The 72,089-nt window shown below is 34.1% G+C and overlaps 5 protein-coding genes across 6 annotated transcripts in view; 3 read left to right on the forward strand and 2 right to left on the reverse strand.

Annotated features, from left to right (window-relative positions):
- LOC111883377 (dynamin-related protein 3A) overlaps window positions 1-2,426 on the forward strand; it is a 4,490-nt gene extending 2,064 nt beyond the window's left edge. Inside the window, exons 9-20 of one of the 2 annotated variants that reach the window (XM_023879701.3) lie at window positions 6-115; window positions 206-298; window positions 377-469; window positions 539-676; window positions 754-867; window positions 950-1,039; window positions 1,110-1,152; window positions 1,261-1,409; window positions 1,485-1,631; window positions 1,726-1,778; window positions 1,865-1,964; window positions 2,040-2,426. In XM_023879701.3, coding sequence (XP_023735469.1) covers window positions 6-115; window positions 206-298; window positions 377-469; window positions 539-676; window positions 754-867; window positions 950-1,039; window positions 1,110-1,152; window positions 1,261-1,409; window positions 1,485-1,631; window positions 1,726-1,778; window positions 1,865-1,964; window positions 2,040-2,078 — 1,169 coding nt within the window. In that variant the 3' untranslated portion in view covers window positions 2,079-2,426. Of the gene's footprint in view, window positions 1-5; window positions 299-376; window positions 470-538; window positions 677-753; window positions 868-949; window positions 1,040-1,109; window positions 1,153-1,260; window positions 1,410-1,484; window positions 1,632-1,725; window positions 1,779-1,864; window positions 1,965-2,039 lie in introns of both variants that reach the window. The other variant, XM_023879700.3, reaches the window with a different exon arrangement.
- Window positions 2,427-7,150: 4,724 nt separating this feature from the next.
- LOC128132408 (uncharacterized) lies at window positions 7,151-8,301 on the reverse strand. The gene is made up of 2 exons (XM_052768962.1): window positions 7,698-8,301; window positions 7,151-7,614 (listed from the first exon to the last, which is right to left on the reverse strand). Exons 1-2 carry the CDS (start codon window positions 8,299-8,301, stop codon window positions 7,151-7,153), a joined length of 1,068 nt encoding a protein of 355 aa, XP_052624922.1.
- Window positions 8,302-11,268: 2,967 nt separating this feature from the next.
- LOC111883420 (probable glycosyltransferase At5g03795) lies at window positions 11,269-13,370 on the forward strand. Its single transcript, XM_023879754.3, has 6 exons — window positions 11,269-11,635; window positions 11,719-12,015; window positions 12,173-12,462; window positions 12,554-12,786; window positions 12,873-13,030; window positions 13,115-13,370. Exons 1-6 carry the CDS (start codon window positions 11,432-11,434, stop codon window positions 13,214-13,216), a joined length of 1,284 nt encoding a protein of 427 aa, XP_023735522.1. The 5' UTR covers window positions 11,269-11,431; the 3' UTR covers window positions 13,217-13,370.
- A 14,460-nt stretch (window positions 13,371-27,830) lies between these two features.
- LOC111883366 (ethylene-responsive transcription factor ERF025) lies at window positions 27,831-28,109 on the reverse strand. The gene has a single exon (XM_023879690.1). It carries the CDS (start codon window positions 28,107-28,109, stop codon window positions 27,831-27,833), a length of 279 nt encoding a protein of 92 aa, XP_023735458.1.
- A 20,167-nt stretch (window positions 28,110-48,276) lies between these two features.
- Window positions 48,277-49,954, forward strand: LOC111883475 (UDP-glycosyltransferase 91D2). The gene has a single exon (XM_023879800.2). It carries the CDS (start codon window positions 48,491-48,493, stop codon window positions 49,895-49,897), a length of 1,407 nt encoding a protein of 468 aa, XP_023735568.1. The 5' UTR covers window positions 48,277-48,490; the 3' UTR covers window positions 49,898-49,954.
- Window positions 49,955-72,089: the final 22,135 nt, after the last annotated feature.

A 72,089-nucleotide genomic window follows, 5' to 3' on the forward strand; every position in this document is an offset into this window, starting at 1 on the left:
TACAGCTTTTGTGTCAATGGTTGATGGAAGAAATGAAGAAAAGTTAACATCTGAGGTGTATGGTGGGGCCCGAATTCATTACATCTTCCAGTCAATATTTGTGAGCCGATTGGAAGTAAGTTATAGTTATAAATTTAACACTTTATATGCTAATTCTCATTATTATTTCTATAAAATTATATATTTCATATGTCAATTGTCACAGGAAGTAGATCCATTTGAGAGATTAACTGATCAAGACATCCGCACTGCAATCCACAATGCAACTGGTCCTAGATCCGCTTTATTCGTGCCCGAGGTTTTAATTAATTAATTAATTAATTTATTAATTAATTAATTTATATTAATAATTGAACCCATTAATACATATATATAGGTTCCATTTCAAGTTTTGGTTCGAAGACAAATAGCTCGGTTGTTGGATCCTTGTCTTCAATGTGCTAGACTTGTATACAATGAATTAGTAAAGGTATTATCTTTTTTTCTTTTTCTTTTTCTTTATAATTCAGAATAAATGAATATTTTGGAAATATTTCAGATCAGCCATAGTTGTCTAGTGCATGAACTACAACGGTTTCCTGTTCTTAAGATGCACATTAATGACATTGTTGGGAGTTTTTTATTTGAAGGTCTTCAACCTTCACAAACAATGATTGGACACTTAGTTGAAATGGAGGTATTACTTATTATTATTATTATTTTTTTGTAAAATTCTTAATTTCTATATTAATGGTTAAATCTTTCATATTGTAGATTGATCATATAAACACATCACATCCGAATTTTATTGGAGGAAACAAAGCAGTGGAGGTTGCTTCACATCAAGTTAGGTCGTATAGGTTGGGTTCAACAACACCTAGGACAAGGGTAATATCGTCCATATGTTAAAAAATAGTTTTTTTCTACATTTTTTTTTTTGAAAGATATGAAATACGACATTTGGAAACAGGATGGAGAAGATTCTGAAGCTTCCGGAAGCAATCGGAGATCTACTGCTATTGTTGTTAGATCTCCTACCAATGGAATAGTTCCTGATCAGGTTTTATTTATTTATTATTTATGCATCACTTTTATTTATTTATTTTTCACTAAAAAATTCTACTTAATAGGGAGTAAGATCGGTTGCAGATATTGAGAAAAACGGATCCCCTGGTAAGATGCAAAACTTCAATCACTAGCTTTGGAATGGAATCAGGGAAGGAATGGAATCATTCATTCCATTCCAACAATTCCTTATATTAACAGATTTTCAATTTTTAGGAAGTGAGAGGAGTTCAAATTGGATAATTTCGTCATTTTTTCGTGGGAAAGAGGTTCAAAGCCGAGGAATAGATGCTTCCGGAAGCAACTCTGACAATGGAATCCTTAATCACAAGGAACATGGTTCATCTATAATACATCTTAGAGAGGTATGCCAATTCCATTCCATTCTTTCAATTCCATTGTTTCAATTCCGTTTTATAAAGTTTTTTGTGTGTGAACAGCCACCATTGATGTTGAATTCATCAGAAATGCATTCAGAACATGAAGCTGTTGCATTGGCAGTTACAAAACAGTTATTGGAATCATATTATACAATTGTTAGGAAAAAGATTCAAGATTCTGTTCCTAAAGCAATCATGCACTTTTTGGTCAGTGCTTTTATTTTCTTTCATATTTTAATTTTGTAAATAATAATATACAGAATAGTGTAATATAATCATATTTGAGTGATTTTATATTCAGGTGAATCACACAAAGAGAGAGCTATGCAATGTCTTAATTGAGAATATATACAGGTGAAATTTGAAACTGCTTGGTTTTTGAATTTTACTTTAAATAATTTTAACAATTTTTTAATATCTTTAAAAAAAAAAAAAAACAGGGAGAGCCTTTTTCAAAAATTGCTACAAGAAGCTGATGATGTATCTTTAAAGAGGAAGCATGTTGAAGAAACTCTCATAGCTCTTCAAGAGGCCTCAAAAGTAAGTTTATTGAATTATTAAATTGTTTTTTTTTTTTTTTTTGTGTATTTACTAAATTTTTTTTTGTTTGATTAGCTATTAGATGAGTTACCAATCGAATCTGCAACAGTCTAAACATAAGGGTAAAATGGTCATTTGTTTGTATTGAGACAGTTGATTCGGTCAAAAAAAGAAAGAGTCGTGTGTATACAAACGTTTTATCCATACAAGAGTTAACAGGACAAGGTCATAATCGACTTTTCCTAAGAAGAATGAGTGAGCAATTTGAAGGTAGGCTTTTGATCTTTGGCATTATATATTCTTATAATGTTGTACATAATTTTTTATTATGACCAAAACATTTCTAGGTTTTGTAGTTGATGGATGTTATTGTTGTATTGGGTTTTTAAAAATAATTGTAACGAAGTTATTACAATTGACGAAAACATAGTGAAAATAAGAATCACGATACTTGATAAGTGATTATATTTGTTTATTGTAGTTGTAATGTAACAAGATAAATATATGATTTTTTGAAAAATTCTATTTACATATTTAAAATGCCCAAAAATGATGGGAACAAAAGGGTAAATTGGTATGTGCTTTGATGGTTATGAAAAATAAGAAAAATAACTAAAGTTTCACGCATAATAAACATAGTTATAAGCATTTTCGAAAAAAGAAAAAATAAAACAACTAGTTAAAAACCGTTTAATTAAGTCGATAAATATTTTTATGTTATTATATTCTAACATTTAAAATGTTTATTTTTTTTAATGACAAATCATTTCAAAGTTAAAGCATTTGATATTCTTGGAGCAACTTGTATATTCCATTTTATGTTTTTTATACAATAACTATACAATGAATCAATGATCATACTTCCATTGATGATTATTGAAATTCAAGCCTTGTATCATTAGCAAGCTGGTATTAGTGTGTTAAAAATATGATTTTTATTTAAGTTGTCAATCTTGGAGTATAGTTTTGGTATATTAACTTAAACTAATCATCATAAATAAGCTTATTAATAAAAATATATGTTTTTTTTTTTTTAAATATCCGAATGTTTAATTATGTACTTGAAAATGATATGTTTTGATAAGAATATGACATATTGACACAATTTTTGTTTCCGTTGGTCAATAACCACAAAAAATTTTGTTTCTCTTGAGATTTTTTTGGTATTTGCATAAAATTTTCAAAGAATTTTCTTTATTTATATTTGAAATTTCCATTTTGAAATGTTTAATATACTCGTTTTTCACTCAAATATATAATTTTAAGCGTTTGTGTCGTATATACGTTCAATTTACTATGTTTGTTTAAGTTTTTGTTAGATTTTAATTGTTCATCGAATTCCGAATTTGTTCTTGAAATTCAGAATTACTTTTTTCGAACTTTGGAATACGTAATGACATTTTTTGTCAGGAAAATTATTTTTTGTCGCACTAGAATACTCACTTGTCGGTTATTCTACATTTTTTTATTGATTATTTCCTTTAAATTTACATCAAATTATGGTTAAATTAGCTAACATCCCTTTATTTTTCATCCATTAATACCTAAGTTCACCGACTCTTATTTAGTTGTAAGTATTTATTTTTATAATCTTTAAAATTACTTAAACTATGTTATAAATCAATACTCACATTAGTAACTAATGGATTTTATGAGGCGAATTTGGAAAATAAATCATTTTAAACATATGATAGGAGCATCTTTAACTTTACATTTCCAGATTCAACCGACTAACTCTAATCCGTTGTCCTCTCCTTGAATCTACACTCTCCTTTAATAGTATCCTGAAAAATCCTTGCCAATGCCAACAACCAATACAGCTTATGCAGATTACTCATCCCATAAATGTCGGTAATGAAGCCTCCTCCATTGCAATTATTAGGAAGTATGCCATTGAGGGGTAGTTTTTTTTTCCAAAATTTTAGAGAAAGTTGGTTCCAGATTGGACATCCATCATACATGTCAATGACCGAAGGAATCAAAGAGTACATATGGTTATACGGTCTTATTCAGAGTCTTGGTTTGAAAATGGATAAACCTATCTTGCTTTGTGAGAATTAAAGTGACGGGTGTCTTGCAAAGACTCTGGTCTATCATGTGAAGACTAAACATATATTAATGTAAGGGTAATTTTCATCAAGGATGTTTTGGAATAAGAAATGTTTTCTATTCAAAAGATAGATATCAATGAGCATGTAGCTGATATGTTGACAAAGTCGTTGCCCACAGAGAAGTTCAAGCTTTGTTTGGACTTAGTAGATGTTCACAAGAGTTAAGTCCCTTCATGGAGAATTAGCAGGTTAGAGAGGAAGTTATTAGTTTATGTAGTCTGGAGTATTACTCGAGTCAAAGTGGATATTGTTAAATGTGAATTGAGAAATAAAGACTAATAGCTAGCTGATGAGTAACTAGCTGATAGGTAGATGGGTGATTGGTAGCTAGCTGACAGTCCGTTGTCGATAGCTAGCATAATGGAGTCCCGGTATAGTTTTAACTAAGGTTTACATTATACCTTGGCTATAAATAAAGACTGATATCTAGGATTTCTTGGTGTATCAAATCGTACTGTACTGTAATACCATGTTCAAGCTTGTGAATAAAAATATTCCCTCCTACTTGTAGATATAGGTCTTACTGACCGAACAACATAAATATTATGTGTGTTCTTATATTCTTGATTTCTTCGTGACATTAAAAGTATGAAAATAATGTGAGATTTTTGATTTTAGGTTTTAAATACTATGAGCCTATGGGCCAAAATCGACGTTTATACCTCGAGATCATAGTTGGTAAGAACAAAAACATATATGGTCCTCATATGCTATTTTGATGACTATTTTTGAAAAATAGTTAATTTCCTGCTAAAACTTGAACATGATTAAAAAATTGTTAAATACACACACACACACATATATATATATATATATATATATACACACACACACACACATAGGGTTAGGTTATTGTGTTCTAATCTATTTATTGTGTACATGTAGGATTGATTATGGACCAATTATTTTAGTTATTTTAAGAAAGTAATTAATGCATATTACATATTAAAGATATAATGAATATTAATCAAATGTTTAACATTTAATATGCATTAATTATTTTCTTAAAATAACAAAAATGATTGGTCTAGAATCAATCCTATATGGACACAATAGATAGTACAAACATTTGAACATAACTCTTTCTTTTTTTCTTTCTTTCTCTCTCTCTCTCTCTCTCTCTATATATATATATATATATATATATATATATATATATATATATATATATATATATATATATATATATATGTTTTTAATCATAGTCATTGATTTTTTTTAATCAAATGATTGTGATCAAGATTAAAGAATTTTGTTTTGTTTTAAAATTCATTTTATATACAATAAAATATATAACAGTTTCATCACAAAAAACACATTTCACAATGTCCACTGTTTCGCAAAGTCCATTGTTTCAAAAGGCACACTCACATGAAATAAGCATTTGATTTAGGATGCTATTTGTGATGTAAGGATATATATATATATATATATATATATATATATATATATATATATATATATATATATATATATATATATATATATATATATATATATATATATATATATATATATTTGCTATATTGTTTAACCATATAGTAATTTATGCTATTTTCTTTTTATGATCTTTAGTTGTTTCTAAGTCCTTTAAGAAAAAGAAGTTAAAGAAAATATAAAGAAATGAGGGAAAAAAATAGTATTATTAGTTTTTTAATAAAAGGACCTAAAAAAAAAATATTAGTAATTTCTCCAACAGATTTGGAAAGAAAATAATCCGATACAAATATAAGAATGCATCATTAGTAATTACTGATTTTATCCTTAAATCATTAGTAAATAATAATTATCTGATTTTACCCTTAAATTTAATATAAAATGATTACGAAGCTTTAGCTTTATAATCACTAACTTTCTTCAAACACATTTCCTATATATTACATTTTCTATAGGAAAAAAATACAAATCTAGCCATTTTTGTCAATTACTTATCAAAAAATAGCAAAAAAATAATACTTAGTCAAAAATAGCCCTTAAAACAGTATTCAACTTTTGAATAGCCCTTAAAACAGTATTCAACTTTTGGTTGACTACGGTCAACGTCGTTGACTACTATTTTTTGCCCTAAACTACTGTGTACAAGTGCCCAATGCCCAATGCACAGATTTGTGCAGTGTCGACTTGTACACCTACGATTTCGTATAAAAAAATAAAAAAAAATTAAAACCGTAGGTTTTTTCACAAAACAATAGACGAAACCCCAAAAACAGTAGATTAAAAAAATAACAAGTGCCCAATGCCCAATGCACAGATTTGTGCAGTGTCGACTTGTACACCTACGGTTTCGTATAAAAAAAAAATAAATTAAAACCGTAGGTTTTTCCACAAAACAATAGACGAAACCCCAAAAACAGTAGATTAAAAAAATAACGTATTCCCCCCCCCCCCCCCCCCCCCCCCAAACCGTAGGCTACGGTTTGGGATACCGTAGCTTAACCGAGAGGAAACCGTAGGTTTCCCAAAACCTACGGTTTTGTAGCTTTCAAATGAATTTTTTTTATACAAAACACGAAACAGTAGACAATATGGCGAAACAGTAGACGATTTTAGAAACCTACGGTTTTGTGGGCTATATTTGGACATTTACTAATTTTTGGCTAAAAATTGATAATCACTTCCTTAATTTGGCTAGATTAGTAATTAACACTTTCCTATATATATTGTAGTCTCTGTCATTAAATAAAAAAATTACTTTCTTTTTTATTTTCTCTCTCTCTATTTTCTGTTCCATTTTTATTTTCTTTATTAAACTCGGAAACACTTAGGTGCTGTTTGTTTTTCCGAAGTGAAACTGTCTGAAGTCTGCGGACCACCTCTGCGGTCCTCTGCAGCAGAAGAGGTGGACCAAAGTGCTGCAGACTGTAATGAGAAGCATGTTTGTTTTTTTAACATCTGCAGACTGCTGCAGATATTAAAAAATTTAAAATAAACTAATTTAATAAACCGAAGATAGTTTTTTAATACCAAAAATTTAATAATAGTAGTTTTAAAACATTGAAATAAAATTCAAACAACCAAATTAGTCTTATAATAACATTTTTAAATAAAATTCATAGAACCAAACTTTAATAATTTTCATTCCATATTTTGCATCAATTGCTCGACAATTTCATCCCGTAACTGGGTCAAATATTCACGGTCCGCTGCAGTACCATGTGTTGGAATCTCATCTTCATCATTATCAACGACTGCATTGTTATTCCGAACCGAGACATTTGGTTCATCATATCGTGCAAAAAACTCATCACGTAGTCCCTCTCTTCTTATAAAATTATGAAGCGCAAAACATGCTAGGGTTATGTTTCGTTGTGTAACCAACGAGAATGATGCCATCCTCTTCAATATAGGGAATCGTGCTTTCAAGACACCAAAAGCCCGCTCAATGACATTCCGAAGTTTTGCATGTGCATGGTTAAATTTTTCTTTATTCGTTAATGCACGTCTTCGACGGAAATCTCCAAGCCAATACCTTACATTACAGTACGGTGCCATAAAACCTCGAATGTTTGCATAGGCGGCATCACAAAGATAATATTTATCTGTAAAAAAGCAAAAAAAAAAAAAAAAGAAGTCATTTATTTTTCAAGCTAAGATAAAACTATTTAAATAACCATAAATTTACCTGGTGGTGGGAGCGGGAATGGTGCATGTGGATTTGCTAATGCTTCTGATAAAATTCTAGAATCGTGTGCTATCCCTTCCCAACCGGCCACAACAAACGTAAACATCATGTTGAAGTCACATATTGCCAATACGTTTTGGTAACAATCGCCTTTTCCCCTACTTCTATATAAATCCCGTTTGTTTGCAGGGACAACAGCATGTATCAAAGTGCCATCAAGTGCACCAACTGCTCCCTTGAACACCCGTCGTAGCCTCCTATTATGTCCCGGAATATTTGGATTCGGATTAAAAGAAGTTGGCACTATAATGTCATGTGCGAAAAGCAACATTTTGTCCAACACTTTATGAAAAAACTTATGAATTGTTTGCTTTGAGTGTTGAAATCTCCGCTTGATAATCACATAACGTTGGTTATGACCGATCATCATCAAAAACATAGCCATCTTCTCCTCAACCGACACATGTTTGCTATCCTTTAACGCGTAGTGTACTCTAAAATGAGCACATAGCCGAACAAATGATTCACGGGACATACGTAGCACTTCAAGACATTGTAGAGGATTACGGTGAAGTAACTCTAACGTAAATTCATGTCCTGTCATTTCCGAATCGTTGTCCCGCACTCGTTTGACACCTCTCTTCCAAAAGTAGCGGACGTACAAGTACATAAGAATTATGAGTAATATCTTTTTGTCGTGATCCATTACAAACCTATTAATCAACAAAACATAACATAACATAAGATAAAAACATAACTTAAATCTCAAGTACAAAAAAATATAAAATAAATTTCAAGCGCCAAAAAACATAACATAAATTTCAAGTACCAAAAAACATAACATAAATTTCAAGTACCAAAAAACATAACATGAATTTCAAGTACCAAATAACATAACATAAATCTCAAGTACCAAATACTAAAAATAACATTCAAGTAGAAATAACCAAAAAACATAACCATATAGTTCCAAAACATGCAATTAAAACCTAAACAACTCAAACATATAAAGTCAACGAACGATCTTTCCATCCTTTAAAACTCCCAAGCTTGTAGCTGTCATCTCGATCCATCCTCTTAATATTCGTGGATCATTAGGCAAATTTACCCACATCTCTCTCATACTCATGGTCCCTCCAAAAATGTGATACGCAGCAAATCGTAGAGGGTCTATTGGGTCTAACTCGAGCAACTCAAGCTTCTCTAAACATTGGGGAATTGTTGGCCCTTGAGTCAAATGACGTAGAGCTTTTTGCATCTCCAATGCTAAATCATCAGCAGTAATAGAAGCTTTAGGCGAGGCAGAAGAAGGTGGATCAGGTGAGGCACTAGGAGCTCTAGGTCTAGGAGTTGAGGGTTTGGCCCTTTTGTTGGGGTTACCAGAAGGTGAAGCAGTAGAAGGTGAAGCAGCAGAAGGTGAAGCAGCAGAAGGTGAAGCAGCAGAAGGTGAAGGTTGAGTAAAATGCTCACTAGTATGATTGGAAAAGAAATCATCCTCATCTATGTTAATAGAAGGGGCGTCCATAAGATGTAGTGGTGCGACATGGAAAGATGATGATCCATGTCCCGATGGTGTTTGGGATGTGGCATAACTGAGATTACCAGATGCACTGTTTCCATCAAAGAGTTCTGCACAAAGCTCTGGAAACAATAATGGGACGGTTTTCAAAGAAGCGGCTTTCGGATGTCCCTAAACGCAATCAATGTAACAAAAGTAATATAAGAATTGGCAACTATATAAACAAAATACATATAAATATGTGTGTGTATATATACCTTTTTAAAGTCCTCCCACTCCTCATTTGTTAAATTAAAAGTATTTGTTTGGGGATTGTAAAGGTTTCCAGTTTTATTTTTTAAGTACAACCATCCTGTGTATTTGGCTTTAAGGTTATCATAGGCGTTTTTTAATTGTCGTTGACTCAAATCCACGCCATATTTTTCCTTAATGGTTGTTCCTAACTTGTACCATGATTGTTTGTGCAAACTCAAACCTTTTCTACCCACGGTTTGTACTTCTTCAATACAAGTGAGCAATAAGCATTTTGTTTGCTCATTGGTCCATGTATGTTTATCTCCCATCGCTAATAACAAAAAAATATAAAATACATACTTTAGCAAAAAAGATTAATCATATTTCAACATAATCAACAAATACGTTTAGCATATTCAACAATTTAAGCACAAACTTGAAAAGAAGCATAAACTTGATCTCCATTCAAGAAATACAAGTGATAACAATTCAACAAATAAGTTTAAAAAAACCATTTGAGCTAATGATTTCAGCATATAAACTAATATACGAGTTTATGATTTCACAATATAAGTATATGATTTCAGCAAGGATTATGATTTTACCCAACATTCATAACAATTCAACACAAAAATTCATGAACCTAAACATAAATCATGGCTCTAATTAAAGAACAAAACACAAACTCCTAGAATTATAACAAAGCACTAAAGCAGAATTTTAACTCAATTTATGCTTGCAATATCTCTAACTGCTAGAATTATAACAAAACAAAAATTCTCTCTATGGTGGATCTGTAAAAAAAAGGTCAATTATGCCCTTATGAAACCATTCAAATCATGAGATTATCATCTTATTTCACAGCTTCAAAGCTTATTTCACAGCTTCTTTCTTCAATCATATTTCACAGCTTCAATTTTATTTCACACTTTCAAAGTCAATTAAGAAATCTGGACAAAAAAAAAAAAAAAAAAACAAACCTGTGTGCTGTGATGTTGAAGACGAAGGCAGATGGAGGATGGGCAGTGAAATCGGCGACCACCAGCAGCAAGGAGCGGCGAGCAGCAGCAGCAGCGACGGCGACCGGCAGCAGCGACGGCGACCAACAGCAGCGACGGCGACCAAAATTCTTCCGGTCTTCAACACGTTCGACGCCAAGAAAGAATGAACGACTTGCGGCTGTGGTTTTGTCCGTGTCTTTTTTTTTTGTTATTAGGTTTAGAAGTGCTGAGAAGAGGTAAGCCCAATGCTGCGTGGGGAAGAGGACGGGAAGAGGTTTTTAAGCCCGAAGCCTTCTAAAAATCAAACTGCTGCGAATTTAAAAGTGCTGCGCGTGTGCTGCGCCGCGCAGCACTAAGAGGTTAGAAGAGGATTTTTTTAAAAAACAAACACAACCTTATAGTGACAACTGATGACACGACACAAAACTGAAATCGAATTCGTGTTTGTGTCGAGAGTAGAAAACACGATGTCGTGTTCAAAATTCGTATGAAATCAACATGATTTAGCATTTGTTTGTCGTGTTATGTATGATTAAACATTAAGTAAATTAATTTGTATTTTATATTATATTTGTCGTGTATTGTCGTTTTTTAATTGCTTTATTTTTGAGTTAATTAAAAAAATACGACATCGTGTTGTGTCGTGTTCATATTATTTAAAAAATTGTCGTCGTCGCATCACACAAAAACACGATATGATTATACGATTTGTCACCCTATACACAGTTAAACACTAGATTAATCAAAAATTTATAAATAAGTAATCACTATGTATTAATCAATGATATGAATTTAGAAAATAAACTATTTTAATCTGCGGAGCTGGTATAGATCAGTGCATCTTTGAACTTTACAATTTCACACTCAAACGCTACTCCGCTGTCGTCTCCCTGAATCTACACTCGCCGTTAATAATACCGCGAAAAATCCTCGCCGGTGCCGGCAACCTATACAACTTCTGCGGATTACTCATCCCACGAATGTCGGCGGCGAAACCTCCTTCGTCGCAATCACTACCATCCTTCACCTCCATCTCTACAAAACAAGGATTGATTTTAATCCTTTCAACCCTAACCCTACTTACATTCACTTACGTCTCCTTCAGCTCCTTAGGCTCCGGTCTCCAATACAACTACTCTTATTCTCCCCCTACAACAACAGTAACATCTGTTTCCACATTGAAGGTATGCGCTATTTCGTTATTTGTTCAGATCTTTGTATTGTATGCAATAATTCTTACTCTTTTGGACTTTGAAATGGTAAACAGGAAGATGTGGATGCGGAGGATGGTGCAAGTCGAAATCCGGATGGGTTTTCGGATGTATATCATTCCCCGGAGGTATTTAAGCTGAATTATGCAGAGATGGAGAAGAGATTTAAGGTTTATATATATCCAGATGGGGATCCAAAGACCTTTTATCAAACACCGAGGAAGCTCACTGGGAAGTATGCCAGTGAGGGGTATTTTTTCCAGAATATTAGAGAGAGTCGGTTCCGGACTGAAGATCCAGATCAAGCTCACTTGTTTTTCATACCAATATCATGTCATAAGATGAGAGGAAAGGTGCGTTGATCTTAATTCTTTTCTCCATCTTCTCTGTTTACGGATCAATTGCATTATGAGATTTGTTCTGCAAATAAACCACTACAAATTAGATATGGTGTATTATGATCTTGTTAGTAATTGCCAGATTCAAGTGATCTTTTGCAATGAAATGCAGGGAACTTCATATGAGAACATGACTATAATCGTCCAAAATTATGTTGAAGGGTTGATATCAAAGTATCCATACTGGAACAGAACCCTAGGTGCTGATCATTTCTTTGTCACTTGCCATGATGTTGGTGTAAGAGCAACTGAAGGTCTTCCACTTCTTGTAAAGAATTCGATAAGAGCAGTGTGTTCTCCAAGCTATGATGTTGGATTTATCCCTCACAAAGATATTGCTCTTCCTCAAGTACTCCAGCCCTTTGCTCTTCCACGTGGTGGTGGAGATGACATTGAAAACAGGTTTCCATTTTAATTTTAGTTTATGCTTTCTCATTTACCCTAGAAATTGGTTTATTATTATTATACATTCTTGTCGTCTTTTTCAATCTAGGACTACACTTGGTTTCTGGGCTGGACATAGGAATTCAAGAATCAGAGTGATTTTAGCAAGAACATGGGAGAATGACACTGAACTTGACATTTCAAACAACAGAATTGATAGATCAACTGGTCCTCTTGTATATCAAAAAAGATTTTATAAAACCAAATTCTGCATCTGCCCTGGTGGGTCCCAAGTCAACAGTGCTCGTATTGCAGATTCAATCCATTATGGCTGTATTCCAGGTAGACATTCTTTCATCATTATAACAAAAAGTTTCCACCTTTTATTGTTATTGTTATATATCTAATTGGTTGATTATAACTTACAGTTATTCTGTCTAACTACTATGATCTTCCATTCAATGATATTCTTGATTGGGGGAAGTTCTCACTCATACTCAAAGAGAAAGATGTGTATGATCTAAAGAAAATCTTGAAGGACATATCCAATCAACAATTTGTCACTCTCCACAACAATTTAGTAAAGGTGCATTTTGTTTTTTTAAATTTTATTTTACCCTTTTGTGAATAAGAAATGGCTAAATAAAGAAAGTCTGTTTTACCCTTACAGATTCAGAAGCACTTCCAATGGAACACACCTCCAATCCCTTATGATGCTTTTCATATGGTGATGTATGATCTATGGCTGCGTCATTCTGTCATCAAATACTAGAAAAGTCAGGTTTGCCCTTTTACAGAAAATTGTTGTTTTAAAACCTTAATTACTATAGTACACATTTTTTCATTTTTTTGGACTTGTCATATGTTTACAAACATGTCCAATGTCTTGATTCTAATCCTTTGTAAATTAAGCCTTTTTTTTTTTTTTTTTTTTTCTAATTGGTTGAACAATTTGCAGTAATTCTAGTAGAGACTTAAAAAGGATAGGGTAGATTGGTTTGCTTCACTTACGAACTCGACTATGGCTTTTAGATAGTGTTGTTTCATACTAGACTTTTATAAAAAAAAAAGAAAAAAAAGACTTCTACACAACATGAATTGAAATTGTGACAAAATTGAAATCGAATTTGTGTCATTTCTAGTGTAAAAAACACAACGCCATGTCGTACGTGTTCAAACTGGCCACCCTTTTTGACACTTTCACATGTTGAGCAATCTAGATGACATAATACGAATCCAAAATGATGAATCGTATAAATAAATTGGTGGATTAGTAAACTTTTTTGATTTGATGAATCGATGTTTGGTGTCCTGAAAAAATAATAATTAACGAACAAGCTCTACCCGTTATGAATTAAGGGTGTGAATTTGAGTAATAATGTCATGTTTTGTTTGACATGACACGACAAAGTTATATGTAACATGAATTAGACGTAAAAGAACAAGAAGTTGTGTTTTTGTTAATTTATTTATTTTTTTAATTTTTTACCAACAAGAAAACAAACAAATTAAAACACGACAAAGATAACGTAAATAACTATTAGTTTATTTAATTCATACACAATTACATGGGTATCAAAAATATATCATAGGAAACCAACAAACATTTTACGAACATAACGAAGAAAGTTGGTTATCAATATGTTTAGTAACCTACATGTTTGGCTAATAGTGTCTTACCAATTGATTAATCATGGTATAAAAATTTTAAAACTATGGTAATATATATATATATATATATATATATATATATATATATATATATATATATATATATATATATATATATATATACACACACATTAGGGAAATGTAAAGGTTAGGAATAAATTTTAAAAACATTCCTAATTAAAAAAAAAGAAAGCACAATGTAATAGTTGTACACATTTTCCAAAGCACAATTCTTTATAAAAAATATGACAAAACTTCATAAATGGTCGTTGTGGTTTCATAAAATCTGAAGTTTAGTAATTAAGTTCGAAAAACCTCACAAATGGTCCACGTGGTTTGCAAATATGGTCCTGTGGTTGTCAAAATTATATGGTTTTGGTCCAAAAATGTTTGGTGGTGCACCAGTGGTTCAATTTTGGATGCATTGTGCGGATTTGGTCCCTATGTCGTTAATTTTAACAGATTGACTGTTAACTTTTTCAAATGCCTATTTTACCCTCAGAGACCATTTTTGCAATTGAGTCTTTTTACCAAACCACAAGGACCATTTATGCATATCATCTTTTTAACTATTGAAGTATTATATAATAGTTTTTTAATTATTTTTTAATTTCTTTTTATTGGATTAATATTTTTTATTGGATTATTATATATTAATAAATATTATTTTTAATATATAATATTTAATATATTAATAATATTATTTTATTGGAGTATTGATTTCTTTTAATTCTTTTTTTAATTTCTTTTTTATTTGATTAAATCTTTTTTATTGGGTTATTATATATTATTAAATATTATTTTTAATATATATATATATATATATATATATATATATATATATATATATATATATATATATATATATATATTAATGAGTATTACTTTATGGGATTATTAACTTCTTTTAGTTATTTTCTTTTAATTTCTATTGTATTAATTCTTTTTTGTCGGACCGAGTTTTGAGACATTTTTTTGGATAAAATCATCAGTTTCGGACCTTTTTCTTTGTTTTTATTATGAAGAACTGATTTTTTTGTTTTTACAGCCCAAACATATTTTGGTTTATTTTGTTGTTGAAAAGTTTTTGAATTTTTGTTCAACCATTTTCGATTGTGTTTTGATTCAAATAAAATTGTTCTTTCGTCACTCTCATTATCTTCTTCTACCAACTTTTTCAATTCAAGTTTTATTTTATTAGTATTTCCTTTTTTAATAAAGACTTGATTTGGAAACACAACATTATTGTACCCTTGAGCCTAGGATAAACCACTATATTTGATTTAAGATAATGTTATCTTTTGTCTTTCAACACTTTCATGTATTCCTCTGAATCTATGAAGACTTGATCTACCACAACTCTTGGAATTGGTTTCTCATTCGAAACATCATCATCATCACTCACATAGTCCTCAACTACAACAATATCATAAGAATCACAAATTTTGGATGTCGAAGGTTGATCAATATTTACTTTCGACATTGAATCATTACATTCTTTACCTTTAGCCACTGAATTAACATTAATGTCAGACAATCGTGAGCAATCGACACATTCCTCTGCCTCAATTTCACTGATATTGTCAACATTATCATAGATATCAGCAAAATTTTGTTGAGAACCAAGTGTCGATTTCTCAATCATGTTCAAAATCTTGACTTGTTCATTTTTGGTTAAGGTTTCATTCACAATTTTTACAAGATCATCAACATTCAAACATTCATTTATATTTACAATACCATATGCGTAAAAATCATTTGGAATTTTATCATATTCAACTATATTACTTTCACAGTCATATGTTGTTTCATCAATTTTTCTCTTTCAAACGAATGGAAAGGAAGCAATTTCCAATGATGTTCATCATATGTCAGCTGAATGATAAAATTTTGTTAGTTTAAGCATCGAAATGTCCATTCTAAGTGAGTCTCTATCCGTTAAAAGATTTTTTATTCTAAGATCAAGAGATTCCATTAGTCCTTTCTTTTTCTATTTCTAGCTTCATATAATTGGGATTTGGACTTTTCTGCTTCACTACTCATGGAGATTAACATGTCATTAAGATAAGCACACATATTATCACTTCGTCTAGAAATTGTGGTAAAATATGTCTCAAACTCGGTCCTGCAAAAAGAATTAATAAAATAGAAATTAAAAAAAAATAACTAAAAGAAGTTAATAATCCTATAAAGTAATATTCATTAATATATATATATATATATATATATATATATATATATATATATATATATATATATATATTTAATATTAAAATTAGTATTTATTAATATATAATAATCCAATAAAAAAGAATTAATCTAATAAAAAAGAAATTAAAAAAAATCAATACCCCAATAAAATAATATTATTAATATATTAAATATTATATATTAAAAATAATATTTATTAGTATATAATAATCAAATAAAAAGAATGAATCAAATAAAAAGAAATTAAAAAAAACTAATATATAATACTTCAATATTGTTAAAAAGAAGATACACATAAATGGTCCATATGGTTTGGGAAAAAGACTCAATTGCAGAAATGGTTCCTAAGGGTAAAATAGTCATTTAAAAAAAGTTAACAGTCAAACAGTTAAAGTTAACGACATAGGAACCAAATTCGTACAAGGTATTCAAAATTGGACCACTGGTGCACCACCAAACCTTTTTGGATCAAAACCGCATAATTTTGACAACCACAAAGTCCATTTTTGCAATTTTGTCTTTAACAAATGGTCCTTTTAGGCGACGTCGTCATTTTTTGGCCGTTAATAGAAGGACATTTCCGTCATTTCACAAAACAAGGACCATTTATGAAGTTTTTTCTTTATTTAAAAAAAAAAGAAAAAAACAGCCTAATATCCCATTGCCACTGCTTCCAACCTCATATCAAATAACACACAAATCCTATCTTCCAATCAATTACAAATTGAAACTTCATGATTCTATAAGGAAAATAAAAAAGCCTAATATCCCATTGCTTCCAAAAACGTAATCCAAAAACCACCTAAAATATTTTTACGAAAATCACATACAATTAATATCCAATCTAAGAACTTTACCTCCAATATTAATATCAGTCTATTCCGGTTTAATCATCAGCTTCTCTAATTTAAAATCTTTATTGAGCTTGAATGAGCTCTTATAAGCAAATCGATTGTTCAAGAACGATATAGATATTTGTTTTGCTGCAATAACCTGTTATGAGTTAAAGGAAATTAATAGATAAAATCATAAAAACTATCAATATCACAACCCTCCTTGTCCTTTTTTCTATATTTAGACTCATAAAAATTCTCAGTAATATAAATTTATTTTACATGAGTGAGATGTATTGACCTCCAATCCTAATAAGTAAAAGCTAGATGTACAATTACAAGTTATAGCATGATACATTTAATGAGTAACAATTCAACGATATTGACCACTTATTGTACTTAAATATCAATTCCAATTAAAAATTGTAAGAATGAAACACCAATCTTGGCGAAACATTTTTACAAACACCTGGGCGAGCTTACAAGTTTCTTACATTGTTCACCAAAAGAACTTTCAAACCTACTTATATAACTACAAAACTGGAAATATCTAATCTATAGATTCAAACAACATGGACTAACTTGATAATTTGGGGGTGTTGAAGAAGAAATAGAGAACATAAACCTCATACCTGAAAACCAAGAACCCATGGAAATTTGAATATGTTCATATGTAGGAAGTTGAGGGGTGTTGATGTTTAGAAGCCATGTCCTGCGGCATGTGTATAAACAATGAAACAATAGAATAGTCGGTGAAATTGATGAGGATACAAGACATTTTATATATGTGTACTATTTTAGTAATCCTAATGTGAATATTAACATTTGATTATTCATATATTCAAAGATAATCTTTTTGTCTATTTATCTCTTATAAAGGAGACTCTAAATAAATAAGGTTAATGACCTAGAAATGTAATGAACTTTTGTCTTTGTCCATATTTAGGTAACCATGTTTTTTTTCGTTCACATTTGACCATTGAACTTGTTTGACCTGTTTAAAATAGGGTAATATGACCGGTAATTACGGTAATATTACCCTATTATGAACAGGTCAAATAAGTTTATTGGTATAATGTGTACGAAAAAAACATGGTTACCTAAATACGGACAAAAACCAAAGTTTCTTACCCGTTTTGGTAATACTGGACAAGAACCGTCTTAGGGACTGTGTGCCCTGGGATCAGGCTCCGACAGTTAATGAACAATTAGGTTAGGCTTGGTCTAACCCAGTTTAGTCCCGACTAGTCATGGGCTAAGTTATGTTGCTCGGTCTTTAAAACACATACAACCTAGCCCCTTAAGCGTATACAACCTAACCCCTAACTAGCTAGGCCTAAACTGGGTTGGTCTAAGACTTAACCATCTCCTCATACACAAGACCGGGCAACCCAATTTCATTTCACATCAATGGATCTTATGACTACTTGCACTTAACATAAATAACCCAATATTACCAAAATAGGTAAGGAACTTTGGTTTTTGTCCAAATTTAGGTAACCATGTTTTTTTTTCGTATACATTAGACCAGTAAACTTGTTTGACCTGTTCATAATAGGGTAATGTTACTGCTAATTGCCGGTCATATTACCCTATTTTGAACAGATCAAACAAGTTCAATGGTTAAATGTAAACGAAAAAAACATGGTTACCTAAATGTGGACAAAGACCAAAATTCATTACCTTTCTAGGTCATTAACCCAAATAAATATGGTTCAAGATAAGTTTCATTCTTGCATCATATTCATTTAAAACCTCTACAATCTTTTACCATTCAAATAATTAGTGGTTACCATTTAAGAGTTTAGTTTTTTGAACTTATATCTTATAATTACTAAGAAATTGATTAGTAGCTGAAAAGTTTTTATTTTAGTATAAAAAGGTCCATCATATGAGTTACATACACATACAACTCACATAATGAGAAATAAAACATATAAATGTTTTTGGATATATAATAACATTACTTCCATGCTTTTCTATTCACATTTTCTTTTCATCTCTTAAAGTTATTGTTTCATAGAGTGTTATTAGCACCTAAGAATTCCTTAAACTCCATTGGAGATTGCTTTATCTCTTATAATATTTTTCACTTTGGTTAAAACTTTATTCCATGATCACCAATATAATCTTGGTTATGATTTTCACAATGTAATTGTAAATTTGAAAGCGACTAAGATGTTACATTGTTTCTCTTCTCTTTTAATATTTATTATCTAAACTGCATGAAATTGGAAAATAATGCATATGTAGGAGGGTTGCTTCAAATTTACATACTAGAATCGATACCACTAAAGAGGTAGACGGTTGTTAACCGGTGGTGAGAAGATTTAACTACATTTTTAATTATTTTTATTCATGATTTGTAAAATCTATTTTTGTATTCCTGTTCACTTTAGTTTTTTCATGTACAAAATATGAAAGGGGGTTCTTGATGTACCAACAAAGTCAAATGTAGTTTTTTCAAAAAATGTATTTGAAAATCAATATCATATTTACTAATCGATAAATTAAAACTCTTGACGAGATTAATATATAATGGAATATTTTATGTGACTTTAGTATTAATTTCAATGTTTAATATTTGAAAGTTCATATCTAAAACTTCAATGGGTTTTTTTTTTTTTTTTTTTTTTTTTTTTTTTTTTTTTTGTATAAAATAAATAGTGTAATACAAAGTCTATCTGGTCAAAATTATTTATCAATAGTTCATTCAACAAAGATTTCGTATATGCCCTTATTAAACATAAAAATATCATATTTACCCGACCTAAATCATAAATATCATATTTATCCTTTATAAATGTCACACCCCCAACCAGAATGACGGAAACGTTCGGGGGTGGAGGACGTCATGTACAATATCACAACAATTGTATAATACTCCCTCCGTCCCATATTAATAGTCCATGTTTCCTTTTTGGTTTGTCCCAAAATAATTGCCTACTTCTAAAAATAAATATGTCTTTTACCATAATACCCTTCATTATTAGTTAAATTACCATAAAATTAAATGCAATTACCATAGAATTAAATGCAACATAAGGGTAAGATTGTCATTTCATTTAATAAAGTTAATGGTAATTAATGTTTTCTTAAACTGTGTGTTTTTGTCTGTGGACTATTATTTTGGGACGGAGGGAGTAGTAATCAAAGCAACAACAACCATTGCATTGATAACATAGTATTTACATTGTGTTCAAAACATTACTTGTTTAACATTAAAACTATAGTAAAATATAAGACGTAATGCTACCATGCTCCGTCTTCGCAACACCTGGGAGAGTACCTGTCTACTAATTTTTCCTGAGAATACAAGTGGTTTGCAAAAGTGTTAACATTAAAGTTGGTGAGTTCATAAGTATTTTTGATATAGAAAGTATATTCTTTGTTCTTTGAAAATGTTAATGTGTTCTCCCAGAAAATCCAATATTTTCTTTGTAAATAAGTTATAGTCTTAGTATTTTTCAGACCAGAAGGTATCAATTTCTTATGTTTATAATCTGTGATTCGAGGTTCTGATTCAGGTAATTGGTATGACTCGTACCGTTACTTCCTATGATTGCTTAGTGTATACAAATTATATATAAGTAAGATTGAACGGATAGTCGATTGGGTGATTCTGCCCTAAGCCCACAACCAAACAATGAACAGGAAGTAAGGCGGAATTCACACATTCTACTGCCTATCGGATCTTTATACATATATAACTCTGAAGTATAAGCTAAGGAACCATAAAATTAACAATTAAGGGTCCTTTATGTTATACTAGTTAGTAAATAAGTGTTGAGTCTTTTGTAAATATGTTCCTAGTTGCACCCGCTCTACTGTAAATCATTGTTTTCGATAAGTAATCGTATTTGTTTTCAGAAAGATGAACTGTAAACCGTTTTCTTGTAAAATAATGATGTTTGTCACACCCCAAAACCGGAATGGAGGAAACATTCGGGGGCGGAGGACGTCATGTACAGTATCACAACAATGCAAAGTAGTAAACAAGCAACAACATCATCCATTAATTTATTAGCATAACTTTACTTACAAGAGTATTCTTTCATAGTAATAATAACATAATGAATACTCAAAATAAAAGACGAGTTTTGACTGCTCCGTCTTCTCTAAACCTTGCATCGGTACCTGTCTATTTGTGACCTGAGAATACAAGTTATTTTGAAAGCGAGTATCAGCTTTAAAGCTGGTGAATTCATAAGTATTTAATGTCGTTATCTAAATAAGTATAAATGAAAAGTATTATAAGTAAAAGTGTAAACGTTTGAATTTCCTAGAAAATCCCATATTTCCTATTAGTATAAAAAGGTAGTCTTCTACCAAGACTTGAATGTTTTGAAAGTAACAAAGATGGTTTTTCCCTTGTATGACTACTATTAACAATATATATAGTCTACCTCATCGTTTATGTGAATGTATCACAAAATAAAAGTAACAGGGAAAATATAGCCATGTAAGTATTATCCTTTTGTATTAGGATAAACCCGACATCGCGACTGCCGAAAAGGTATTAACCTTGAACATCCGTAGATGTTCATTGTCCTCTGTAGCTAACAGCAGTGTGTAGAAATGGTTAGTCCCGTAAAGGTACCCTAGTATAAGTATTAACCATAGGCATCCGTAGATGTTCATTACCTCTGTTGTTAATAGTTGGGTGCCAGAATAGTTAGTCCAATATAGTATCCTTTTGTACTAGGATAGACAGAACTAATCTACACGTATAATATGTAATAGTATCTCATTATATAGTATCTAGGTACAAGTATCCATGTAAGTGTATCCAAGTAAAGGTATTCTCTTCATTTAGCATTTAGTATAGACTCATGTATGAACTGACTCTGGTGTAATTCCTTGTAATAGGAATAGCAAGTAGTATCTCATAACTATACCTATAATAGTTACTAGTAATGTAGAAGTATCAACGAAGGTGTACCTTTGCTAACCAAAGGTACTGAACCGACTGAGGAAAACTTTTATGTCTACATATATATACATGATATATAACTAATATTTAGACGACATTCGGACGGATAACCAATACCTCATAGCCACATCCCAACGAGGAAAAGGAAATAGAGTGAGTTAGTCTTCCTAAGTCCTTTAAACATTACTTATATAACTATACATATATGGGCATGCATTTAATTATATAAAAGCATAAAAGGAGTTTTGTAAAAACCTTTGAAAAAGATTAATATCTAAGAAAAGATCGACTTGATGTCAGTTTATAAAACGGTTTGAAAGTATTTTGTTTGAATAAACAGTTTAAGTATAAAGAAAACCTTTGTTTGAAATACATCTGTAACAGAGTTTGAAAAGAAACATACAGTGTATAAAGCAGTTCGATAAAGAGTTTTAAACATATAAAAACGTTTAAGGAAAACATTTGAAGAAATCTGTTTGGTAAAACAACTAACGTATAATAAATCCATTTGCATGTTAGTTATTAATCACATGTGACTGATATAATAACTAGCATGATTCAACTTGTATTCCCCCCATAAAGCATTTAAAAACATTTGGAAACATTTAAAAGGTTAATTCAAGGGGTATGAACTCACCTAAAATGAGTGGTTTGCTCGGAAGTGTCGGACAAGGTGCTAGGTGTCAAGTGAGGACTTGAACACACACAATGGTCCTAGTTATTATATAATAAACATATATGTAATCTAATTAGTCAATTAATAACTAATTAATCAAGTTAAGACACCCTAGGTCATGGAAACACTTTGATTCAAGTGCTATAGGTACCAAAGGGTTGCATCTAAGGGTTGTATGACATGGTATTGGAGTTTATGGCCCATGAACCACCCCTTTATGGAGTTTATGGCCAATGACCATTTCCCCATGAGTTTATGGCCGTAAACTCATGGTACTAAGTGCCAAATTGTGTTTTGAGGTCTTACAAGTCATGATTGCACATCCCATGATCAAGGCCAAGCCTTAGGAAAGCATTAGGGGCATAATAAGACCACCTTGTGGAGTTTACGGCCACATGACCATATTATTATGTGTTCACGGCTGTAAACTCTCTTAGGGACATGTTTTGATTGTTGTTTAAGGTCTTAAACACTTCTAGGAAGGTTCAAGGTTGGCATCCAAGGCTTAGGAAGGGACTAATGTCCATTTTACCACTTTAAAAGGGGTTTACGGCCCAAGAACATCCTTGGCCGTAAACTCCTTTGTTCTTGTGTTATTTGATGATTTTCAAGTGTTATCAAGTTCATATTAAGCACACAAGAAGCTAGGGCAAGTGTACTTACAAGATAGAAGCTTGATTTGGTGTTTAAGGTCCAAGAACACTAGTGTGTGTTCTTGGTGATTTGAAGATCTAATGAAAATCAACAATTGAATGGATGAAATGATGTATAATGACTAGGAGATAGGTTATAACAACAAATCAAGTCATGTAATACTCACATTTTCGGAAGATCGGGTGAAAGACGGGATGATAGTTGAGAGAGAATGGAGGGTGTTCTTGAGAATGGAAGTTGGAAATGAAGAGTTTGGGGAGTAAACTCATGCTTAAGGCATGAGTTCACGACCTAGGGAGAGTTTACGGCCCAAACTCCAAAAGTTTGGCCGTGAACTCTTGGTTAGGGTGCAATGGGTGGGTTTGCTACTTCACTACCCGAGACGGTACTTCCTTTCCTTCGTTCGTTTAAAGAATAAACACTAATAACGCTCAAAGGGACTTTTAAATTGGCTAACAATTATTAGAAATGTAATTGACTTTTAATTGAAGTGATTGACTTTAGAGTTTGACCGAATGAAAATTTCAGGTTGTCACGATGTTGATCCTGGAAAATCCTATATTTTCCATAAAAACCGAGTTGTAGTCTTAAACGTTCCAAGACCGAAAGGTACAAGTATAAATGTCATACTTAATTTGATGCTACCTAGTTTTAAATATGTTTGCTCTGTAAATTTATATGCGATGTTAATACCCTTTAAGACTGTTTAAGAAGTATATTACTACGTAAATGATTCGTTGTTTTCTCCATGTGAGTTCTTATAACCATACTTGATGACCCCACATGGCCTGAAACGACATTCTTCAGGTGTCAGAATCGTTATGACATTTGTCATCCCAGGCCTACCGGCCTAACTGTAGCTAACAATTAAGGTGTGAGATTGTCAATCCCGTATAGATCTATACACAAATTCACGCTCTCCCTGCAAGAGACTCTGGTTATAAGTCGGGACTTGGTTGGTACTTAGATAAGTACGTGAAGACGTCTCACAAATTGCTTCAACGAGTTTACGAGTAATAAGTGAAAAACCTTTTAGTCAATAACATGTAACTTTGTAAAATAGACCGTTTGTTCCATAAACTATACCTATTATAGTTTATAAGTTTGTTTCCGTGTTATAATATGAGCTTTGTAAAATAGTTCATTTGTTCCATAAACTATACCTATTATAGTTTATAAGTTTGTAAGTTTAACAGTACCGATGTTTGGCGTATTTAATAAATTTCATGTTTAAATGCATATTAACGGTAAGAAAACATAATAAGAAATTTATATTTTTAAACACAAGATTTCTTGTGTTTTACTTGTATCCCCCCCTAAAAACATTGAAAAAGCTTGGAAAAATACGGGGGTATGAACTCACCTTGACTGTGTGTGCTAGTTCGAACGCAAAGTGATTGCGAAGGATCCCCAGGTTAGAATACGTGAAAGTAACCGTGTCCTAAAAATAATTATATCCGACGACATATTTAAATTAATAAGATATAATAATAAATTAAATAGTGATTTAAATAATAATTAAAGTGTTAGAAAACACTTTAATTATGTAAGAAATACTTACAAATAGCCTTAGGAATTATTTGGAATATTGCTTGGTGTTTTCGATGTGCATGGGGGAGTTTTCGGTTGGAGGCTTGAAGATTTAAAGATTTTGATGAATGTTCTTGGTGTTCTTGGTGAAAATAAGAAGATCTGGGTAGGAATCTCTTGAAGATATGAGGTTTACGGATGATACTTGAGAGCAAAAGTGAGGTGTTTGTGGTCTAAAATGTGAGAAATGAACTGGGTTTGCGGCTACACACCCACCCACCCACCCACATACACACACACAAATATATATATATATATATATATATATATATATATATATATATATATATATATATATATATATATATATATATATATATATATATATATATATATATATATATATATATATATATATATATATATATATATATATATAGAATTGAGTTTACTGTCTTAATGGGCCTTGGTTATGACTTATGGGTTTTCAGTCCTTTAAGAAGTGATTTCGACCTATGTAAACCGAAAACCCAAAGTGCCTTCACTATACAACCGAAAACCACCTTTTGATCTTATTCTACAACCGAAAACCTATTGTTTTTGATTCTTGGACGGAAAACTAAATGGTTCTAGAATCCTAGGACTGAAATCTATATATTTCTAGGATCTTTGGACCGTAAACCCTTTAATAGAGTATTACTTTATAATTTAAACCTTAACCTTTTGTCAAATGTTGATTTATGCTAACCTAAATTAACTTAGGTTTAAGTCTAGGCTTAGTCACAAGCTTATGAACATGTCCTAATGGATATGTATGATATAATGCAGCAGAGGTTGCAATGTGGTTCCACTTGTACTAGGTTAGTGTTTAGACTTTGCTAAGTTTAAATTTTCCCATTGTGACAATAAACTTTATAAATTTCAAATTTGCCGAAATTCATTTTCTAATATTTTATAATCATTATAATTATGAATAAAACTATATTGACCATATCACCCTTATTTCCAAATTGTTTCGATACTCTTGATCCAATATCACAAACACGATGCTACCTCTGCCATCTCAGCCCTTGAATCGTGTCCCCCATCTCTTACTGTTAGAGTTTCATTGCAAGAAGTGAAAGCACCAAAATAAATAAAATCACTTCAAATGGTTTAAGTCTTGAGTTGGATTAAAGAAATCACACCTGCTATTCCGATCAGAGGGATATATCTAGATGCATGCTTAACACAACATGCCAATAGACCCTATTCATCAAAACTTCTCTGGAAACTATCGATTCTGAACGGGGGCATTAAAAAACAAGCCGACCATCTATTTGGAATCCGTTCTTTTATCCTTGTGTTGTGAATCAAAGGGATAGGAATGAGAACACACACAGACTCGGGAGTAAATGTTGCTGTTCATCATCAAGTTTTTCTGACCTGAATCGAAGGTTGGGGCAGCCATTGGTGCAAGGGCAACCTTACAGGAGTTTTGGGTGCTGGCTATGATTTACAGAGAGAATAAAGACACCTGGACTTGAGTTAGAAAAGGGAAAGGACTGTAATTTTTTTTGGAGGCTGCTATTTACACAACAAATAAACACTTTTGTTTTTGGGAAACAAGACTGGAACTTGGGTAAGAGGAGAATAAACCAAAAGTAGGGATAATATGGTAAATTTAATTCTTTTTACAATTACGCCTTGTTCCCGAGTTCCACTTCAGGAGAGAAATGGGAGGATACGGAGGGAAAGTGAGGGGTGTCGAAGGAAAATCGTGTTCCTGAGTTTTTATTAATCGAAGGAAAGTGAGGGGAGGGGAAGAATTTTAGAGTCATATTTTTCTTTCAAATTTTCCTCCTAAATTGGGCGGATTTGGGAAGAAAGTAAAGGATGGAAAATTTTATGTTTTATTTTTCTTTTTCCTCCTAACCCGGGAACACAAAAACTAAAAATTTTCCTTTCATTTCCTTCGAACTCGGGAACACAGAATAATGAATATTTTCCTTCACATCCATTTCTTTTTGTCAAAATTTTTCTTCCCTTTCCTTTAATGAATTTACATAAAAACTCAGGAACAAGGCGTTAGAATGATTTTAAAATATAAACAATAATTATAAAATATAAAAAAAGATTAAAAAACAAAATTTGGGCATATATGATATTTTAAAAGTTTATAAAGGGTAAATATGATATTTAAAAAATAGGGTGGATAAATATGATATTTTGATGTTTAATAAGGGTATATACGAAATTCTTACATTCATTGGAAAAAACTTATTTCTTTTTTTATCCTAAAAATATTACTGGATAATAGAAAGAAAATATTAAATAATACTTTAATTATATTAATGTTATAAAAACTTATAATATTTATTAGATTGTATAAAAATAAAAAGCTAAAGTTTTAAAAGGGTCCGACTATATTAGATAGTATTAAAATACTAATTAATGATTTTTTTATTGGTTGTTAATTCGGTTAATGCCCAAAAAGACGAATAAAATGTTAAATTTCAACATATTAAATTTTTTTTACCTACGATTATTTTAACCACTTAATGACACTCTTGTGCAACCCGCAAGGTTTTGCTTAGTAAATCTTATAAAAGCGACCATCCAAGTGAATATGGTTTAAGATATGACATGCTTGCAATATATTTATTTGAAACCACAACTTTTCAACTTTCAACCGATTAATAAAAATCATTCAAGAGTTTTTTACTCATATATTATAACTAATTATTTAAGTAAATGAAATTTTATGTTTTTAAAATTAATGTCATTTATTAATGGTCTTTTATATATATATGAAATGAATTATCTATGAAATAACAATAAAAACGTCGTTTCCATAATATTGTTTATTATAAAATAAATTTAATAACTCCACTAGTTGTCACAGCCTTAAGTTCCCCGAAGACGATTCATCAGTTGTCTGCTGTTGGGACTGGGACGGGCTCACTATCATTCCCTCTGCTATATCCTTCGTCGGAGTCGACATATCAAGAATATCATCCATGAACTTCATCAAGTCTGCCGCTTCTGCTGCCGCACTCTTTATCAAGGCAGGTTCTGGGGACTCCGGCAGTCGATAATATCCAGCAAGCTCTGGGAAATTCAACACTGCGTCACTACCCTTGAGTAAAGCCGCTACGTCATAAGCTGCTGCAGCCATCTCCGCCGTCGGATATGTTCCAAGCTATAAAAGAGAGGGTTTACGTGGGTCATCAATCTCCGCCGCCCACATCTTATTCCAACCACGTACCCCATGAAAGGTATGGTATTTTTTGGTGGTGCTTTGGGAGCTTCCAGCAGAGACAGAGGTGTTCATAGTGAAAGTAAGTTGAGTTTCTCTGATTGAGGTTAATATTATATTGTGTTCGTAGTTCTTGAATCTTACAACCAGGTATAAACATACACCCCCTATGCATATGTATATATAAGTACAAAATAATTTGTGAAAAAGGTGATGGAAGCATGAGAAATTATGTGTGATCAATGCACATGTATGTGAATATATAAACATTAATTATAAAATCTTTGATGCATGTTAACTTAATAATTAATAATCAAGTTTTGCATCCAATAAATAAATATTTGTTAAACATATGAGACCTTGTGATGTAGAATGAAAGTATAAAAACACAAAAGGTATATAAATATTGGGAGAAAAAACTCCTAACATCATTCAATAATGTTCTAGAAAGTTAGAAGAAATTTTTGGAACAATCAAAGTTATAAGAAAGTCTATGCATAAGGGTAGTTCTATATTTCCATAGTGATATTGTAGTTGATAATTTAAAATCAAACAAACTAATAGTTATTATCTAAAATATCATGCAAATGATATGAAATCACCACATTGGCTAAAAAGTAATCTATAACCAAAAATCATATGCAAACACCAAAAACAACTTCTATTGTTCTTGAAATTCTTAATTAATTCCTTGTTATACGATAAATATGGTTCCGGATGATGAATGATAACCAACCGAAATATATATCAAATAAATTAAACTTTTACTATTTTTGTGATCAATCGACTTCAAAATCATTAACCTATGATGTTAAGGACTATTTTTTAGTTCCGGTGTACATCAATTATCAATATTGAAATTTATCACATACCTAGTAGAATTTTTTTTTTGAAATGACAAATCTAACCTACTCCTAAACTACTCATTAAATTCATCTATGTCCACGATGAGACTTAATCCTCCACCCCAAGAAGTGAAGATAACAACGGATACCGTTAGGCTAGAAGCCATTTGATAATAGAAAATTAATCACAATCACAAAATAAAGTCTTTAATTTCGATGGTGCGTTGGTTATATAGTATTAATCACAATCACAAAATAAAGTCTTTAATCACAATCACAAAATGAATGTATATAGAAAAAAATATGTTTTTTTTTGTACAAAACCCTCAAATTAACTTGTTCAATTGTTAGTTAGCATTTGATTAAGAACACGATTAAGTCAATAAAAGCTGTAAATGGACACACGATCTAAATAAAATATGTTTGGCTCAATAAACGTCTAAAGAGTAAAAGAGAGTTTGAGTACAAATACAAAAGACTCCAAGTTCGATACTTGTACTCTAAGTACTTACCGTATTTATAGGGTACAACAGACGCACAAAAAATAACGGCGACTAAACATTACAGTGTCGAAACTAACATGCCTTGTTAATAGATAGAGTGTTGAAACTAGACTACTTTTGATGTGTATTTTAAATGCACTAGCTTTTTTATTTATAATTCATATTTTATCGCATCTAAACCACACCTTACAGACAGTGAACCCGATCGAGTATAGTATAACTTTGATAAGCAAGGGTGTCGAACACAAGGGGAACGATAACGAATTAATTTAAAATATTTGATTATAGGTTACAAAGCACACAAAAGGAATAAAGAAATGTATTATTAAATCTGAAACGAATAACTAAATAGCAAATCTCGATAGACTGACAGAAAGACAAATCTCTTTAGGTACTTTGGTTTAGACAAATTACACCTTAAAATCATAGACAATTGCACACACAGATTTATTTATTCATGTTCACCGATTTCTAAAATGATTAGATTCATGTCCACTATTACTAATCCTTTAGCAAACAAGTCAATTCAAGCAGTGATCAATTGATTAAACTAACATGTTTCCTAGTGTTCAGTTCGTATCAAACAAGACTTGTAATAATAGTTAATTAAATTTGTCAATTCAATCAACTTATATGTGGTTGGTCATCACACATGCTCACAAATTAATTTACTTATTTTCTAGTTAAACCTAGTTTCATGTTCACTATTCCTAGGCATATAATCTTATGTTCACAAAACTATATGATTCAAGCAATTAAGAAGATGTTCATACAACTCAATGACTTGATATTTAACAGAAAATAATTATCATCAATACATAAGGATCTTTAACAAGCTTAAAAAGATAAATTAAACACGAATAAAACAATCCAAATAGCAATTAATCCATAAATCAAGGTTTCATCTAATCATAAACTCAAAGCAAATAGGTTGACACCAAAACCAGAAAGTAAAAACATAGTAGTATCACAGTGGAATGCTAAGCATGGTCACGATAACAAATCACATGATTACCGACATGGATCTGCTCTCTAATCCTTTGGATCTTTGCTTCTGTCAGCTTAATGGCCTTCCAGACGCCTTCTAGACCCTCAAAACGGCAGTTATGAAGTTTTCTTGTCGCACAAGTCGAAGTGGAATATCGTAGATTATGAAAATGGGTGAATGATATGGGGTATTTATAGTTGAATGAAGATGGAATTAATATGGAATATTAGAGTTGGATAGGAATAAGAAAACTAATGTTGGCTTAGGGATTAAGCAAATAAAAATAAGGTAAGTGGTGCTTGGGGAATAAGTAACTTGGAGGAAATTTCCGTCCAACTTTTATGGTTCATCTTCAAGACCGATTTTGGATGAGATAAATGCTGAATTAGCAAAAAGGCTCTCTCACATAAGTCGTAGGAAATTTCATCTAGTTTTCAAAACATTTTGAATCTCGCAAATCGGGCTTATGAGTCATCAGATATACCTGAAACACTGAAGAGGGGTCAATCTGCCAGCAATATCCTTTTTGCATCTTTTCAGCTCCATTCTCTTCCTTTTGTATTCCAACTCCCATTTTAACTGTAATTGAATATTTCAAAACATATTAAGTATCTTTTAGTTCTAAATAACATAAAAACATAGTATAAAATAATAAGAAAATATCATAAATATATGCATAAAATAGACGTTATCAAACTACCCCACACTAGCCTTTTGCTTCAAGCAAAACTAATTTTATTATCTCACCAATATCGCATAGAATAATCCATTTCAAACCCAACCATTATCCCAAGACCTAAATGCATGTATTTGTGTCTATAATTCCTAAGAACTTCCCACTCCTAAATACTCACAATCTTTATGAACCTTCACCCCTTAGCTTATACGACATTCATTTTTGCAACCATTCGAATCAATCCTCAGAAATCTTTCTTAACCTTAAAGTATTTTTGGTTAAACTACCAAGCATACATAAACTCTAGAAAGAATTACACTTTGATACCCCAATGGAGCTCTTGGAATTCATCTCTTTTTTGATATTTGCTTTGATTTCTTTGTATTCACCACCTTTTTGTTTGATTTTTGGTATCTTCAACTTTTTGATTCTTCAGAATTTTGATCTTTGGATTTCATACTTGACTGCTTCAAAATTCTTTCAACTTTTTGGTAATTTCTCTCTCTCTCTCTCTCTCTCTCTCTCTCTCTTTTTAATATCTCACTTTTTTCGCTCATATCCTACATGCTTAAGCAAGGAGATTAACTTCAACCTTTATTAGTTAAGGTATTAGTCTAAGTGCAATGACTACATAAGATCTCCTGGATAGATTTTAGGTTTAAGTTGCAGAACATATTATGTCATATAAACTACCAGATTACCTTTCATACCTCATGAATTTTCACTAGGAAATGGGAAGCCACAAATACACTAGAACATGTGTTGGATCAAGTAAACATTTGGGTTCTCATCGGATCATCCCACACCATATTAGCAAAAAAAAAAAAAAATTATTACTAGATTTTCCTAAACTAAACTATTATTTCAAGTTTATAAAATTTTAAATTTTCCTAATCTAGCAAGTTTTAATTTTCCAATTTAAATTCCTTTTTCGACCCCTACCCCACACTTATTTCATACAATGTCCTCATTGTATGCATAAAACTAATTAAGCACATAAAAATAGTAAAAAAGAGAGAAAAAGGAACAGACTCCCCTGAGGTAGTAGTAGCGAGATTGACTGGGGCTGCTAAAAGTTGCTCCATAAATGTGCTGGAAGTTAGAAAACTGGAACTGCTGCTTCTGAATGTGCCAGAAAAATAAAATCAAGAACACCGACTTCTGAAATGTGGTGCAAAGAATTGCAAACTAATGCAATGTGTAGTGTCCACGATGTGGGAAAGTGTCGACCACGTCGTGTTGTCTAGTGAGGTGAAATCTATATTACGAATAATAGCATGGCCACGACGTGGTAATTGGTGGTCACGTTGTGATATCGAGAATGACACCCTCCTCTCGCGATGAAAAACTCCAGCACGACATAGGAAAGTGTCAACCATGTCGTGGCAGCCGGAATGATACTTCTACCTCGCGTCAAAATAAAACTCTATGGCGTGGGAGCAGCTTATCCATACCATAGGAATCAATATATGGTAGAAATGCCACTCTTCAAAATAATAAACTCTCACGAAATTGACGCGTACCCCACACTTATTAAAAATCATGGGTCTTGATTATAAACTTCAAATTCTCACATGACTTTCTCTCTCGTGACAAATCAGCATTTGACCCCAATTGTTGAAATTTCTGAAAGCATCCGAAGGGCAAAAATTCTGCAAAGATCTGAATCATCAAGAGCATCAACATGGAAAACAAAATTTAAACAAAATAAAAATAAAAATAAAACTCACTAAAATAGCTTAAAAAATAGCAAACCAAAATAACTAAAAAGGATATCACGGTCACTCGTCTTCCTCGAAATCAAGCTACAATTGTTGATTAAATCCCTTGCATGCAAAAAGCGGTTTGTGAAAACAAAAACTTTCGAGACCCATTAGACTATTTCCTTTGTTTTCTGTGCACCATTAACTAATAAGTAGAACAAGAGTTGACCCAACTAGTCAAGAGTAGCAAGGGTTCGGTCTTCCACTTAACCACCCCGATACGCCTTGTTATACTACCCCTCGTGGATTGAGTTGGACAAATCACCAAAGTAGTAGACTAAACAAGTCAAGAATTCCCTAATTGCTTGCAATCTCAAAACCCATGCAAAAAGTAAAACCAAGCAATGCATATGATCACAAATTCCTGCACATAAAAACAAAAACCTTCCCGACAAGTGACATGATATCAACGAAAATAAAATAAACATAAAATAAAACTAAAAATTAAAAACAAATAACGAATAATCAAACAAACTAAATTAATTGAAAACCATTCTCCGGCAGCGGTGCCAAAAACTTGATGTGCACAAAATATACCTATCAACTTTTAAATTTATAACCTAACAAACTTATACTAACTATGCACCTATAGGCAGTGTACCTAGTCACGTTATAGTATAGCTTGGGTAAGTCGGGTGTCGATCACAGGGAAGGATAGTTAATTAATAAAATAATTACTAAAAGCTAAACTAATAAAAACAACTAAAAGTGGGGGGTTTTATCTGATTTTACAAGTTCATAAAAACTTAAGCACTAAAATAAAAACGATTGTAATCAATATACTAAAACACTTTCGTTTAGTTTCGAATCCACCTTTTTTCCTATGGTTAGTTCTTAGAGTAAATTACACGAATGGTCCCTATGGTTTGGTGTAATTTGCGTCCTTGGTCCCTAACTTATTTTTTTAACTCGGAAGGTCCCTACCGTTTGTTTTTGTTACGCGCTTGGTCCTTACTGTTTGTTTTTGTTATGCGCTTGGTCCCTGTCTTACCTAAAATGATTATTATTTAAATAGGAAAAAATGGTGGGGTAGGTAAGGTAAGGTTAGGAGTGTGAGATTGGGGATGTGTTTATTTAAATAAATTAAAAAATCAAGGGAAAAATAGTCTTTTTAGGTAAGACAGGGACCAAGCGCGTAACAAAAACAAATAGTAGGGACCTTCCGAGTTAAAAAAATAAGTTAGGGACTAAACATGCAAATTACCCTAAACCATAGGGATTATTTGTGTAATTTACTCTAGTTCTTATTTATGGATTAATGAAGTTGGTTACCAAGTTATTGTAATTAGCAATTCAAGTCCAAATTTACAAATATTTTCACCAATTCATGAACTACATTGTATGGTCATACATAAGCAAAACACAAAATTAGTTATTCATTATAGATGGGCTATGTAAGATGTATCTAAACAAACACAATTATGGTCATAATTATGTTCTCCAGCACAACTAAATTTATTACTTTTATTACTTATCTAAGATTTGGTCGATCCTAGCTCTAGCAATTTAATGGTCACTAAATCACTAGGTAATCAAGTTCATGTAAATTAAAGGTCCCTAAGCTACACTACACTTGAAATTAAGCAACAAAGTTACAACCTTTAACATGCTAGGTAATGATAATCAAACACATGCATAAACCAAATTCATATAATCCATAAAGTAAGAAACTAACTCATAGTTTTAGGTTTCATCAAACTAAGCGAAAGCAAGGGTTTTTAGCCCATAATCACAGCTGGAAAACACATAAACATAAGGGAAAATAGACTAATCATGATTAAACTAAGCAAACCGAATGTGTAGATGCGAATCCTTGCTCCAATATCTTTATCCTTTGATCTCTAGTTGAATTCTGCCCTCAAAGGGGTATTGGAAGGGTATTTTTTCGTTAATAGTCGCAACCTTCAACCCTCTCTCCTCTGGAATCGACCTAATGTTCGAGATATATATAGTTTACAAAAATCTCAACACCACGACGTAGTAAAGGCACCGCGTCGTGGTCCTCATGTTTATCCCATATTCCCCAAGCCAACATCAAGAATCGCGAAGATTCCATTCACCACGTCGTGGTGGTTGAAAACCCGACTTTTCTCAAAACATGAAAGTCGTCCAAAATTGTGTCTAGTTTTCATATCATTTTGAATCACCTTAATCGGAGTTACGAGTCATGAGATATGGTCAAAATACTGATGAGGGGTCAAGCTGTCTAGCAACATCCTTCTTGTGTCTTCTTCTTGTCTAAGCTCGTATTTTCCTGCTTCTAGCTTCCATATTGCTCCCAAGAATGTCTTTATGCTACATAACAAATATTAAGCATAATAAGTACCTTTTGTTCTATAATAAGCATAATTATAGCTAAAAGTATTAAGATATGATGTAAAAAATATGTGTAGATATGCACATATCAACTTTCACTAGTTTACATACACAAAGTACATTCAACTCCTCACTATAATCATTCACCGTTGAAACTTGGTAGCTGTTCGACATACACCGTTTCTTCCAGAACACTATTGAGTAATGCACATTTGACATCCATCTGATAGACATCGAAATCCTTGTGAGCTGCATAAGTAAGAAAAATTTGTACTACCTCGAGTCTTGCGACAGGGGCAAATGTTTCCTCATAATCAATACCATCTTGTTGAGAATAACCTTTTACGACTAGTCTCTCTTTGTTTCTAATAATATTGCCTTCTTTGTTAGTTTTGCTCTAAAAATACATTTTCGACCAATTAACGAAACATCCTTAGGTTTAGGAACTAATCTCCAAACCTTGTTTTGTTCAAATTTAGCAAGTTCACAATGCATTGCAACAACCCAATCAAAATGTTCTGATGCAATATTGTCTATTTTTGGTTCTAATTTTGAAATGAAAACATTAAACATATATAATTCTTGATGAACATTCAACACCTCATTTTTGGTTCGAATATTGGCTCGAGTCAAGACACCGGAATTCGGATCACCAAGAATCTGTTCTTTCGGATGATTTCTTGTCAATTTGTCCATCGGTGGATATGTAGGATCAAAGTCTAAAGGTGCATATTCAAAGATATCTTCAACATCCAAAGATTCTCCTGTAATTGAGATATTATCAGTTACATCATGAAAATCATTATTTTGATCATTACCGTTATCATGATTCGATCCACTTGGCTCCCCCTCGACCAATGGATTTGAGATGTGATGCTCCCCCTCGACATTAGCATGGTTAGGCACATGCTCCCCCTCAACATGAACTTGAGTTGTCATATGCTCCCCCTTAACATACGAATCACGTCTTTCGTTTTGAGACATAAAAATCAAATGCTCCCCCTCCACTTGATCATTAGTCGAAATTTGTACTCTTTTGACATTTACTCTTGTAGTCGATGAAGAATGTGCTTCATTTTCTTCATTTGTGATAGTCGAATTATCAGAGTGTTTTGACGTCTCAGGAATTTGATTATCATCAACATTGATCTCTGCATCAATTACCCTTTCAGGAATACCAAAAATTAAATCAAGATCAATATTAAAAGTATCAATTTGTTCAGATTCAACATTTGGATCAACAACAATTGGTTTTTGAATGAATGATTGTTCAACTCTTTTGACATAATAATCGTCAAATGTGAGATTGAATGTTTCTTCTAGCTTCTTTGTTCACTTGTTTAACACCATATAAGCTACATAATTTATAGAATATCCCAAGAAAATTCCCTCATCAACTTTCGACTAAAATTTGGGAAGATTATCCTTGAGATTCATGATGAAACATTTGCATCCAAAAACATGAAAAAAATTTAACATTAGGTTTCCTTTTGTTATAATCTCATAAGGTGTTATGTTAAAACGACGATGAATGAAAGAATGATTTTGTGTAAAACAAGCAGTCGAAACCGCCTCTGCCCAAAAGTATTTTGGCAAATTCACATAAGTGAGCATCATTGTTGCCGCTTCACATAAGGAAAGATTCCTCCTTTCGTCAACACCATTTTGTTGTGGTGTGTATGGGGACGAAAAAATATGAGATATGCCCAGTTCAATAAGAAATGAATCAAGAATTAGATTTATGAACTCCGTTTCATTATCACTCTTTATCTTCCGAACTTTCCTTTTTAAGCTCAATTCAATGTTCTTGTTTAAATCAATCATCACTTGAGCAGTTTCAGACTTCTGTCGAAGAAAGAAAAACCAAGTAAACCTTGAAAAATCATCAACAATAATTAGTATGTCCTTCATCCCGTTGAGAGTCTAAACAGTCGAAGGTCTACAAAAGTCAATATGAAGAAGTTCTAAAGGTTCAATGCTTTTTGGATCAATTACGACCGGATGACCTTGACGATGTTGTTTTCCCTATTCACATGCAGCACACAACAAATCATTGTCAAATTTCAAAACAGGTAAACTACGAACAAGATCATTAAGAACAAGTTTGTTTAGATTTTTGAAGTTGAGATGAGAAATACATCGATGCGATAACCAACTGAGATCCAAAGATGCTTTTGACAGCAGACACACTGAGTGAATGCCCACAATTGGTTAGTGAACATGTCTCCCTTTCGTTTCGACTTTAGTAGAATCTCATTTGTTTCCTTGTTGGAGATAATACTTCCTTCCTCATCAAAAAGAACTTTATTACCTGTTCCAACAACTAGTTACAAAACACTAATCAAATTGTGCTTTAAACCTTCTACAAAACCTACTCGATTCATGGTGAATTTCCTATTCGTTACTTTCCCATAACCTTTGACTTTACATTTTTGGTTGTTTCCAAACTTGACAACTCTATAATTTTCCAACTTTTGAAAATCTCTCAAATTTTATTTCCTACCATTCATGTGACGCGAGCATCCACTATCGATATACCAATTTTCATCATATTTCTCGTCACATAGTTCTTGCGATCAATTATAAAAATTTAGGTTCCCAAGACCTTTTGGGTCGTTAGACATTAGTTTGAAACACATTGTTCAATGAAGAACCTAAGACCCAATTAAGAATTTTAGATTTGAAACTATCAATTAAGTCAATTTTACTAGCTTAAGGCATCGAAATATAATCATGCAGTGGGGGAAGGTTTAACATTGATTTTCACTTTCTCATCCTTTTTCTGAGAAGCATCAATTTTCTTCTTTGGAATTTCATTCCACTTTCGCACCATTGGTGTAGAGCCTTGAGATGAAGTACTTCCATTCATCGAATCATTCAAGTAATTCTCGTAAGCATTTTGTATTTGCTCCTGAGAATACTTTCGTGATTGATATTGGTTTCCTTTTCCTTCAAGCCAATGATTGATGTTTTTAACATCACTTCTAACTTTTGTATATGAAGCTTTCATCTTCTGTGTCAAATCAGGATTTGGAAAATGTGGGTTTTTAGGTTTAAAAGGCTCACTATTCTTACCTTTAACTTCCAAAATTTCAAATTGTCATTTGTGAAATGATCTTTATGAATGGTTTTGAAAGAGATTTTGATATTGGTTTTGATAACTAACACATTTTTGTTGAAAAACGTTTCTATTTTCATCAAAACTTCTTTGTCCGTGACTTTGAGCAAACTTCCCTTGTGCATGACTTTGACCAAAACTCCTTTGATCATGATTTTAAGTAAACTTCCCTTGTCTATTACTTTGACCAAAACTCCTCTTATCATGATTTTGAGCAAAACTCCTTATCCATGATTTTGAACATTTCTTTGTAAACTATTTGGTCAAAAGTGATTTTCGACATACTTTCGACACCTTTGAAAATCATTTTGTTTATTAAATTGTTTATTTTGAAAATTCTTTGCATTTTGTGAAAAAGTCTTGGCTGTTTAGAGGATTTTTGTTTAAAAACCTTTTGTTTGTGAAAAGCTTTTTCATTTTTCCAATAATCTTTATTTTGTGCTTTTGATTTCGAAATTCTTTCATCACAAGCCAATTTTTCTACTCTTCCTTTGAAAGTTTGTGTTTTCACCTTTTGATGTTTTGGATCATTAGGTTAAGAATCAACACCTTTTTCTTTGTTTTTATTATGAAGAACTGATTTTTTTTGTTTTTACAGCCCAAACATATTTTGGTTTATTTTGTTGTTGAAAAGTTTTTGAATTTTTGTTCAACCATTTTCGATTGTGTTTTGATTCGAATAAAATTGTTCTTTCGTCACACTCTCATTATCTTCTTCTACCAACTTTTTCAATTCAAGTTTTATTTTATTAGTATTTCCTTTTTTAATAAAGACTTGATTTGGAAACATAACATTATTGTACCCTTGAGCCTAGGATAAACCACTATATTTGATTTAAGATAATGTTGTATTTTGTCTTTCAACACTTTCATGTATTCCTCTGAATCTATGAAGACTTGATCTACCACAACTCTTGGAATTGGTTTCTCATTCGAAACATCATCATCATCATCACTCACATAGTCCTCAACTACAACAATATCATAAGAATCACAAATTTTGGATGTCGAAGGTTGATCACTATTTACTTTCGACATTGAATCATTACATTCTTTACCTTTAGCCACTGAATTAACATTAATGTCAGACAATCGTGAGCAATCGACACATTCCTCTGCCTCAATTTCACTGATATTGTCAACATTATCATAGATATCAACAAAATTTTGTTGAGAACCAAGTGTCGATTTCTCAATCATGTTCAAAATCTTGACTTGTTCATTTTTGGTTAAGGTTTCATTCACAATTTTTACAAGATCATCAACATTCAAACATTCATTTATATTTACAATACCATATGCGTAAAAATTATTTGGAATTTTATCATATTCAACTATATTACTTTCACAGTCATATGTTGTTTCATCAATTTTTCTCTTTCAAACGAATGGAAAGGAAGCAATTTCCAATGATGTTCATCATATGTCAGCTGAATGATAAAATTTTGTTAGTTTAACATACAAACGCTTAGCATAATTACAATATATGTTTCTTTGTTTAATAAGCATCGAAATGTCCATTCTAAGTGAGTCTCTATCCGTTAAAAGATTTTTTATTCTAAGATCAAGAGATTCCATTAGTCCTTTCTTTTTCTTCGAGTCTATTTCTAGCTTCATATAATTGGGATTTGGACTTTTCTGCTTCACTACTCATGGAGATTAACATGTCATTAAGATAAGCACACATATTATCACTTTGTCTAGAAATTGTGGTTTTTCCAAAATATGTCTCAAACTCGGTCCTGCAAAAAGAATTAATAAAATAGAACTTAAAAAAAAAATAACTAAAAGAAGTTAATAATCCTATAAAGTAATATTCATTAATATATATATATATATATATATATATATATATATATATATATATATATATATATATATATATATATATATATATATATATATATATATATATATAAATATTTAATATTAAAATTAGTATTTATTAATATATAATAATCCAATAAAAAAGAATTAATCTAATAAAAAAGAAATTAAAAAAAATCAATACCCCAATAAAATAATATTTTTTATTCTAAGATCAAGAGATTCCATTAGTCCTTTCTTTTTCTTCGAGTCTATTTCTAGCTTCATATAATTGGGATTTGGACTTTTCTGCTTCACTACTCATGGAGATTAACATGTCATTAAGATAAGCACACATATTATCAAAATCAGACAAAACATCATTATAAAAAGATGAAGAAATTTTAAATTAGTTAAGAAGTTCACACACCTTTTCTGCCATTGGTAATTTAGTCGAATCTGTGGACACGAAATACCTTACAGTAATCTCATCTTCATCACCCGAAACTTCTTTCTCGTTTTCATCCTCTTCCACTTTCACATACATTGCCTCATGAGTCAGATGACACTTCCCATTATCATCCGATCTAGAAGACCATATTCGATACATTCCTTCTTCTTTTTCATCTCCTTTAGCAATCAGAGAAACACCCTTTGTTCTAGCTCGAATCTCCTCCTGCTTCTCAGCATAGTAAGTCTCATCCTTAACCCCTCCTTCTTTTTTCTTCTTTCTTCCTAAGCATGCAATCCTTAGCCAATGATTCGACCCATTGCAGTAGTTACAGTCGAAACCTGAGTCTCTTTTTAGTTTCAACTCCTTCTTTTTCTCATATGAACCCTTAACATTAGGGGTGTGCACGGTGTAGTTTGGTGCGGTTTAGAGCCAAAACCGCAAACTGCACCGCATATGCGGTTTGAGTTATTTAGAAACCACAAACTGCACCGCGAACATTCAAAACCGCATTATGCGGTGCGGTTTGGTGCGGGCGGTTTATGCGGTTTACATGCGGTTTGACTAATTATTTACTTTAAATTTAATGATAATACTATCATTGTCATCACTAACGGCTCACTAAGTGGTCATTAAGAAATTTGATGGTCAAATAATTGTGGTCATTAACTACTTATGAATATACATAAGTTAAGAAAACATAGTGACCATAAAATAATGGTCACTAAATCTTAGTTAAAAATGAATTTGACAAAAAAAATATAGTAACTGCGTTAAATTTTGGATTAATTAAGATTACATTTTAAAAACTTAAGATAATGTCACTAATTTAGTAATTTGTTTAGTAACTTACAAAAATAATCCCTATAATCATGGTATTGACTTTTAACCTAATCTCTCCAGTTTATATCTCATTCCCCTCTTTATCTAAAAACCAAATATTGGCAGATCTACAAAATTGGAATAGACTACTAAATCGATCTTGAGCTCTACAAAAATCGATTGCTATCGATGGCGAAGAGGGTATCTCTAGGGACTGACGAGGTGGAAGGGGGAGATGGAGCAGCGGTTAAGCGAATCGATTGCCATCGAAGGCTTTGTGGTCGATGGGAATAGCAGAGAAGGAAGAATACGAGGGGAAAAGGGGTTCGTTTTCTGGGCTGGTTCGATCGTCATCAACACACGAAGAAGGAAGAAGGATTCACGAACAGAGTAGGGGAAGGACGAAGGTGGTGACAGGGGGCTCCGGTGGTGGCATGGTCGAATGCTCACAGTGGCAACAATCGATTCGGTTTGGTGGTTTAGTTGCGGTCATCGATCATCAACAGGTAAAAGAATATTATTTTCTCTCTCTCTCTCTCTCTCTCTCTCTCTCTCTCTTTCTTTTTTTTTCAAGCAATCAAATTAGGTAAAAATGGTGTTTTGGGATGTTGTTTGTTTTATCATGAATCTATGAAATGAACAAATTAGATATTTTGGGTTTACTTTTGACAGAAAATCGATGGGTGTTTGTAGAGGTGATTGGGTTTGTTGTTTTCACAGGAATGGGAGAAGGAAGAAAACGAATTGGAAACCGCCCTCTTTTTTTTGTGGGTTTGTTGGGTACATAAGGGCAAGAGCAAGATTGTTCTTGTATTTCTTGACTGGAATCCATGTAGAATGAAAGGAAACATGGGGTTCATTAAAAGGAAATATAGAAGAGAGGGGTGAGTGGGGTTGATCTTGTGACAACATCTATTGTGAAAAGGAAACACTTTTTCCTTTGGGTTTGAGTGTAGTAATGTCCTGAAAACCATAATGAAAATTTGCATTTCTTCCAATTACTTTTTTTTAAGGTCATATATTTTTACTGGTATCAAGTAAGACTACTTGGAATTTTCACTGAACTTTAATTTTAAGTTGGATTATTAGTTTGATATTTCTTTTTGATTATCAGAAAAGGATCTGGAGGTTTGAACTGGTAAAGGAGAAAAGCAAAAGCAGGGACTGCAAGTTTTCGTATATTAGACAAGGAGGATAAATGTGTTCTCACAGAATGGTATTCTTGTAGAACGTAATTCTCATCTGGTATTAGTCTCACAAAATGTCAATCTCGTAAGAACGGTTGGAATCAATCGATTATGGACCATTGAAGAAGATCAATGACATTTGTTCACGAATTGTATGGAATCACGAATTCCAATTCTATTGGAATGAAACCATGAATTCTAATTATGTTGGAATGGAGTACGGATATTTTCTCACTGATCTATGCATGTTCTACAATTTTTGGTTTTTCTCACTAATTTATTTTTCATTTGCTAATGCATTATTGGAATCTAAACTACAATTTGGTTTTATTTTCATAGAAGTTGATGCTTGAAGAACGGACCACAAAATTGAAAGTGATTCTAAGCAACATTATTCTTTTAGAATGTATTAGTGTCGTTGTTAGATTTTGATGTTTTTTTTCGTTTTGAAAGTTTTTTAAGTTTTATTCTTTAACAATAAATGTAATTCTTAACAATTGTTAACCGTATTCTATAAGAAATAATGCATTTTTTGTTTTTATTCTTCAATTGATTGTTCAAGAATTTGTTATTTTACAAGAAGTTTTTAAAGTCATGATCAAGAAATAGATTCAAGAATATTTTTATTATTTATGGTTCAAGAATATTTTTATTTTTGAATATATACTCATAAACATATTCTGTCAGAATGTCCGAATTAAAAGAATTATAATTCGTAAAATCGGATTTTTTAAATTAATAGAATCTATGATCCCTTAAAATATGCAATTTTCCTTTATTAAATATGTATTAATTGTCTAAAATACCCTTCAATTTTATTTAATTCAATAATATATATTAATCAATTTTTTTTAAAATAAATAAAATTGATTGGCCCACATTTATGCATACAATAACACAATAATTACTTTGAATAGAATAACCTAAGCCTATATATATATATATATATATATATATATATATATATATATATATATATATATATATATCTTACTATTCTAATAAAAGAATATGTTTAATCTCATATTGATAAGTGTCATGTAATTAGAACCCTCATTAATGTTATATATCATTTATCAGGCCACTTGTCAACCTATTAATTATTCATTTCAAATTTCAAATTTTAAATTTTCCACTCTAACTTTATTAAATTAAAATTGATTTTTCATTTTAAATTTCAAATTTTAAAATTTCTTTCTTTAATTATATTAAATTAATAACATTAGATTAAAAAATAAAATAAAATTAATATAAATTATAAAATGATATAACTCCACGTATTTATTTAAATCAACGATTAAACTTTTATATAACTAAAAAAATATCTCTTAAGTAATAATTTATTTAAAATAATTGATTAATAATTTTGATTTTTTAATACGAAAGTTTAATTAATTTTATAACCGTGGTTATCACGGGTTATAAACTAGTATATATATATATATATATATATATATATATATATACACACACACACACACACACACTTAGGTTCAAATGTTTTCAGTATCTATTGATATTAATTATGGACCAATCATTTTAGTTATTTTAAGAAAGTAATTAATGCATATTAAATACTGAAGATGTAATTAGGTTGTGTTTGGCACGCCACAGCTAGCTGATAAACTAGCTTATTTTTCGAGTTTTTTTTTTATGTTGTCTTGTTTGGTTAGCCAAAACGTAGTTTATATGCTAGCTTTTTGAAAAGCTACTTAGACTAGTTTCTTAAGAGCTTTTTTAAAATTTTCCAAATACACCCCTTAATTAATTGTAGAAACACATATTTTTACATGTCCTTTTATGTAATTTTATATATTTCAGGTAGCTTTTCAGCTATTTTACCAAACGTTATTTTTTATCAGCTAGCTTTTCAGCTATCAACTAACTTTTTATTTAACAGCTGGCTTTTTAGCTAACAGCTGGCTTTTCAGCTAGTCCGCCAAAGATAGCCTTAATATCCATTATATCTTCAATATGTAATATGCTTTAATTTGTAACGCCCCGTTTATTTAAATAAATTAATAAATGTAAGTACCAGACTGATTTGCGAAGAATTTTCGATGTTGAGGGTTAAAAGTGTAAATTCCATATTAGTTTTGTATTTATTTGTGAAGGCAGGGAGTAAATGGTAATTTATGGGACTTCATTTGAAGAGATTATGGGAGATAGGGGACTGTGTGATAATTTTCGTACCTAAGTTGTAATGGATTCTGATATTCAGGGTTTAAATTGTAAATATTGGGTTAGATTGGAAAAGATCCCATGGGGAGGGACCAGAGTTGTAATTATGGGAAAGATGTTACATGGACCGGGTATATATTCATTAAGTCGACTCATTTGTAACCTAACCCTAAAGAAGTGTCGGCCGCCACCCCTCCAACCTCATACCTCCTAGTCGCCGGCCGCTATCACCACTCATCTAGTTCGTGTTTCCGACCAGATTGAGGCAGCTAAGCGAACGTAGAGCCTCCACCATTCTTCTCCTCCTTCTTCGCTGTCAAGGTCATGACCCGTTAGTGCTGAAGAAACCGTTCAATGCTGCTGCTCTGTTGCCAATGACGTCGAGGTCGCCGCCTGCTGCTTTGTTGATGATCTCCATCGTGTCGTGGTTGTCGGAGGCGTAACCAAACCGTGAGGGAGCCGCCTCCACCACCCTCGTTTCCTGTTGCATCGTCGCATCTACCATTTCCAGCGACGTCGGTGGCCTTATGCCGTCAGTGAAGACTAGTGGATGCCCTCCTTCGTGGCTACGCTGCTGATGTTAGTCCTTTCCCGCCGTCCGCAGTTGTTGCTACCGTGAGAGCCGCTGCTGTCGCCGATGGTGTTGCTGTTGCCGTTTCATCCTTATTCCGCCGCCACTAGCCACCGTGAGAGGTGGCTGTGGATGTATTATGGGTGTGTTTTCTTGTGTTGTTATTGTTCCAGGTTGTTATGAGATTGTATATGTGTTTTGGGTAGCCGAAATTCACAAAAGAGCCATCACCACCACCGTGAGGTGGTGGCTGCCGCCCAGCGCCACCGTCGGCCACCACGGTGTGGTTGTGTGGGTGTGTGTTAGTTAGTTTGTGTGTGTTTATTGTTAAGTAAAGCATTGTAATTGAAATTTTCAAAAGATTAATAAAAATAATAATAACCACCACCGTAAGGTGGTGGCCGCCGCCGTGTGCCGCCGTAGACCACCACTACCCGAGGTGGTAGTGGGTGGTGTCCCACAAGCAAAACCCTAATGGGCTTAGAGAGTTATTTTGGGCCTATTGGGCCACGTTTGGATGAGGAACCCTAATTAGGGTTTAGAAAACCCTAATTATGAGTATTGGGCCTTAGACCTATTGGACCCACTTGTGGGCCATTGGGAGTGGATTGTGAATTAAGCCCAAACTATTCCATGCCATTTATCTAGTAAATTAAAGGACTTAATGGATTAAGTCCTTAATGGGCTAATTGAGAAAATACTAATATTTGAGAGATTATCAGCACACGTGAGAATTTAATTTAATAAGTGAATATTAAATAATAATCATTGGCAGAAATTAATCTAAGCAATAATGGACTTAATGGATTAAGTCCCTAGTGTGTTAAGTCCTTAGTGGGTTAAGTAAGAAACACTTAACCCTAGTTATCATTTGATGTGAAACCCTAATTTCACTTGGGCTTTGTGTTGGGCCATCCGAGAATAATGAAATGGACTAGAGTAATTAGTTGGGCTTTAGGGTAAGGCCCATATGAAGGATTGGGCCTTATTTGGAAAATTGGGCCATAGTTGGGGCCTAGATGATTGTATGATATTGGGCCCTAGAATGATACATGTTGGACTGGACTGATCAATTGGGCCTTATGGGAAGTCCATGTAGAGGTTTGGGCCCAATTTGGAAAATTGGGCCATATGTTGGGCTTTGATCCGTAGTTGACTTTGGGCCTATGGAATGGGCCTTGAGCTTGGGTAAGCCAAGCTAGGGGTAATGTAGTAATTATCCAAAGCATGTATTTTTAGTTATGTGTTAGAACCCAATTATTAATTGGGTGTTATTTGGTGTTGACAGTTCGGGAATCTGTCAGCCGGCAGCTGGGGTGGAGTCTGCGGGACTTCAGCAGTGTGGGATTGTGTCTACGGGACTTCAGCAGTGTGGGATTGTGTCTACGGGACTTCAGCAGTGTGAGGTGAGTTTCCTTCCAGTAGGAACGGGTCTAAGGCCACAATGCCGGCCCGTTTAGCTAGTAGTAGTTTCCAGATTTGATCCGATGCAGTAGTTAGCATGTTTGATGCCTTCGTGGCTCAGACAGGATTTATGTGTTATGTGATCCGGGCTACGGCCTGATGTAGTAAATGTGTGTTCATGCTAGTGGATATGTTTATGCTATGTTCAGTCAGCTTCGGACTTCGGTCCGATGTAGGGGACGGAGGTCCCAGTCAGTTTCGGACTTCGGTCCGATGTAGGGGAAGGAGGTCCCAGTCAGCTTCGGACTTCGGTCCGATGTAGGGGGCAAGGCCCCAGTTAGCCCGGACTTCGGTCCGATGCAGTGGGCAAGGCCCAATATGTGCTTTATATGTATTGTATGGTATGTGGTAGTTTGGGGGAGCTCACTAAGCTTCGTGCTTACGGTTTTCAGTTTTGGTTTCAGGTACTCAGTTTTTAAAAGAGGAGCTCGGGAAGATTGCAGTGCACACACCATTTGTTCAGCCTGGGATGTTTTTACTCTGATATATTTGATAGTTGTTAAGATATTTTGAGATACATTCTTTATGATTCTTACATGACATTTGATGAATATGGTTTTATTACTAATTTAAAACGAAATTTTCAGACTGTATTTTTGAGATGTTACATAATTACTTTTTTAAAATAACTAAAATGATTGGTCCAGAATCAATCATAAATGCACACAATACATAGTGAAAACAAAATAACTTAACCCTATATATATATATATATATATATATATATATATATATATATATATATATATATATATATATATATATATATATATATATATATATATATATATATATATATATATATATATATATATAGTAGGTGTAAAACCCGTGTATTACACGGATTGATTAAAGAAAATAAAATATTAAAATATAAATAATAAGTATTTTTTAAAATAAAATTTTAAAATAAGAAATGAAGAAACATATTAATTGCGATTTATTATAATATTTATTACATTTGATACTTTACATATATAAGTATAAGATAATGTGGCTTTTTAATTTAATTTAAAAATTGAAAAAAAACCCTAAATTGACATGTAGATATTATTTTTTTTTTAAAATATCATAAAATGACAAGTGTCAAAACTCATAGGAGATTGACATGTGGCAAAAAATTCTTCATTTATTATATATATATATATATATATATATATATATATATATATATATATATATATATATATATATATATATATATATATATATATATAAAAAGTTGTTGAGAAATAGTTAAAATTTGATTTGATCGTTTGTATACATAAGCTATACTAAAGAGAATAATTTTTAATAAAAACAAGTTTGTGATGGATTTTATATCAACCTAGTTGGGAAATCAAATCCTATCACGAGTACAAACCCCATCAGCGGTCCTGAATTTTAAAAAGCGTATGTACATCACTAACAGTAAGTTCGTAACCATATATTGATGAGAAGTGGGTGGAAATTTACGTCGACATAATACTTAGTTTCTTTATTACCCGTTAAAAGAAAACGAAACCGCGACACTATAACTCTACATTGTGGGATAAATTCCAAAATATAAAATAAAAAAATTCAAACCGAAGGAAGGCCAGACGTCAAACGACCATTACCTTTTACAGAAATGGCTACCACCGACTCCGACGGCAGTAAACAGCTTCATGTGGTGGTGTTCCCATGGCTTGCCTTCGGTCACATCATCCCTTACCTTCAACTTTCCAAATCAATAGCTCAAAAAGGCCACAAAGTCTCTTTTCTTTCCACAACTCGAAACATCCAACGTCTCCCTTCCCACCTCTCGCCACTTATAACCTTCGTTCCACTCACTCTTCCCCGCCTTCACCAGCTTCCGAAGGATGCAGAGGCCACCATGGATGTCCGCACTCAAGATATTCACTACCTCAAGAAGGCTTTCGATGGTCTTCAACCGGAGGTCACCCGGTTTCTCAAGGCAGAGTCCCCAGACTGGATTATTTATGATTTTGCTCCCTACTGGTTGCCGGAGATCGCAGCCGGCCTTAACATCTCCCGAGCCTACTTCCCGTTAGTCAACGCATGGTTCATGGCTTTTGTAGGATGGTCGCCGGAGGACATGATAAATGGTTCCGACTACCGGACGTCAGTGGAGGACTTCTTAGTCCCACCTAAGTGGGTCCCATTCCCTTCGAAGATATGCTATAAAAGGTATGAGGCTAACTGGATGGTGGGCAGTGGTTCCCCCGATGCTTCTGGGGTTTCCGATGCATATCGTAGTGGGATGATGTTGAAAGGTTCTAATTGTGTGTTGATGAGATATTCCTATGAATTTGAACCCCAATGGTTAACCCTTTTAGAAGAGCTACACCACCTCCCAGTGGTTCCAGTGGGCCTAATGCCACCGGTGGAGGTAGAAGATGGGAAAGATGACACGTGGCTACCCATCAAGAACTGGCTCGAAGGTCAACAAAAGGGTGATGTGGTGTACCTGGCATTAGGAAGTGAGATTATGCTGAGCAAAACCGAGCTCGGGGAGTTAGCTCTAGGTTTGGAGCTCTCTGGATTGCCATTTTTTTGGGCTTTTAGAAAACCGGCGGGTTCCACCGAGTCAGACTCGGTTGAGTTGCCAGATGGGTTCTTGGAGCGAACCCGTAACCGTGGAATGGTGTGGACAAGTTGGGTGCCCCAGTTACAGATACTGAGTCATGACTCGGTGGGTGGTTTCTTGACTCATTGTGGTTGGAGCTCGGTTGTGGAAGGGCTAATGTTTGGTCATCCTTTAATCATGCTTCCGTTTTTGGTGGACCAAGGGCTGAATGCTCGAGCACTGGTTGACAAAAAGGTAGGAATTGAGGTGCCAAGAAATGAGCAAGATGGGTCCTTCACCAAGAACTCGGTGGCCCACTCACTGAGTTTGGTAGTGGTTGAAGATGAAGGGAAAGTCTACAAGGAGAATGCCATGGCATTGAGCCGAATATTCGGTGACATTAACTTACAACAAAAGTATACAGATGACGTTGTTGACTATTTGGGAAAACATAGGTATTGCCCTTAAATGTCTTTTATGGTTTGTTTAAATGGTTGAATAAATGAAGTAACATGGATTTGGGTCTCTTTAAGACTTTAAGTTATTAAATAACAACCACCACGAACGATTAAAGTGTTTCATAGAAATAGTAAAATGTTTTGTTCAATGACTATATCTTTATCTATGGTACATTGTGGTTGATATGGAAAACTAGGTGTGATTGGATCTTCAAACAAATTAGGATATCCCCAACAAAGAACGTTGATAACATCAAATCTATTTTCTTTACATGGATTAAACATAGAAGGGAGAACTCTAGTTTGAATTGGGTGCAACGGTGTATCAATCCCTTTTTATGTTTGTTAGTTCCTTGTAATTGTAGCTATTTTTGTACTTTCCTCTTTTGCCTTTCTATCTACTTGGTAGTTGGTGGCCTTTTTAATATATTTGTCGGTTCCAATAAAAAAAAATTATATCTTTATCTTGTAAGAAAAAAAGTATTTAAGCACGTTTTTCTGAAGTGATTTATATTTATAGAGATATAATGAGAAATTCACTACACAAATTGATTAAATTGAAACTTTGGAAAGAATATTAGGAAACCAAGATATGCTTTCATGATGATCACACTAGTGAATAGTGATATATTTTGCAACTTGCATATAAGGTGACTAATGAGCAGGGGTGATATATTTAGAAGTCCATTGGACTATTTTTTTTGGCATTCTACATTTGTGTAAATTTTAATAGTTTAGAAATCCATTTTTCATTTGATATTTATGTAATATAAAGTTTAAACTAGTTTGATCTTTATAACTTTATTACTAGTTAGTTTAAGAAATTCCACCATTTTCTTAGCATTTGTCTGTTGTAGGCACCACTGTACTTTCAAGAGCGTCCTTAAAATGAGGTTGTTTGCTCTCATATCTTTCAAATAGTTTATTCTTTGAATAGAAGTCCAATTGTTCGTTTTTAGACAAATTCTACTAATATTTTTATGAAGTAGAGCACGATTTTTTTTTTCTTTTTTAAACATGTCTAAACAATCTCTACCGACGGTAATTCTAGAAGGGATCTGAAACAAAGGTTGTGCAACCCATATTAAACGTTAAAACCTTGTTTTTTCAACATGTTGAGTGGAAGCTCATCAATGACAACCATTTAATGACAACCATTTCATATAGTGAATTTCTAACTTCTTCTTAGTCAAACTTTCGAGCAACCAATTTCCCTTCGTCTAAACCTCCAATTTGAAAGGCTAATCGTGTTTGAGTTTGAACATTCACTTTAATTTTTTCCATGTATATAAGGCATTTGCTTAAATGGTTCTATAAAGTGCTAATCCTATGAGATTTACTACCTGAAAAATACTATTTTCCACAATACTTACATGTGCTTTTCTTCTCACATGTTTCGTTGGTAAATTCTTTGAAATGGTCCCACATCAGAGATCTTTTCTTCATTTTGCATGTTCTCATTAACCTCATGTGATTAAAATTGGTGGGATGACTCTACCTACCTAAAATACATTCGAATTTGATTACGACACACTAATTTGGGACTATAAAGGTGAAATAGTGAAACAACTCATGTTTATGACTATTGATGGAGCGTGTGTGGTTAACCGCCACATCAATGTGAGATCATAAATCGATTGAGGGTGTTTGAGCAAGTTTGCATTATTATTCACATCTTAATTATGATCATCGGCATCCCAGTCACAATTGGTAAGAGCATAATCGAGATTAAACATGTCATTGATAAGATTCAATGAATCTCAAAAGATCTAGGAGTTTCATGTGATTAAAATTGGTGGGATGACTCTACCTACCTAAAATACATTCGAATTTGATTACGACATCCCTCTTCAAAGGTCGAATTGAAAATATGGATACTAGCCTTAATTTAATTATAGGTTAATAATAAATAATAAAATCAACTAACTTGAATTCTCTATTCTCCCAATTTTAGATGTCAAATCAAGATAATAATGGTCTTCCTTATTCTTATGGAAATGGTTTTCCTCAATCTTCTGGAGATGATCTTCCACTTTCAAGTCAAGGTGAAAATGTATTCCTTTCCTTAGGAAATGGTGGAACTAGACACCGTCTCTCTTCCACTCTTCCACTTCCTCATGCGACTCTCCCAACGTAACGAGTTGAAAGATATGAAACAACTCAAGCCCTTTTCGCATGTAAACATGATGATGGAAATTCTATGTGTGCCCACGTTCCGAAAATGAAGTCGTACATTGACAAATTGGACGCGTGTCGTATTTCCAAGGGAGCAAGCCAATGATTTGGTTCTTATGTCGCTTCCTAAGTCGTATGGTCAGTTTATTGAGAACTTTCATATGAGAAATATCTATGTCAACCTAATAGATTTGGCCCAAATGTTGGTGGTTATTGAGGCAAAATGTTTAATAACACATCTGAAGCAAAGATGCTGATAGTGTCTGATTCCAATGTTTCCATAGACATTGGCAATGGTGACATTGGTGATCCAGAAAAAATTTCTCTTCCCAATGGAAAGGGGTCGTCTAAGGTCAAACTGTTTAATCGTATGTGTCACACCCCAAAACCAAGAACGGCGGAAACGTTCAGGGGTGGAGGACGTCATGTGAAGTATCATAACAGTGTAAAGTAGTAAACAAGCAACAACATCATCCATTGCATTAAAAGTAAAGTTTTAATACATGTGTGTTCTTTCATTGTAATAAGACACCAAAATATTTAATCAAAATAAAAGACGAGTCTTGTCTGTGCTCCGTCTTCTCAAAACCTGGTCATCGTACCTGTCTACTGGTGACCTGAGAATACAAGTTATTTTGAAAGAGTAGATCAACATAAAGCCGGTGAATTCATAAGTGTTTAAGTGTCATTACTTTGATTTGAAAAGCTGTTTTGAATGTCATGTAAATCTTTGAATGAAACATTTGACACAAGTGTGAAAACCCTAGAAAATCCCATATTTCCTACTAGTATAAAAGTAATCTTTTACCAAGACCCGAATGTTTTGAAAGTAGTCTTCTACCAAGAATAGGATGTTTTGCTGTAACAAAGATGGTTTTTCCCCTGTATGACTACTATCAACAACATATAGTCTACTTCATCGTTTATGTGAACGCATCACAAAATAAAAGTAATAGGGAAAACATAGCCATATAAGTATTATCCTTTTGTATTAGGATAAACCCGACATCGCGACTGCCGAATAGTATTAACCTTGAACATCCGTAGATGTTCATTATCCTCTATAACTAACAGCAGGGTGTAGGAATGGTTAGTCCCGTAAAGGTACCCTAGTATAAGTATTAACCGTAGGTATCCGTAGATGTTCATTACCTCTGTTGCTAACAGTTGGGTTCCGGAATGGTTAGTCCCGTATAATATCCTTTTGTACTAGGATAGATAGAACTAATCTACACGTATAATATGTAATAGTATCTCATCATATAGGATCTAAGTACTAGTATCCATGTAAGTGTATCCATGTAAGAGGATCCAGGTAAGTGTATCTCTTCATATAGAATTTAGTATAGACTCATGAATGAACTGACTCTGGTGTAATTCCTTGTAATAGGAATAATGTTTTGTATCCCCTAAACTATCCCTATAATAGTTTACTAGAATGTATTTGATGTCCAAGAAGGTTTATACACCCTTGCTACTCAAGAGTGTGGGAATTGAATGAAGGATGAAAGCTATCATATCAATATATATATATATATATATATATATATATATATATATATATATATATATGTGTGTGTGTGTGTGTGTGTGTGAACATAAGTGTATAGATATAGTTTTGATCAAGAAGATGAAAGAGGTTTTGTAAAACATTTAAGAGTTTTGAACAATAAATAACAATGACTTGATGTCATTTTATAACACATTTCAAAAGTAATTCATTTGATAACAAAATATTTTAAGACAGAAAACCATTTCATGTATCACATTTTGAAGTATGTGAACTCAGTGGGTTGAAAACATAGTTATAAATCACATGTGATTGATTCTATAACATACTGTTTTCTACTTGTATTCCCCCCATTAAAGCATTTAAAATCATTTAAAACATTGATTAAGGGGTATGAACTCACCTGTAGATGGTGGTTTGGATGAAATGAATGATGTAGGATTGCTAGGTGTCAAGTGAAGACTTGTACACACCCAATGATCCTAGTTAACATATAATCACACATATATGTATCCAATTAGACTTTAAACCACTAATTGACAAATTTAAGACATCCTAAGACATGTAAAACACCTTATATAAGTGCTACAAGTCATAAGGACTGCATCTAAGTGCTGTAGGACCTTGCTATTGTGTTTGGGGTTCAAGGGCAAACTCCCTTGGAGTTTACGGTTTTGTGACCATAACCCTATGGGTTTACGGTCGTAAACACATGAGTTTACGGCCGTAAACTCATGTTCCTTTGACCAGTTTTTGTTTTGAAGCTCTACAAGCCAATAGAAGTATCCTTTCTTCATGCTTAAGCCTATGGAAGTGTTTAGGGCACCATTTTACTCCTAAATGGAGTTAACGGTCCCTGGACCATTTCCCTTTGGGTTTACGGTCGAAAACCCCTATGGGTTTTGTCACACCCTAAAACCAAGAACGGCGGAAACGTTCTGGGGCGGAGGACGTCATGTACAGTATCACAACAATGAAAAGTAGTAAACAAGCAACAACATCATCCATTGCATTAATAATATAATTTTAATACAAGTGTTCTGAAAAATTGTGATAAACACTAAAGTATAATCAAAATGAAAGATGAGTCTTGAACGAGCTCCATCTTCTCTAAACCTTGCATTGGTACCTGTCTATTGATGACCTGAGGATACAAGTATTTTGAAAGAGAGTATAAGCTTTAAAGCTGGTGAGATCATAAGTATTTTAGTGTCTTAATTTGTATGTATACGAATTGTAAGTATTGAATATGTATATGAACTGTAAGTATAAAATGTTTTGTAATACAACTATAAACGTTTGAAAAACCCTAGAAATCCCTATGATTCCTACTATTATATAAGGGTGTCTTCTACCAAGACCTAACTGTTCTAAATGTAGTCTTCTACCAAGACTTAACTGTTCTAAATGTAGCCTTCTACCAAGACCTAACTGCTCTGAATGTAGCCTTCTACCAAGAACCGACTGTTCTAAATGTTCGTTTCTTGTAAAAGTGTGTAATTTTCCCAAGTGTAACTATCATTCACAAAAATATAGTTTGTACATTTAATGTTTAAGTGAAAAGATCACTAAATATATGTAAAGGGAAAATTAATGTAGTATTGTAGTGTAGTGCTATAGGAACTACTGCTGTACTAACTACCTTAAACCGGATTTATATTAAGGCATTATGTGATAAATTGTACCATACTATTGACTAGGTAACAACGACAAATGTAGGTCATAAAAAGGTATGACGTTTGGCACCCGCAGACCTGCAGGTCCGGCTGTAGCTAGCAGCAAGGTGTACGATAGTCAATCCAGTATAGATCTATACGCAAACTCACGCTCCCCCTCCAAGAGACTCTGGCTACAACTCGGGCCATGACATTTAAGGCATGATCCGATACAGTGGATCACAATTATGTCAACGTATTCATGTATATGTAATGTACTGAAATGTTGTACGCATGTTAGCTGTAATGTGTGTTCTCTCTCTATCTAGCACGTATAGTAATGTATTGTAATGTTCTAGCTGCAATGTATGTTCTCTCTATCTAGTACGTATTGACTCATGAATGAACTGACTCAATGTATGATATCGTGTTCTAGTAATAGTTCTAGTATCTTCCTAAACTACCCATATGGTAGCTTACTAGTAATTTAATTGGTATGTATGGACATGGATGTATACCCTTGCTACCCAAGGGAATTGGATGAACTGGAAGGAACTTTATGACTATATATGTACATATGATATATAACTAATATTTAAACAACCTTCGGACGGATACCCGATATCCCACCAGACCACATCTCAAGCGCGAAAAGGAAACAGGGTGGATAGCCTTCTTAAGTCTTTTAAACATTTCTTATATAACTATACATATAGAGGCATGCAATTTATAATATAAAAACATAAACTAAGTTTTGTAAAACCTTTGATCATAATTATTATCTAGGAAAAGATCGACTTGATGTCAATCTATAAAACGGTTTGAAAGCATGGGTTTGATAAAACAGTTTAAGTATAAATAAACATTTATTAGAAACACAATTGTAAATGAGTTTGAAATGGAACATACAGAGTAAAATGTATAATTTAATAAGGAGTTTTAAACATATGAAGTGTTTATAAAAATCATTTGAAGGAAACTGTTTGATAAAACGGCTAATGAGTAGCCAATCATTTGAATGTTGCTTATCAATCACATGTGATTGATATAATAACTAGCATGATTCTACTTGTATCCCCCTCCCGATAAAACATTTAAAAACGGTTAAAACATTGATTAAGGGGTATGAACTCACCTGTTGTGGGTGATACGGATGAACTGAAGAGGTAGGACTGCTAGGTGTCAAGTGAAGTCTTGAACACACTCTATGATCCTAGTTAACATATAATATCGCATATATGTAAAAAATTAGTCTATAAACAACTAATAAACAAGTTAAGACACCCTAGGACATGCTAAATACCTTTATCAAGTGTTATTAGCCTCTAGGATTGTATCTAAGTGTTTGTAGGGGAAGCTATTGTGCGTAGGGCTCAAGGAAAACTCCACCATGAAGTTCACGACCCTAATGACACTACCAAATGAGTTTACGGTTGTAAACTCATGAGTTTACGGCCGTAAGCTCATACTTAGGTGACCATTTTGTGTTTGATGCTCTACAAGACCCTAAGAAGCATTTCTACTTAATGGCTTGGTCTATGGAAGAGTTTAGGGCATTATATAACTCCTTTTAGGAGTTTACGGCCCCGGGACCATATCCCATGGAGATTACGGCCGTAATCTCCCTTGGGAGGGTGTTTTTGGTGTGTTCAAGTCCCTAATTTAACTAGGAACTAAACTAGGCTATTGTACAAGGCTTTAGAAGAGTTTATAGCACCATTAGGCACTATTGTTTGGAGTTCACGGCCCTGGAACTTCTTGGGCCGTGAACACCTTACTCTTGGTGTTCTAAGGGTGTTTGCTAGTCCTAAACTCATTAGGGTACATGTCTAAACTAGTCTCTTGGCTTAAGGAAGGTTTTTAGGGTGTTTTGGCACCTAAAAATGGAGTTCACGGCCCAAGAACATCCTTGGTCGTGAAATCACTTCTAGCCTTTGTTTCTTAATGATTTTGTGTTCTAAACATGTCATGGTAGCTTCTAGGTTGAGTTCCAAGGCTTGGGGGGGGGGGGGGACATTGGGCATACTTTGGCCCTTATAAAGGAGTTTACTCCCCAAGGTGTTCTTGGGCGGTAAACTCACAGATCTTAGTGTTTTCCTATCATTTCTAGTGTATTAAGCATATAAGAAGCTTTAAAACAACACTAGATAGAAGTACTCACTTTCCGGAACGAAAGTCCGAAGATCCTTGAGAGAGAATTCGGCTTTTCTCTAGTTGGAAATGTAACTAATGAATAAATATGGTTCAGAATTCTATATATAGTCCTGGGATTTTTGGCAGAAAATATTTTATTCCCGAAATGAACTCTAATATCATAGAGTTTTGGAATAACAGTGTTGCACAAAACCCTAGTGCATCCACTCTCCTGATATCTCCTTAAGTGTAAATCCTGAAATACTCAACTTATACCCTAAAAGTCTAGAAATTCTATGTAACTGTTCTACTTCTATTGGCTGGATATGGTTTGTACATAATGGAAATTTCGGGTTGTCACAGGTTTTGGTATTTTGATGTCTTCAAGTCCTATACACATTAAGGAGTGAATCTATGCAAGTTACCAAGGCTTAGTAAAGGGCTAGGGACATTTTGGCACCTAAAGAAGGGTTTACGGTTCAAAGTGTTCTTCGACCGTAAAAACCTTTGATCTTGGTATTTCTTAGTGTTTTCTTGATGTATGGAAGTGTAACAAGCTTTACAATACACTAGGGTAGGACTACTTACTAGTTAGAAGCTTGAAAGGTACCAAAAGGCCAAGAACACTAGTGTGTGTTCTTGGTGTTCTTGGTGTTCTTGGTGAAGCTTGAAGATTCAACCTTTTGGAAAGATTTCATGGATAGAAGTGTGTTAAATCACTATATTAGGTGATATACTAACTTGAAAGGGCTAGAAACACTTACTAGATTGAAGATCTTAAAGAAAACTTGGATGATACTTGAGAGAGTTTGAGATTTGGATCTTGAAAGTTGGAAAAATGATAAAAATAACTAAGTGTTACTTTTATACCACTTTCATTTAGGGTTTACGACCGTAAACTCCTTGTTTAGGCCGTAAACTCTAAACTTTTGAAGTGTCGGGACATTATTTTTGCACAATAAACCCTAGGGCATCCTCTCTCCTGATATATCCTAAAGTGTTAATCCTAAAATACTCAAACTTATTCCAAAAAGTCTGAAAATTAACAGTAACTGTTTTGACTTCTATTGACTTGACATGTTATACATAATAGAAATTTCGGGTTGTCACATCATCCCCCCGTTAGAAGGAATTTCGTCCCGAAATTAGAATTTAAGCAAATAAATAGTTACAATAAACTAAGCAAAAATATGAGGATATTTCAGTTTCATCTGATCCTCTTAATCCCAATTGAACTCCGGTCCTCGCTTGGCGTTCCAACGAACCTTCACTATTGGGATACGGCTTTGCTTCGTTTGCTTGACCTCTCGGTCCATGATCTCTACTGGTTCTTCCATGAAGTTGAGGCTCTCGTTGATCTCGATCTCGTCGCGTGGAAGGTAGAATGTACGTTACTGACTTCGCGCGGTAGATTGAGTTTGTAAGCTACGAGGCCGATTCGGGCAAGAATCTCGAAAGGCCCTATGTATCTTGGATTGAGCTTCCCACGCTTTCCGAAGAGTATCAAGCCTTTCCAGGGTGAGACCTTCAGTAGAACGCGGTCGCCCACCTGGAATTCCAATGGTTTCCTTCGCTTGTCAGCGTAGCTTTTCTGTCGGTCCCTAGAGGCTTTCAATCGTTCACGAATTTGAACGAACTTCTCTGTCGTTTCCCGAATGATCTCTGTACCCATGAGAGTGCTTTCGGGAACTTGTCCCTTAGCTAATTGGGTATCTCCCACCTCAGCCCAACACAGAGGGGATCTGCACTTTCGGCCATAGAGGGCTTTGAAAGGAGCTGCCTTTATGCTCGTGTGATAACTGTTGTTGTAGGAAAATTTGACAAGGGGTAAATGAGTATCCCAAGCTTTCCCAAAGTCAATAACACAGGCTCGCAACATATCGTCTAAGGTTTGGATAGTTCTCTCACTTTGTCCGCCGGTCTGTGGATGGTAGGCTGTACTCATGTCCAGCCTAGTTCCTAGAGAACTTTGTAGCGACTGCCAGAACCTAGAAGTGAATCTACTATCTCTGTCCGAGATAATGGATATGGGAACACCATGCAGTCGTACAACTTCCCTAATTTAGATTCTCGTAAGTTTCTCCATTTTGTCGGTTTCTTTGATAGGTAGGAAGTGTGCAGACTTGGTCAATCTGTCGATGATGATCCATATGGTATCAAGTCCACTCGTTGTCTTGGGCAACTTGGTTATGAAGTCCATAGTGATCCGCTCCCACTTCCATTCTGGTATCTCCGGTTGCTGCAGAAGACCGGAGGGTTTCTGGTATTCGACCTTTACCTTCACGCAAGCAAGGCATTTACTTACGAAGGTAGCAATATCTGCTTTCATGTTAGGCCACCAGTATAACTTTTTAAGATCCAGATAGATCTTATCTGAACCTGGGTGGACGGAATAACGGGTGTTGTGTGCCTCGGTCATGACCAAGTCTTTAAAGACACCGTGTTTCGGTGTCCAGATCCGATCCATGAGGTAGAAGGATCCGCCACCCTTGACTTCCAAGTTCTTATCCATTCCTCTCAGGGATTCACCTGCCACATTTTCAAGTTTCAAAGCGTCGAGCTGAGCCTCCTTAATTTGCGTGGACAAGTGTGAATGGATAGTTAGAGTCAAAGATTTGACTCTATGGCCAGAATATTCTTTCCGACTTAGGGCGTCAGCTACTATGTTGGCTTTACCCGGATGATAACGAATTTCGCATTCGTAATCACTAAGTACCTCGACCCACCATCGTTGTCTCATGTTGAGCTCCTTCTGGTCGAAAATATGTTGTAGACTTTTGTGGTCTGTAAAGATCGTGCTTTTTGTACCATACAGGTAGTGTCTCCAGATTTTCAGAGCAAATACAACTGCTCCAAGTTCCAGGTCGTAGTGGTGTAGTTAACTTCATGTGTCTTCAGCTGTCTCGAGGCATAGGCGATGACTTTACCTCGTTGCATCAGAACACATCTGAGTCCTTGATTTGATGCATCGCAACAGACAACAAAGTCTTCTATCCCTTCGCGGAGGGATAGTATTGGTGCGGTGCACAAGGCTCACTTGAGCGTTTGAAACACTCTTTCCTATTTCTCTTCCCAGTCAAAGGTCACGCCCTTCTGGTCAATGTCGTAAGTGGTTTCTCTATGTGGGAGAATTTCTGAATGAACCTGCGATAGTAGCCAGCGAGACCTAGAAATTGACGAATTTCTGTAGGTGTCTTCGGTGCTGACCAGTTCTCAATGGCCTTGATTTTGGAAGGGTCCACGTGTATTCCCTCTTCGCTAACAACGTGGCCCAAGAATTTGAATCTTCGAATCCAAAATTCACACTTAGAGAACTTCGCATAGAGCTTCTCCGATCGTAATCTTTCTAAGACTTTGCGGAGATGTTGACTATGTTCCTCTTTACTTCGAGAGTAGATGAGTATGTCATAAATGAAGACGATGACGAACTGATCCAAGTAAGGACGACACACCCTATTCATTAGATCCATGAATACTGTGGGCGCGTTAGTTAATCCGAACGACATCTTTACGAATTCGTAGTGCCCATAACGAGTTCAGAAGGTTTTCTTGGGAACATCCTCCTCTAGCACTCGTAGTTGGTGATATCCGGATCGTAGATCTATCTTCGAGAAGTAGTTGGCTCCTTGAAGTTGATCAAATAAATCGTCTATGCGGGGCAAGGGATAAGGATTTTTAATGGTAAACTTGTTGAGTTCCCTGTAGTTGATGCACATACGAAACGATCCATCTTTCTTCTTGACGAACAAGACCGGTGCTCCCCATGGTGAGAAGCTTGGCCTAATGAATCCCTTCTTGAGAAGCTCGTTAAGCTAACTGGAAAGTTCCTACATCTCTGCCGGTGCCATATGGTAAGGAGATTTGGCTACGGGAGTAGCCCCTGGCACTAAGTCGATTTTGAACTTGACTTGGCGTTGTGGTGGTAATCCAGGAAGTTCTTCCGGAAAGATGTCGGGAAAGTTGCGTACCTCGGGGATGTTCTGAATGTCTTTTTCTTCTTGACTCATTATGAATCAACGATGTGTGCGAGGAATGCATGATTTTCCTTTCGTAAGCACTTCTGAGCTTGGATGCACGAAATGATGCGAAGGCTCGTACTAGGTTTGTCGCCATAGATAACTAAGGTTTCGTTGTTAGGAAGGTTAAGATGAACTGCTTTTTCAAAGCACATGATGTCGGCGCGAAGAAGACTCAACCAATCCATGCCGATAATAACATCGAAACATTTAATTGGGACCGGCATGAGGTCTATCTTGAAAGTATGGCCATCGAAAGTTAAAGTACAACCTATGTATATGCAATTTGTACTTTCCGTTTTCCCGTTTGCCATTTCTACCGTGAATGATTTATCTAATGCACATGGTTTTTTTTAAGTAGGTGTGCAAATTTATGACATACGAAGCTTTTCTCTGCTCCACTGTCGAAAAGTATGCAAGCATATGAGTTATCGAGGAGAAACGTACCAGTAACTATCGTAGGTTCAGCTACGGCTTCCTCGTGGCCTATGGCCATAACTCTTCCTACTCTGCCAACCATCCCCGCCTTAGGGCAGTTCCTTTTGTAGTGGCCTACCTCGCCACAACCGTAGCAAGCTTGGCCCACACCGGCATTAGGAACTTGGGCGGTCGGCCCTGTTGGAATTTAGCAAAAACGAGCTGTATGCCCCTTTCTGTTGCAGTTAAAGCACTACATTTCCTTGTAAGGTCCGTGGTGATGCAAGTTGCATTTGTTGCACCTCGGAAGATTTCCAACATAAGTTTTTGCTGGTAAGGGGTTTGCAGGGACAACAGGGGTTACCGTGGCAGCATTGATTGCCACAAGTTGTTGTCTCTTTGAGGATTCTTGCGAAGCCCCGCTTTTCCTCTTGTTCCACCCCTTTTTCTTGTTGTTGTTTTTGTTTCCCTTTTGTGGCTGGGGTGTAAGGATTGTTGGGTTCTGGTGTTTCCCGTGATCTATGAGAGATTGTTCCAGCTCCTTGGCGTTGTCAAAAGTAACAGGCTTGGATGCTAACACACTTGACTGGATCTGGGGTGACAGTCCCTAGATATATCTCTCTATTCTTTTGCTCTCCAGAGCAACCATGTCAGGGCATAGAATTGCCAGATCACAAAATCTATTCATATAGGTTGATATGTCGGAACCAACCATTTCTAGACCCCAGAGTTCCTGTTCGAGTTTTTGTATTTCCCCTCGGGGACAGTACTCCCTCATCAGCATGGCTTTCAAGTTTTCCCAGCTGATAGAATTTGCCACCACAATAGTCAGAGACTTAACATGGCCGTTCCACCAAGTTAACGCTCTGTCAGAAAAGGTAAAAGTAGCAAACTTGACCTTATTGCCCTCCGGGCAGGCGTAGATTTCAAAGACCGCTTCTGTCTTTTCAATCCATTGCCTTAAGACCATAACCCCACCAGTTCCATTGAAGTTTTGGGGTTTAGCATTCGTAAAATCCTTGTAGGTGCATTCCCTGGGATGCCCATGGCTCTCTCCGTGGTTGGAAGGATGTGCACCCATTCCTGATCCACTAGGGACAGGAGTATTGATGGCTGACACGGCAGCTGCTACAGCTGTTATGAAGGCTGCCTGGAACATAGTAGCGTCGAAAAGAGGACATGGTTGAGGTGGTGGTATCGGCGTTTCGTTATTAGGGTTACGCCTTGGATTTCCGCGAGGCGGCATCTTTTAACTATACGTTTAAAAAGATGAAAACATGGATAAGAATAAATGAATAATGAGAGTGACTCATGGACTAACTCTCCATAGTCCAACATGACAAATGAATAGCATGTTTGAATGAGGATCTAGCATTGCAAGATGAAAGCATTTGGATAATAATTTCCATATGATTAGATATCTGTTAATAATACTGGAATTACAGATGTAATAATTTTGGGAAAAGTGGCCTAGAAGTAAGCCTTACATCAACCAAGATAGGAAAATTTTGACAGAACTATGACTAGATCAAGACCTAACGGGTCTAAGATTTACAAGGATAGGAAATTAGACCAAAGTTTTTACATAAAATAGGTTATATCCAAAAGATGAGTCGATGAGATTCTATGGGCGACGAGAACTGCTAGCATGAGTTCTTGATCCCGACAGTAGGCGCTCTATGTCCCTCATGCGTCTGTCAGCTCTCACTTGCTGAGCTCGAAGTTCTCTAACTTCAGCTTGGGTTTCAGCAAGTTCTCTCTGCAGAGCTGCATTGCGGACCAAAGTCCTTTCATGAGCGGACTCTAGTTGGCGAATGTGGAGTGTGTTAACGCCAGAGTTGGTGTCAATCTCCACGACTCGATTGATAGTTGATTGACCTAGTATCGTGTTCCGAGAAATCCTACAAAACATGATGGGTAGGACCCTGTCAACAGAACCTCCCTCAGTGAGGTTGTAGAAGCTTCTGTCTCCATTGTAGGGGATAGGTTGACCTTGTTCCTGACTCCACCTATTCAAGTTTGTGGCCCACAGAGGCGTGGGTCCTTGAAATGCGGGACGCGGGTTCAGGTTTGGGTTTTGAGCAGCTGGAGGTAGGTTGTTGACTTCAGGCTCCGAGTCAGAACTATTGGAAAAGCCTTCAGCATGGTGATCATCAAAAGGGATTGGGTGATCATCTTCTGGTTCTTCCTATAGCCATCCAACATTGCCTTGGTTTGGGAAGTACTGGTCGCCGTGAGGATAGAATCCAACCATGATATCTACGCGAGAAAAGGGATATAAGAAATAACTAAATAGACGAACTAACTAAGATAATTATAAGATGATCTTTATCAGTTGCTTCAATACTTGTTTAGTGCATACTAGTTATATGTAGTTAGGATAGGACAGGCCTTTGAATAAGTGATCCTAACCCTAAGCCCCCAACCCAATGAGGACAGGACATAAGGTAATTATTTCACAAATTCTAAGTCTATGACATCCTAGTATATATAACTTTAGTGTATCCACTAAATAACTATTGACATATTAATAAAAATCTATTTAGTTCTCAAATAAGTAATTACAGTAAGACCAAATACCCCTATGGTATTTCTTTGTGGTTGTGTTGGTAAGTTTTTAGACTTTTTGCCACATCAAAACCATTCTTGGGCATATGCTAATCACTCCTCGGACCAGCATAGTTGATCAGGCTATGCCACTCCGAAGAATGACCATATATCCCCAGACTCACTTGTGATATTCAACAATCGTAATACTTTTGTTCTTGTCGTTGTGACACTCATTTTAGTATGAATGCAAGCACATATACTTACTTAAATATTTTATTATTTAAAAGTATATACACTTAGTCAGAGTGTTTTAATCCCATTGTATTTATAGTTAGTATATCTTTTATGGGTTGATATACTATATTCACTATAAACAATGCTCTGATACCAATCTGTCACACCCCAAAACCAAGAACGGCGGAAACGTTCAGGAGTGGAGGACGTCATGTGAAGTATCATAACAGTGTAAAGTAGTAAACAAGCAACAACATCATCCATTGCATTAAAAGTAAATTTATAATACATGTGTGTTCTTTAATTGTAATAAGACACCAAAATATGTAATCAAAATAAAAGACGAGTCTTGTCTGTGCTCCGTCTTCTCAAAACCTAGTCATCGTACCTGTTTACTGGTGACCTGAGAATACAAGTTATTTTGAAAGAGTAGATCAGCATAAAGCTAGTGAATTCATAAGTATTTAAGTGTCATTACATTGATTTGAAAAGCTGTTTTGAATGTCATGTAAATCTTTGAATGAAACATTTGATACAAGTGTGAAAACCCTAGAAAATCCCATATTTCCTACTAGTATAAAAGTAATCTTCTACCAAGACCCGAATGTTTTGAAAGTAGTCTTCTACCAAGACTTGAATGTTTTGCTGTAACAAAGATGGTTTTTCCCCTATATGACTACTATCAACAATATATAGTCTACCTCATCGTTTATGTGAACGTATCACAAAATAAAAGTAATAGGGAAAATATAGCCATATAAGTATTATCCTTTTGTATTAGGATAAACCCAACATCGCGACTGCCAAATAGTATTAACCTTGAACATCAGTAGATGTTCATTATCCTCTGTAGCTAACAGCAGGGTGTAGGAATGGTTAGTCCCGTAAAGGTACCCTAGTATAAGTATTAACCGTAGGCATCCGTAGATGTTCATTACCTCTGTTGCTAACAGTTGGGTTCCGGAATGGTTAGTCCCGTATAGTATCCTTTTGTACTAGGATAGACAGAACTAATCTACATGTATAATATGTAATAGTATCTCATCATATAGTATCTAAGTACTAGTATCCATGTAAGTGTATCAATGTAAGAGGATCCAGGTAAGTGTATCTCTTCATATAGCATTTAGTATAGACTCATGAATGAACTGACTCTGGTGTAATTCCTTGTAATAGGAATAATGTTTTGTATCCCCTAAACTATCCCTATAATAGTTTACTGGAATGTATTTGATGTCCAAGAAGGTTTATACACCCTTGCTACTCAAGAGTGTGGGAACTGAATGAAGGATGAAAGCTATCATATCAATATATATATATATATATATATATATGTATATATATATATATATATATATATATATATATATATATATATATATATATATATGAACACAAGTGTATAGATATAGTTTTGATCAAGAAGATGAAAGAGGTTTTGTAAAACATTTAAGAGTTTTGAACAATAAATAACAATGACTTGATGTCATTTTATAAAACATTTCAAAAGTAATTCATTTGATAACAAAATATTTTAAGACAGAAAACCATTTCATGTATCACATTTTGAAGTATGTGAACTCAGTGGGTTGAAAACATAGTTATAAATCACATGTGATTGATTCTATAACATACTGTTTTCTACTTGTATTCCCCCCATTAAAGCATTTAAAATCATTTAAAACATTGATTAAATGGTATGAACTCACCTATAGATGGTGGTTTGGATGAACTGAATGATGTAGGATTGCTAGGTGTCAAGTGAAGACTTGTACAGACCCAATGATCCTAGTTAACATATAATCACACATATCTGTATCCAATTAGACTTTAAACCACTAATTGACAAATTTAAGACATCCTAAGACATGTAAAACACCTTATATAAGTGCTACAAGTCATAAGGACTGTATCTAAGTGCTGTAGGACCTTGCTATTGTGTTTGGGGTTCAAGGGTAAACTCCCTTGGAGTTTACGGTTTTGTGACCATAAACCCATGGGTTTACGGCCGTCAACTCTTGTTACTTTGACCATTTTTTTGTTTTGAAGCTCTACAAGCCAATAGAAGTATCCCCTCTTCATGCTTAAGCCTATGGAAGTGTTTAGGGCACCATTTCACTCCTAAATGGAATTAACGGTCCCTGGACCATTTCCCTTTGGGTTTAAGGTCGTAAACCGCTATGGGTTTTGGTATTTTGATGTTTTCAAGTCCTATACACATTAAGGAGTGAATCTATGCAAGTTACCAAGGCTTAGTAAAGGGCTAGGGACATTTTGGCACCTAAAGAAGGGTTTACGGTTCAAGGTGTTCTTGGACCGTAAACACCTTTGATCTTGGTGTTTCTTAGTGTTTTCTTGATGTATAGAAGTGTAACAAGCTTTACAATACACTAGGGTAGGAGTACTTACTAGTTAGAAGCTTGAAAGGTATCAAAAGGCCAAGAACACTAGTGTGTGTTCTTGGTGAAACTTGAAGATTCAACCTTTTGGAAAGATTTCATGGATAGAAGTGTGTTAAATCACTAGATTAAGTGATATACTAACTTGAAAGAGATAGAAACACTTACTAGATTGAATATCTTGAAGAAAACTTGGATGATACTTGAGAGAGTTTGAGATTTGGATCTTGAAAGTTGGAAAAATGATAAAAATAACTAAGTGTTACTTTTATACCACTTTCCTTTACGGTTTACGGCCATAAACTCCTTGTTTAGGCCGTAAAATCTAAACTTTTGAAGTGTCGGGACTTTATTGTTGCACAATAAACCCTAGGGCATCCTCTCTCCTGATATCTCCTAAAGTGTTAATCCTAAAATACTCAAACTTATTCCAAAAATTCTAAAAATTAACAGTAACTGTTCTGACTTCTATTGACTTGACATGTTATACATAATAGAAATTTCGGGTTGTCACATCATCCACCCGTTAGAAGGAATTTCGTCCCGAAATTAGAATTTAAGCAAATAAATAGTTACAATTAACTAAGCAAAAATATGAGGATATTTTAGTTTCATCTGATCCTCTCGTTCCCAAGTGAACTCCGGTCCTCGCTTGGCGTTCCAACGAACCTTCAGTATCGAGATACGGATTTGCTTCGTTTGCTTGACCTCTCGGTCCATGATCTCTACTGGTTCTTCCACGAAGTTGAGGCTCTCGTTGATCTCGATCTCATCATGTGGGATAACAAGAGTCTCGTCGGACAGACACTTTTTCAAGTTCGAGACGTGGAAGGTAGAATGTACGTTACTGATTTCGCGCGGTAGATTGAGTTTGTAAGCTACGGGGCCGATTCAGGCAAGAATCTCGAAAGGCCTTATGTATCTTGGATTGAGATTCCCACGCTTTCCGAAGCGTATCAAGCCTTTCCAGGGTGAGACCTTCAGTAGAACGCGGTCGCCCACCTGGAATTCCAATGGTTTCCTTCGCTTGTCAGCGTAGCTTTTCTGTCGGTCCCTAGAGGCTTTCAATCGTTCACGAATTTGAACGAACTTCTCTGTCGTTTCCCGAATGATCTCTATACCCATGAGAGTGCTTTCAGGAACTTTTCCCTTAGCTAATTGGGTATCTCCCACCTCAGCCCAACACAGAGGGGATCTGCACTTTCGGCCATAGAGGGCTTTGAAAAGAGCTGCCTTTATGCTCGTGTGATAACTGTTGTTGTAGGAAAATTTGACAAGGGGTAAATGAGTATCCCAAGCTTTCCCAAAGTCAATCACACAGGCTCGCAACATATCGTCTAAGGTTTGGATAGTTCTCTCACTTTGTCCGCCGGTCTGTGGATGGTAGGCTGTACTCATGTCCAGCCTAGTTCCTAGAGAACTTTGTAGCGACTGCCAGAACCTAGAAGTGAATCTACTATCTCTGTCCAAGATAATGGATATGGGAACACCATGCAGTCGTACAACTTCCCTAATGTAGATTCTCGTAAGTTTCTCCATTTTGTCGGTTTCTTTGATAGGTAGGAAGTGTGCAGACTTGGTCAATCTGTCGACGATGATCGATATGGTATCAAGTCCACCCGTTGTCTTGGGCAACTTGGTTATGAAGTCTATAGTGATCCGCTCCCACTTCCATTCTGGTATCTCCGGTTACTGCAGAAGACCGGAGGGTTTTTGGTATTCGACCTTTACCTTCGCGTAAGTAAGGCATTTACTTACGAAGGTAGCAATATCTGCTTTCATGTTAGGCCACCAGTATAACTTTTTAAGATCCAGATACATTTTATCTAAACCTGGGTGGACGGAATAACGGGTGTTGCGTGCCTCGGTCATGACCAAGTCTCTGAAGCTGGGTGCCTCGGAATAACGGGTGCTACTGTGGACATAAGGGAGATGACACTCATACTTCATTACGTATCTAAAGGTTTAGATTGTGTAGTTTAATAGAACTTAGTCAAAGGCACATATGAATAGCATGTTGAAATGCTTCAACCTTGTAGATTCTATATATGGGAATATTATAGCAATAAATTGAACAAATATTGGACCCTTCTAATATTGAATCGAGTCCTATATGCTTTGGATATAGGATCGATTACATGTGCTATAATACTTGTTTATTCTAATTTTTCAAATTCTCTTAGAATTTTGAGAAAAAAGACTAGAATTTTAAGTGACGAGACTTATTAAGCAAATTTTCAAGAACATTATAAGGTTTACTGAAGATTGGTTGCTTGTGGACAGTTGAAAGTATGATATTGTTTTGGAAGAACCATAGTGACACATTTTGGATCGAGATGATTCTCGGTCAGAATTGACGGTCATATAGGAATATGGCAATGATTCCATAATGGGAGATGGGTATATGGAAATGTCTCCATAATAAGAGTTGGCTATAAAATCTACACGTGAGTTGGAAACTTTAATGTAAGAAAAGTATTCAAGGAGTGTACCTTGAATTTGAGACCTAATTACCATGGAATTGTTTCTAGTAACAAAGTTTTAGTGGAATATTTTGTAATATCGGAGACTCAGTATTTGAGACTTTAGAATCTCGATATCACAAGAAATTAATGCATGTAAAGTTGAAATTCGACCACATCTTGGATAGCGATAAGAATTTAGTATCGTAAATTGAGCATCATTGGATTAATGTCTAATCGATATATTAATAAAGGAAGGACCATCGAGAAACATAGTATGCATGTTCATGACATGGCATGAATGAAGTTATCAAGTTCAAGTGGTTTGTAGATTACTTGAAATATTATACAATGAATAAATTCATAATTGATATGGTAATTAAATAAGAGATTTATTTATGATCAATGGGTATGATGCCATAATTAATTAATTTATTATTATGTTTCACTTTGCATGTTTTACTTCCCTGAGTAATTTAAATATTATTCAAAATTCAACAGTCGTTTATAATTTTGGAAGTAAGTAGTGAATTAAGGTTGTGATGAATTAGTTGTAGATTGTCTATTGAGGTTAATACATTGCAATTCGAGTTGCTACAATATTCTTGAGTACTTTCAAAATATAGATTTTAAGTGTTGGATAAACCCACACTTAGAGATTACTTCATGGATCTTGTCACGAGTAATTCGAAGATGATAATATCTTCTATTCTTAAAGCAGAGATATATAGTTCATTGTTTACAAATTAGTTATGCATTGGTTTACTCAAATGCATCTCATAACTGGATGTTATAAAGGGTAATTCCATGTGTGATTTAATGTGTGAGTAGTATGACTATGTAGTCAATGTAATTCGTTCCTTTTTCCCTAACAGGAAAATTGATATCGTTAGGCCCCTCGATGATTTGATGTTGACTATATAGTGTTGGGGCCAGCCGGGACTTATTGATGTGTTCAATTTGAAGTCTAATCAAGTCTTTATAAATCGGGAAACATAATATTAGACAATGAGATTGATTCTGATCCATGTCTTGTGTCCATACGATATCTTGAAGAGCGAAGGAATAGTTGATCACTTATCTTAGGGCCAAAAGCTGATCTGAATCAGAGTTCGACAGTGGCTTTGGAAAGCACTATTTGTTGTTTATTTCAAGGTATATACTTGCAATTGTAGATACAGACTTATCCAAATGTGAGACTGTTGGATTAAGGTGTCTAAGCCAATAACTAAATTGGTATATTCTTGAATTAGAAGCAAAGTCCTTTTTGGGTTTCCCTTAAAACTAGTAACTAATTAGAATGACAGTTGGAGACAGAGGATAATTTGTTAGTCTATTATATGAATAATAAACTAATTGGAAATTGAAATATATGATTTATTAATATATTATATGATTAATATATTAAATGTAAATAGTTGTTATTAATTGATTAATTAGAATTGATTTTCATTTAATTCTAAGATTAATTAGAATGAATTATTCAAATGACTCTTTGGTTTCCATAGGAGTTTCCTTAAGCAAGTATAAATAGGACACCATGGATGTCATATGTTCCACACACCTTTACTTGCTTTCATAGAGATAAGTTTATGCTATAGTCTCCTCTCTCCTCAAGTCTTCTTGCTACTAGAGTTTTAGGTACAAGCCATTAGAGGCATCCATTCTTTTGGGCCTGCCTTTCCAAGATCTAGAAGAAGGATTATACTTTGATTATTTACAATAATAATCAAAAGGTATGTAACCCTAAATTTTTATGAATTTCGATTTCATAGCGTCTCTCTTAGGGTTTTCTTGATATTCATCGTTAGTTGTTATCAATAGAGAAAACATAGATCCTTTCTAGGTAGCATGTGAACTTAAGGGTTTAAGTGTGTTTCCGCCACATGTAATTTTTTTGATTATAACCTCGAAATCCCATCAGAAGCATTATGCGGAATTATTTCCAGCATCGGACTTTGAGGATGAAGTCTAATTCAAGTGGGGGAGAATCATGACGACCGAGTTTCAGGTACTCTTCAATATTGGATTTGGTCATAGAAAAAAAATACATTTTTGGTCCATGCATACGTTGGTCGTAACATGGAGTATGCTGGGCGTACTACCTTTAAGTGGGTCGCTGGTGTTGATGGCGTATGTTGGCAGTACCCATACGTACGCTAGGCGTATGTAAGATGACCATAAACCTTAATTTTTAGGATTTGGCCCTATTTAAATGCCCTTATGGACCTTATGGCTATCCCCTCATTAGCCACCTTCCCTATAATGACACCCCACAAAACCCTAGCATTTCCTTGTGTGTTCTTGAGCCTTAGTAGTAAACTTTTGGTGTTTTTGGTGCATTGTGAAGAAGTAGGAGCTTGGTGATCAACCATTGGTTGGAGTTGAGCTTGGAGATCCAAAATCTTCATCATCATGGCAAGTATCGGAAGGTATAAAGTTGCAACCTTGTTGATTGATCTTTTATATCTTGTGATGGGTTTTAGAGATAAAAAAATTATATTTTTGGCGGAAAATATAAAACCCTAAGTTTGTTTACACCCTAAGAATCTAAGTTTTTACTATTGAATGCAATAATCAATTTGAATATCAAGAACCCTATTGTAACCCTAGTATTTTCGAAAATAATAAAAGGATATAGAAAGCATACC

This window comes from Lactuca sativa, chromosome 2 (assembly GCF_002870075.4).
Source record: "Lactuca sativa cultivar Salinas chromosome 2, Lsat_Salinas_v11, whole genome shotgun sequence".
NCBI classification, from domain to species: Eukaryota; Viridiplantae; Streptophyta; class Magnoliopsida; order Asterales; family Asteraceae; genus Lactuca; species Lactuca sativa.

Bases quoted from the DNA above. Each gene is read 5' to 3' on its own strand.
- LOC128132408 (XM_052768962.1), bottom strand. From the start codon at position 8,301: ATGACAGGACATGAATTTACGTTAGAGTTACTTCACCGTAATCCTCTA. The intron at 7,615-7,697 runs GTAAATTTATGG...GCTTTTTTACAG, and splicing joins ATTCCCGCTCCCACCACCAG to ATAAATATTATCTTTGTGAT.
- LOC111883420 (XM_023879754.3), top strand. From the start codon at position 11,432: ATGTCGGCGGCGAAACCTCCTTCGTCGCAATCACTACCATCCTTCACC. The intron at 11,636-11,718 runs GTATGCGCTATT...AATGGTAAACAG, and splicing joins CATCTGTTTCCACATTGAAG to GAAGATGTGGATGCGGAGGA. The intron at 12,016-12,172 runs GTGCGTTGATCT...AATGAAATGCAG, and splicing joins GTCATAAGATGAGAGGAAAG to GGAACTTCATATGAGAACAT.
- LOC111883366 (XM_023879690.1), bottom strand. From the start codon at position 28,109: ATGGCTGCAGCAGCTTATGACGTAGCGGCTTTACTCAAGGGTAGTGAC.
- LOC111883475 (XM_023879800.2), top strand. From the start codon at position 48,491: ATGGCTACCACCGACTCCGACGGCAGTAAACAGCTTCATGTGGTGGTG.